Source organism: Thamnophis elegans, chromosome 8 (assembly GCF_009769535.1).
Source record: "Thamnophis elegans isolate rThaEle1 chromosome 8, rThaEle1.pri, whole genome shotgun sequence".
Lineage (NCBI taxonomy): Eukaryota > Metazoa > Chordata > Lepidosauria > Squamata > Colubridae > Thamnophis > Thamnophis elegans.
Genome location: NC_045548.1, coordinates 74,188,139 through 74,260,227, shown reverse-complemented (window position 1 = coordinate 74,260,227; position 72,089 = coordinate 74,188,139).

The window sequence follows — 72,089 nt, the reverse complement described above, 5'->3', positions numbered from 1 at the left end:
AGCCCTCTTTCTTGAGTGGTTTCGTGGCCTGGAGGTGGAGCGCTCGCCTCACAATCAGGAGGCTGTGAGTTCAATCCTAGGTAGAGGCAGATATTTCTCTCTCTGGGCATAATGAGAAATATTTCTGCCAAACTAAACTCCGCATTGGTGACAGGAAGGAATCCGGCCATTCAAACACTCTGCTAGCTCCATTCAGTTGCCCAGGCTCCACCCCACAAGGGATTATGGGTCATTAAAACAAGATGATCGGTCTTCTTCGTCTCATTGAAACTTGGAAGTTTATCTGTGCTCTCAGGATCACATATGAAAGAGGCCCAATGACCACATGATTGAAAGGAATATAGAACCTTCCATGTTCCACCATTCAGTCCGAACTGAAGAAGCTTCTTGGATGAGGAGTTTTTTCTTCAAACAAAACCAGAAAGTCCAGTTGCCTTTGAAAGAAAACACCTTTGGGACCACAATCAGAGCTAGGAGAGAAGAACTGCAGGAGATGAGCAGGCCAAGCCCGAGGTGGGGTCAAGTATGCCATCAGCCTCAAATCCTTTCGTGCCCACAAGAGATTTAAGTCCCGGCCACCTTGAATCCCATTGGCTCTTATCTTCCAACAATTTGCTTTGAGAGTTAGTTCAGATTCTTCGGGGAAGCTTAAGCTTGCAATAAACTCTTATATACATCTGAACTGTCCGAGTTTGCTGATTTTTGCACTTTGGCTGGAAGGGACTTTAAAGGTCTTCTATTCCAACCTCCTGTGCACAAGAAGAAGCTACGTAACACCTATCCTCCGCGAGCCACGTAACACCTATCCTCCGCGAGCTGCACTGGCTGCCTGTTGATCTCCGGGTATGCTTCAAGGTGCTAGTTGTCACCTACAAAGCCCTTTATGGTATTGGACCTGGATACTTGAGAGACCGCCTACTGCCAATTACCTCCACTAGACCAATAAGATCCCACAGACTAGGCCTCCTCCGAATTCCATCAGCCGGCCAGTGTCGACTGGCGACTACCCGGAGGAGAGCCTTCTCTGTGGCTGCTCCGACCCTCTGGAACGAACTCCCTGTGGAGATTCGTACCCCCACCACCCTCCAGGCCTTCCGCATAGCCCTTAAGACCTGGCTGTTCCGACAGGCCTGGGGCTAAAGACTCGCTGCCCCACTTTGAATGGTATGATTGTTGTGCTTTTAACTATGTATGGTTTTTATGTTTTTGTAACTCTGTTTGTATTTCCCCTCCCTTTTTGATTTGTGAGCCGCCCTGAGTCCCTTCAGGGAAAAGGGCGGCATACAAATAAATTAAACCTATAAACCTATAAACCTATAAGATCAATGTAGAGATGTTATTAATTTCTTTATTTCTTTTTTCTCAATAGATTTTAGACTGTGTTTGTTAAAAATCTATACCGTGTACGGGCTCTGGGAAGTCGGGGGGGGGGGGAGAGGTGGGGGGTTGGGGGAGAGGGTGGGGGGAGGGAGGGATATATACTAGGTTAGATACGATGTGTTAGATTTCAATGTAATGTGACTTCACATGTTATACTGTTTTTCTTTAATTTCTCTGTAAAAATAGGATAAGTTAAGTACATTGACATATAGTGGAAATACACCAAGGGGAGGAGGAGCGGGAAAGAAGAAAGATGGGTAGAGAGGGATGGGAGGGAGGGTGGGAGGGAGGGAAGGTGAGAAGGAAGGGAGGGAGTGGATCGGGAGAGAGGAGTGGTAGAGGGGGAGGGGAAGTAGGCTAGAGGGGGATGATGGAGGGAAGATAGAAAGTTGGAGGGGGGTGGAAGAAAGAGGTGTATGGAGAGTGGAAGAGGTATATTGGGTTTCTAATTTTGGGGGTATTGTTGACAAGAGGAATTGGTGCGATTATTGTTTAATATTGTATGGCGTTGGCTATGCACAGTATATATGTGAGTGTATGAAAATGAAAAAATGGAAAATAAAAAAACATTATCTCCAGAAAAAAGGTCTTCTATTCCAACCTCCTGCTTGAACAGGAGAGCCGTTACTATTCTGGACAAATGGATGTCCACTCTCTTCTGAGAAACCTCCATCCCACTGATTAATTGGCTTAAAACCGTGATGGCGAACCCATGGCTTGTGTGCCACAGGTGCTACGCAGTGCCCACTCTGTGGGCACATGAGCTGTTGCCCTAGTTCAGCTCCACCACATATGAGCTCACACCTCCCACCATCCAGCTGGTCATTGGATCTCTGCCATGCATGCACGGGGTGGGTTGCACAGGGTAGAGCATGCACAGGGGCGGAGTGCAGGGGCAAGGCACACACGCAGGGGCCATGTACAGATTTTGGGATTCAAGCATATGCGTGCATATATGGGCACTCGGTCCAGAAAAAGGTAGCCATCCCTGGCTTAAGAAGTTGATCTCCTTCCTGAAATCGGCCTGAAATAAACAGAGTGTGTCCTAGTTCACTTCTGGAGTGCAGTCTCTGATCTGCCTCTTGAGCTGATGGAAGTTGTGCGTGTCTTATTATTATTTTTAAATTGGTTTTTCAGCAAGAAAAAAGAAGAAGGAAAAAATGTGTTGAGGAAGAAATGAAGTAGACCAATTTGATTTAAAACAATCATGGAATGAGTCACTGGAATGTGGCCAATCTATTTTTTTTTACTTTCCCCCCAAGCAGCTTCTGTTAATCCAGATGGGGTGATTTATAATCTCCATCTTTGGGAAACAACTTGGCATGTTGCTTTTAGGAGTCATCCACCATCTGATTGCTTGAGTGAGAGAATAAGCTAGCAAAGTGGACAAGGATAGAAAGGGGCTGAACAGCTTTTAAGACATTTTATTTCTGGCTGGGAACAATAAGAAGGCTTATTTTGTCCATCTGAAACATTTCCTGATGTCAAGTCTGTCTGTCTGTCTGTCTGTCTGTCTGTCTGTCTGTCTGTCTGTCTGTCTGTCTATCTATCTATCTATCTATCTATCTATCTATCTATCTATCTATCTATCTATCTACCTTATTGTATTTATCATCCATCTAATATATATATATATATATATATATATATATATATATATATATATATATATATATATATATATATATATATATATATATATATATATATATATTTATACATATACATATACATATACATATACATATACATATACATATACATATACATATACATATACATATACATATACATATACATATACATATACATATACATATACATATACATATACATATACATATACATATACATATACATATACATATACATATACATATACATATACATATACATATACACCAGGGGTTGTGACACTAAATACATACCTATTTCCCTGGCTCACCTGATAAAGGAGGAGAACCTTGTGGCTTACTGGTTAACACATCTGCCTAATATGTAATACAGCGCAGGTTCGAATCCCAGTAAGGGTATGGCTAGCTGATGAGAGCTAAATAGCTTGAAATAGATCTATACTAGTCTCCCTTTATTTATTTATCAGCACAAATACAAAACACACACACACTATTGTATAGCTATTGTATCTATCATCATCTATCATCATGCACCAGGGAAACCAGGAGATTCAGGCAGTGGTGGGATTCAAATTTTTTTTACTACCAGTTCTGTGGGCATGACTTTGTGTGTGTGGCAAGGGAAGGCTATTGCAAAATCCCCATTCCCTCCCCACCCCACTAACCTGCTTTCCAGCTCCATTCTCCTGTTCAGGGCAACAACAGAAGATCAGCTGGGACACTGGGAGGTAGTGAGGGCGGGGCCAGCCTATTTGCTTCTTCTCTGAACAACTCAAAATTTCCGCTACCGGTTCTCCAGAACCTGTCAGAACTGACTGAATACCACCTCTGGATCCAGACAGTTGAAGTGCATATAAAGATTTATTGTAAGCATAAACTCTCAACAAGAATCTGAACTACTAAAGAACAAAGGAAATTAGTGGGAGATAAGAATAGAAAGGAATTCAAAGTGGGCTGGACAAAGTTCACTTGTGAGTGTGAAAGGATTCATGACCTATGATGCATTTGATTCCTTCCTCAGGTTCAACCCGGTCATTCCAACCATCCATCCATCCATCCATCCATCCATCATCTATATCTATCTTCATCATCTTCCTTCCTTCCTTCCTTCCTTCCTTCCTTCCTTCCTTCCTTCCTTCCTTCCTTCCTTCCTTCCTTCCTTCCTTCCTTCCTTCCTTCCTTCCTTTTTCCCCTAAGCCATGAAATTTCAGATCAGTCCTTACAGCCCTTAATGACTGTTCCTTGATCACTAATACAGTAGTCTCCTAAAACGGATATAATGAGCATTGTTCCTAATTATTTCTTTCAACAGACTTTGTTTTAAATGCTCTCATCAAGAGTAAGCAATTTACGTCACTCCCACATGTTTCTTTCTTTGTTACAAGTCGCTGTGCCACATTTTACAATGAACTGTCATATAATTGAAAGGAGGAGCAGCATCAGGAACAGTGATGAAAATGATAAAATATATTCATTAGAGGTTGGGATGCTGCAAGACTGCTTATAAGGTGTTTTGTGCCATATATCAGGAGAAGCCATTGGAAACAAGATTTAATTAGCTCTGTGATATAATATCCTGATATTTTCTTTCTTCCTTCTTTCTTTCCTTCTTTCTTTCTTTTTTTCTTTCTTTTTCTTTCTTTCTTTCTTTTCTTTCTTTCTTTCTTTCTTTCTTCCTCTCTCTCTCTCTCTCTCCCCTCCCCTCTTCCTCTCCCTCCTCTCCCCTTCTCCCCTCTGCACCCCTCCTCCCTTCTCCCATCACATCCCTTCCTTCCTTCCTCTACTCCCCTCCCCTCCTTTCTCTCCTCTCCCCTCCCCTCCCTTCCTTTTTCTCTTCTCCTCCCCTCCTTCCTCTCCTCTCCTCTCCCATTCCTTTCTTTCTCTCCTCTCCTCCCCCTTTCTCTCCCCTCCCTTCCCTTCCTTCCTCTCCTCCCATCCGTCCTCTCCTCTCCCCTCCCTTCCCTCCCTTCCCCTCCTTTCTTCCCCTCCTTTCTCTCCTCTCCCCTCCCTTCCCTTCCTTTCTCTCCTCCTCTTCCCCTCCTCTCCTCTCCCCACCCTTCCCTTCCTTCTTCTCCTCTTCTCCCCTTCCTCTCCCCTCCCTTCCCATCCTTCTCCCCTCCTTTCTCTCCCCTCCCTTCCCTTCCTTCCTCTCCTCCCCTCCCCTCCTTCCTCTCCTCTTCCATCCCTTCCCTTCCTTCCCCTCTTCCCGTCCCCTCCTTCCCCTCCTCTCCCCTCCCTTCCCTTCTCGTCACAATTGCTTTCATTTCAGACCTGATTGGGGCCATCAGTTTGAGGGTGGGAGGGGTGAACCCAAAAATAACAGTTGCATGTTTCTGGCGCTATTCTCGGAAAATCCATTGCAGAGGGTCAAGTCTATTGTTCTCTTGTGAATTTAATGGAGCTCACGCGGAAGGCCAGGGCTATGTTGAAAAGTTCCCCTAAACATAATTCATATAGGATAAGGTATTTAAGGGGGCTAAATACAGGCCTTCGCTTGCAGTGAAAGATCCAAAATCTCTGCCAAAGCAGAAGGCTTGAGCAGACGCCATCAGCGTCCTTTCCAAAATCTTCACCATCTTTTAATGACTCCATAATCTCTTGTGGGGTGGAGTTCTGAGCAACTAAATGGAGCTAGCAGGGTTTTTACTGGCCAGATGCTCTCCCTGTTGCCAATGCGGAGTTTTGTTCAATAGATCTAGTCTTCTTGTGACCAGAGGGAGAAATATCTGCCTCTCCCTTGGATCAAACTCACAGCCTCCTAATTGTGAGGCCAGAGCCACCACACCACTCCACAGTGGCCAAGTTTGTGTGCCATTATTTTTTCCAATGTTTGACTGGCATGCAGGAAATGCACCAGAAGGCAGGCGCATAACTGCACCTCATGCTCTATTTAGGGAGGATCAGCGTCAATTAAAGTTATTGAAGAATTATCACTTGCTTTTATACCATGATAATACACAGCAAATAAAGAAGGAATTGACCAATCTGCTGACTGTCAGTTACAGGGAGTCCCAGACTTACAGCCATTCATTTAATGACCATTCAAAGTTACAACAGCACAGAAAAAAAGTGACTTACGACCATTTTCCCCACATACAAGTGTTACAACATCTCCCATGGTCACATGATCAAAATTCAGCCCCTTGGTCACTGGCTCATATTTACGACGGTTGCAATGTCCTGGGGTCACGGGATCTCCCCTTTTGCGAACTTCTGACAAACAATGTCAGTGAGGAAACTAGAATCATTTAATAACCATGCTAACTTAACAACTGTGTCAAGGAAGGTCATAACATGGGCCAAAAGCAATGGTGGGTTTCAAAACTTTTTAGAACCTCTTCTGTAGGTGTGGTCTGCTTTGTGGGAGTGGCTTGCTGGCCATGTGATCAGGTCGGCATGGCTTGACAGCCATGTGACCGGGTGGGAGTGGCTTGCCAGCCATGTGACTGAGTGAGAGTTCCTTGGCAGCCATGTGACTGGGTGGGCGTGGCCAACTTGTAAAATGTGGTGAAACTCCCTTAACAACGCTCTTGCTTAGCAACCAAAATGTTGGCTCAGAAACTCTGGCATTGAAGCAGCCAGTCTTAAAGCTGTCAAGTTACAAGACCCTTGCACCCCTAACCCTTTAGAAAAAAAAACCCAGGGGTGTTCAAACTTGACAGCTTTAAGACTTTAAGGTTTAGATAGGAGTCTTAGAGGCAGGCAGGGAGATTGGTGAGCCAGCCAATCAGTGAGCAATGGGCGGGGCAAGCGTGGTGCAGACTGGCGGGGGGAGGGAGCTGGAACTAGTTCTAAATGGATTCACTGTAGATTTGTGGAACCTCTTCTATAGAAGAGGTTAGAACTGGCAGGAACCCACCCCTGGCCAAAAGTCACTTAACAGATATCTCGCTTAGCAACGGAAATGTTGGGCTCTCTTGTGGTCATAAGTGGAGGACTATCCATATCGGCATAATTCTGTCCTGGGTGGAACAGAAGTTAAGATACGCTTAATTGGACGATATACTAACTTTGCGGATTTAATAGGAAATGGTTTGGCTCAACCAAAAGGAATCATGTCAGGATGTACCGTATTTTTGGAAGTATATCACACAACAAGGTTTTGAAGAGGCGAATAAAAAAAAAGTTCTTGCACTCTGCAGATCTCCCCAAAACGGCCCTTTTTTGTCAAACAAAGGGCATGCGTAGCTGTTAGGGGGGCTTAGAGAGTGCTTCTGGGGGCTGGGAGGGCAAACAATGGCCTCTTTTTCACTCATTTCTGCCCTCCCCAGCCCCCAGAAGCACTCTGCAAGGCTCCTAAAGGCTATGCATGGCCATTTTGGTGAAGGGGGTGGGGTTTCGGGAGGCAAAAAATGCTGTATAAGACGCACTCAGATTTTCAGCCTCTTTTTTGAGGGAAAAAGGTGCATCTTATATTCCAAAATGTGGTGCTCTCTGATTGTTTTCCTGCAGACGTTTCATTACCCCTAAGAGTAACATTATCAGTGCTAGAAAGGAGTGAGCTCTCTGTTTATATACAGTGGCTTGCCCTGTCAATGTTGGTGGAAGTGTTGTTTTCTTCTTGGTAGTTCCTTGGTTAGGCTGTTATTCATTGTTCGATGGTCTGGGTTGGTGGTTCTTTGATTGGGATATTATTCACCACTTGATTGTTGGTCTGGCATTACCCTGGCATTAATTGATAATTTATGTATTTATTGTTTGTATCCTCCCCTTTATTATTTTTACAAATAACTCAAGGATGGTGAACAATCCAACACACCTTCCTCCTCCTATTTTCCCCGTAATAACAATTCTGAGAAGGATTGGGTTTAGAGAGTGTGACAGCCCCAAAGTCACCCAGCTGGTTTTCATGTTTAAGGCAGGACTAGAACTCACATTCTCCTGGTGATTGGTCCAAAGTCATCCAGCTGATTTTCATGTTTAAGGCAGGACTAGAACTCACATTCTCCTGGTGATTGGTCCAAAGTCATCCAGCTAATTTTCATGTTTAAGGCAGGACTAGAACTCACATTCTCCTCGTGATTGGTCCAAAGTCACCCAGCTGACTTTCATGTTTAAGGCAGGACTAGAACTCACATTCTCCTGGTGATTGGTCCAAAGTCACCCAGCTGATTTTCATGTTTAAGGCAGGACTAGAACTCACATTCTCCTGGTGATTGGTCCAAAGTCACCCAGCTGACTTTCATGTTTAAGGCAGGACTAGAACTCACATTCTCCTGTGATTGGTCCAAAGTCACCCAGCTGACTTTCATGTTTAAGGCAGGACTAGAACTCACATTCTCCTGGTGATTGGTCCAAAGTCACCCAGCTGACTTTCATGTTTAAGGCAGGACTAGAACTCACATTCTCCTGGTGATTGGTCCAAAGTCACCCAGCTGACTTTCATGTTTAAGGCAGGACTAGAACTCACATTCTCCTGGTGATTGGTCCAAAGTCACCCAGCTGACTTTCATGTTTAAGGCAGGACTAGAACTCACATTCTCCTGGTGATTGGTCCAAAGTCACCCAGCTGACTTTCATGTTTAAGGCAGGACTAGAACTCACATTCTCCTGGTGATTGGTCCAAAGTCACCCAGCTGACTTTCATGTTTAAGGCAGGACTAGAACTCACATTCTCCTCATGATTGGTCCAAAGTCACCCAGCTGACTTTCATGTTTAAGGCAGGACTAGAACTCACATTCTCCTGGTGATTGGTCCAAAGTCACCCAGCTGACTTTCATGTTTAAGGCAGGACTAGAACTCACATTCTCCTGGTGATTGGTCCAAAGTCATCCAGCTGATTTTCATGTTTAAGGCAGGACTAGAACTCACTTTTTCCTGGTGATTGGTCCATTCAGCTGGCTTTAATGGCTAAGGCAGGACTAGAATTCACAGTCTCCTGGTGACTGACTCAGACTTACCTAGCTGGCTTGTGTGACTAACGTGGGACTTGAACTCAAGATCTCCTGCTTTCTAGCCTGATGCCTTAACCAACAGACCAAACAATCATGGCAGTAAAAATATTTAAAATATATCCAGTATATTTGGAGAGTTACTTGTTTGAGTACTTATGTGGGCCGGAAGAATTGATATTCCTCATAGAGCCTTGATTATCAGAGAACATTCTGAAAATATCCTTTTACATGCATTTTCCCTTCCTTGAAACAGCTCAATTTTGTAAAGTTAAACCGCTTTGCTGAATACAAAATCCATTAAGCACACAAGCACTTAAATCAGAATTACCATATTTGCAGAAAGATACTTGAAACAGAAATGTTTCTCTTTTTTTTTTCTTTCTAAGATCGTATCTGCTTAATTCAAGAATTGGTGATTTAGGCAGATGATGAGCCTCAATTCTACTTTCTAAGGGAAAATCAAGTAATGTGCTCTCCTCGCTTCTCTGTCCCTTCTCTCTTCTGCAGGGCAGCTGCTATGTGCCATCAGAAAACTGCAGGCAACACGCCCACAAGTGGCATAAAGACCTATGCCTCCTGCTCCTCAGTGCCCACCGAGGACTTCAGGGCTACTACGCTACCGTCACAAAGGAGGTTCCCAGTTTGCCACAGCTGAAGTTAGGTATGTGGAGGGCTGTGAATTGAGAACAATACCCAGCATCTTCTTCTCCTGCTAAGATCAACACTAGGACAGCTTCACTCTTCCACCAACTTGCCCAGGTCACATCTTGTAGCTCAGTGTCAGGCTTATCCCGGCTGGAGTGTTTAGGAAAGAAAGACCCTCGATTCCATTTTTAAAGTGAAAGGTTCACTTTTACTACAGTCAAGCAGTTACAGAATAAGCAAAGCTGGATCTGAGATGGTATAGGTTCTCTTGCTTGAGCAGGGGGCTGGACTAGAAGACCTACAAGGTCCCTTCCAGCTCTTTTCTGCTCTGTTCTGCTCTACTCCCTCATTTCCTCTCCTCTCCACTCCACTCCACTCCATTCTACTTATTCTACTCTACTCTACTCTACTCTACTCTACTCTACTCTACTCTACTCTACTCTACCCTACCCTACCCTACCCTACCCTACCTTACCCTACCCTACTCTTTCATTTGTTGTTTTGCCTCCAGTAGCTTTATTGGTTGTAGTCAAAGGTGAATATTAGCTTCTCTATCTTATAATGCTCAGGGTGCATTTGCCCTTGAAATATTATTTCATCATCCTCTATAGCAATAGCAGTTAGACTTATATACCGCTTCATAGGGCTTTCAGCCCTCTCTAAGCGGTTTACAGAGTCAGCATATTGCCCCCAACAATCCGGGTCCTCATTTCACCCACCTCGGAAGGATGGAAGGCTGAGTCAACCTTGAGCCGGTGAGATTAGAACCGCTGAACTGCAGAACTGCAGTCAGCTGAAGTAGCCTGCAGTGCTGCATTTAACCACTGCGCCACCTCAGCTCTGTTGCATTAGGCTATTAATATAGCCTAATGCAAATATACTACAGTTAGTCCTTGACTTACGACCATTCATGTTATGACCCTTCCAAGTTGCAATGGCACTGAAAAAAGTCCCTGATGACCACTTATGATCATCACTGCATTCCCCTGGTCACGTGATCAGAATTTGAATTCTAGGCAACTGGTTCATATTTATGATGGCTGCCATGGCTGGGGGTGGGCTGGGGGTCATGGGATCCCCCTTTTTTTGGCTAAATCAATGGGGAAACCTGTTGCCCACTTAACAACTGCAGTGATTCACTTAACAATGGTGGCAAGAAGTGTCATAAAATGGGCCCAAACTCACTTAACAACTGTCTCGCTTAGCAACAGAAATTTGGTGCTCAATTTTGTTTGTAAGTCGAGGACTACCTCTTCTCCCAGTATCTTATCACCAGGTTTGCTTAATTCAGTGGGAAGAATCTCTTTTCGTTGTTCTGTTTTAATGTGACAATTGAATACAAACAATTTTGCATGCAATCTCTTGATTGAGGGTTTTTTTCCCCCCCAGAGGTTTATGTAATATCAAAGAGTGACTCATGACATGCCTGTTATTCCTGGAAAAATATAAGAGTCATAACTGACAGGTTTTCTTCTTTTCCTATAATTTGGTTCTTCTTAGTCCTCTGAGAAACAGGCATGTGTGTGTGTGTTTAAGTACCTACCCAAAATATTATTACATCGAAACAAGAGTTGGAAGGGACCTTGGAGGTCTTCTACTCCAGCCCCCTTTCAAAGCAGGAGATCCTATAACATTTTAATCAAATGGTTTTCCGGTCCCTTCTTAAAAGCTTACTTAGAATGCAATTTCTCCCATGGGATTAAATTTTCTGTATACAATATATATATATAAAGTCACAACCCCTGGTATGCCCCAATTATGGGATACCAGGGGTTGTGACTTTAAATATATACCTTTCTCCCTGGCTCAGCTGATAACGGATCAGAGCCTGTGGCTTAATGGCTAAGACGTCTGCCTAATATGTAATATAGCCCAGTTTCGAATCCCAGTAAGGGTATGGCTAGCTGATGAGAGCTAAATAGCTTGAAATAGATCTATACTAGTCTCCCTTTATTTATTTATCAGCACAAATACAACACACAGGCACACACACACATACACACACACACACATATATATATATACATACACATACATACACACACACACACACACTAGCTGTTAAGCCGGTGTTGCCTTATTTATCACAATCCTATATTAGACATTCACAAATGTCCAGACCAAACATAATTTCTAATGTTGGACTTTCCCCTTTATCTGAGGGAGCCCTCTTGTGGAGTACTATGAAGCTGTTACCATGGCAACTCCATTGTGCTGTACAGTAGAAACCATTTTAAGGCGCAACAGGCTGTATCTTAACAGAACACTCATCCTAAGGGGCGTTAGGGGTGACTTACTCCCACAGTAATTGTTTTCAGAGTAAGTAATCTGTGTACCAAGTTTGTTTCAAAATTGCTTGAGGCATTTCAGAGTTTTGCTAGAACACACACACACACACACACACACACACACACACACACACACACACAGCCATTTGGATGGATGGATGGATGGATGGATGGATGGATGGATGGATGGATAGATAGATAGATAGATAGATAGATAGATAGATAGATAGATAGATAGATGATAGATTTCATTTATACATTTTTCTTTAGTAAACATAAAACTTCAATATCTACATGAACAGTGTGTTTGTTCAGATATTCTCATGAGGGATCCTTGGTGCTTTCTGACGTTGATTGCTTTCTTGAAGTCATTTCATTACCCATCTAGGTAACATCATCAGTGCTAGTAAGGAGTGGGGTTGGTTTGTCTAATGTTTGTCTGTGGAATGTCCAATAGTTTTAAATGCAACTTCTAAGGCTGCAAATAATTCCGAGTAATGGGCATCACCTGTGTCATAGCTACAGTATGTCTTTCTGTAGCATAAATCTACTCCTTACCATCACGGATGATGTTATCTTGTTTGAGTAATAAAGCATCTGCAAGAAAACAATCAAGCTATGAGAGTACCGAGGACCCCGAGCTACAAATATGCTCCTTTATTAGATGCTCTTATCTCTATAAATTGTAACAGAATAACAGAGTTGGAAGGGACCTTGGAGGTCTTCTAGTCTAACCCCCTGCTCAAGCAAGAGACAACGGCTGTTTTCACTGAATAAACAAAATAGAAAATTGGTGGTGGGGGGGGAACAGAACGTGAAATACTCTTGTCTCTTCAGAGCCAAAAATCAGACCAGCTTCTCTCACTCTGTATAAAATTCAGAAAAGTCAAAAAAGCTAAGAACTGGTCCGTTTACATTAAAATGTGAATTATACCACTATTTGGTGCATTTTACAGGGCGGGGCATAACCTTTTCCTAGGGGGTCACAGCAACACTTGTAATAACAACACAAATAATTCATACACCATTCGAAAGCCCATCAAAAACTGAGTTTATTGACACGATTTAATAGTCAGTATGACCACCATTAGCCCTTCGAACAGCATTCAAACGAGGTGGATAAGAATACAACAAATCTTCAAACAGTTCCGTTCGATTTTCCAGATTTTTCAACACAGTTTCCAAATTCATTCTCAAAGTTTCAACCGAATATCGATTTTGACCTTGCTCCTGAATCATCAGAGCTTCCATTTCATCCTTAATTATGGCCCCAATGTTCTCTGCCGGATTGAGATCTGGCAAATTTCCCGGCCAGACGTCATTGCCCCAAAATTCGACATTGTTTTCCTTTAACAATTGCTGAGTCGCATTTGCACGCATGCAAGGAGCTTTGTCATGAAGAAAGACAGCCTCACCAACCACCAAGACATTGTCTGGATCACTGAGAAATGGAATGACATTCTCCAATAAAATTTTCTCACGGAAATAACTGCCATCCCAGGATTCCCCTTTATCCTTCAAAACCCAATGCAGTTTCTTGGCTGTGAAAATGACGAAAATCCCGATGCAAGTCGGATTGCGAACGATTTGTCGATATCGTTCATGTTTGGCGATGTCATCGACGTCTTTAGCCCAAATTCGATCGTTCTGGAAATTCGGTTTTCGAATGGCATAAACGAAGAATTCGTCAGATGGCGCCAAATGAAGAAAATCTTCCTCGGTCCATTCAGACAACCAATCGCACAACCAAAGCCGATCTTGAACGTGTGTTTGAGTTTTCAATGGTTTGCAAATGTGGAATGGCTTCAAACCTTCTCGTTCTCGATATCGGCTGATTGTCCTTTGATCAACTCGTTTTCCACGAATTTGAAGGATTTCTTGGGCCACTTTTCAGTTTCCTTTTCGTTGTTTGCGACTGCCAGTTGCAATGATGGCTTTGCTTTCTTGGGACAGTTGCAGAGGACGCCCTTCTCCAAATTTTGTGAAACATTCTTGGGCTGTTTTGTTCCAATTATCAGTAACCCAATCCGGATGACGTTTCAATTTGTTTGCAATCCATTTTCAATTGATAAACGTCGCTCCAGCATCGCGAGCCTCTCGAAAGGCAATGCATTTTATTCTGTCAACGATCCTTTGTTCTTCCGAATCGAATTTTCCAGCCATTCTTAAAGCAAATTTAACATTAATAGCTCATTCAATTCAGTTTTTTATGGGCTTTAAAATGAGGTGTCGCGGAAGTTGTAAACTGCTGTCGATCTTGCTGTGACCCCCTAGGAAAAGGTTATGCCCCGCCCTGTACTTGCCCTTCTCACTTGCCCAAAGTCTTTTGGAGTGGGCAATCATATTAAAGTATTAATATAAATATTTCTTCTTTCTCTTCCTCCTCCTCCTCCTCTTCTCCTCCTCCTCCTCCTTCCCCTTCTTCCTCTTCTTCTTTCTCTTTCTCTTCCTCTTCCTCCTCCTCTACCACCACTTTGGATGTTGAGGGAGAAGCAAAATTCTGATTCTTGCTTTACTGGCAGCCTCAACCATTGTTAATCAAAGTAGTTGTAGTGTGTCATTGAAACTGAATAATGGAATAAATTAAATTAAATCATTACCAAAGCCCTACATTATTACCAGGGAATGAATAGATAGTTGAAGTTTCAACATATCAACACATCAATAATAACCCAAGAGATTATAGATTATATGTTAAGGAAGAAAATGTTTATGTCTGCTCATTTTTTGGGGGGGGGGGGTTTCCCCAATTACTTATAGGTAGAACAATCCATGGAGGTAACATATTTGTGTTGTTTCAATAGTTCCTGTGAAAAATGACCTTTGGTTCTACTCTTAATTATGCAGAATTGTGCATTTCTCAAAGGCAACATTTTGACATCTTATTTGGCAATTGTTAAGAAGCTGTCAGATCTAAATCAAAGTATGTCATCTGAATATCAAGTATGTCATCTTTAGTGATTACATTTCTCTCTCTCTCTCTCTCTCTCTCTCTCTCTCGTCTTCCGTGTTCTGATTCTGAAGCACGAAATCCCTTCGGTGTGTGTTTCATACAAAGTTTCAAAGATTAAGCAGATGAATGAAGATCCCCGCAAACCAAGCTTTCTTTCTGCTCCGTGTGGTTTCCTTGGGAACAACCTGGAAGCAGTTTGCCATTGATTCCCCCCACCCCACCCCTGGGATTTGTTTGTTTCAGATTAAATAAGTCAGAACCTACTTAATCTTTTCTGATCAACCTGTTCTGACCGAGGCTTCCCAAGAGCATGAAGCAAACTCCTTGTCCCGACAAAAAACCCACCCTTTATTAATTGACTGTGAAGTCTGCTCATTCACATCCAGCAAAGTCTCTCAATGGAGGATTTACAGTCACAGACCTTATCTGGCTTGGAGAGCTGCCAGGCTGATATCTGCAAAACTTGGCACGGAGTCTCAGAGAGTTACGAACCAATGAAACGAACTAAATGTCTCCTGCAAACTCCACTCCCCTTTCGCTCCTCTTTTATTTATATTTCCTCTGGGAGGGGCCATTCATCATCCACCTCTGGCCTTACTCGCAAATCGACCCCTTTTCCTTAGCTGTTCCTTTCGTCTGGCAACTCTGCGCATGCGCACCGTGGGAACAGGCTCCAGCTGTTTGTCTGCCTCACTGACTCTGAAGACAGCTGTTCCTCTCCCACTTCCTCACTGTCCAAATCTGTTGCCAGCTGTGCAGACCGCTGGCAGGCCACAAACACCTGCCAAGTACACCTACTTTTATGATGGCGGGGAGGGGGGGGGAGAAATGAGTGCATTTCTAATTTGCACGGTTTTATCTACAAGAATCTGACCGTTTCTCTGTTTTCCTGATGATGCTTTGACAAGATCTGACAATGATTTTCCTCTTTCTTGTGTTTTTGTTCAGGGCATATAGCTCACATAATCAATTTTCCTATTCCTTTTTTTTTATATTTTTAGAAGATCTTGCGGTGGAACAGACACTATCACAACTTTCTGATGATCTGCAGGTATTTCTACACAGCTAACACTGGGAAGTAGTGTTAACCTCAAATGCAAAACTACAATAAGCTGTATCCTATTAGTTTTAACACAAAACTTTACAAGGGTTTATTTTTAGTGGCGGTCCAATGTATTTCCATTCATTATAGCCTACCTTTATTCATTCCTGTTGTTGGAAGAAATATCCGTCTGGTTCAGTTCCAAGCTGGGAGAAGGGAACTGGAGACAAAATGGAGGCTGAAGGCTGATTGGAAAGGGGGTTTAATGGTGAAGTAGAACCACCAAGCACATGGTTCTGGGCAGCTGACCACATGGAGTTGAGAGAGGGTGGCTTTTCTACCTTCTCTTGGGCTTTGCACTTGACTTCCTGTTCCTGGGCAAGAACATTTATTCTATTGGCTGTTGTCAGACTCCCAGGGGCCATGTCGGGTCATGTTTGTCGGAGCCCCTAGGTTTGGTTGAAGCTTGGAGGGTGATGAGTAATGAGGAAGCTTGTGTTCTGAAAGGGTATGGGAAATTCCTATTGGGTCTTAATAGCTTTCTCTTGGTTTGGATCTTGTGCGAGGGCTAATCCCATCACCCTGAGGCTGGAGGTTTTTTGTCTTGTAAGGCTGGCCCAGTATTTCTTAATGGGTACCAATTATCTGATGGGTCAGGGAGCTGGGGCTCTGAGTTTCTGTCTCCCTTAAGATTTCCATTTCTCTTTAGGGGAAAAATAATATTCTGCCTTTTTAAACATTTCTCAAAATATCTCATTCTTCTAGGAGGGGTGACTTCCCTCACTGCTTTGTTTTCTGTTTCAATATTTATTAGTTGCCATTTTAATATACACACACACCTTGTATAGTACCTTGTGTGTGTGTGTGTATGTGTGTAGTATCAGTGGTGGGTTTCAAAAAATTTTCGGACCTACTCTGTGGGTGTGGCCACCTTTGTGGGAGTGGCTTGCTGGCCATGTGACCTGGTGGGAGTGGCTTGCCGGCCATGTGTTTTCTTTCTTTCTTTCTCTCTCTCTCTCTCCCTCCCTCCCCCTCTCTCCTTCCTTTTGTCTCTCTGTCCTTTTTCCTTTTTATTTCATCTCTCTCTCACTTTTTCTTTCTTTTTCTTTTTTTCTTTATTTCTTTCTTCCATTCTTTCTCTTTCTCTCTCTGTGTGAGTCTGTCTGTCTGTCTGTCTGTGTGTGTTTGTGTGTGTGTGTGTCAGTGGTGGGTTTCCAAACATTTGGAACCTCTTCTGTAGGTGTGGCCTGCTTTCTGGTGGAACCTCTTCTAACCGGTTCGGTAGATTTGACGAACCGGTTCTACCGAACTGGTGCGAACTGGTAGGAAACCACCTCTGGTATGTATCGATGTATATATACACATGTACAGCCGCACACTGCTGGCTCATATTTTAGTGGACAATCACTTAATATGAGCCACAGTGTGCGGCAGCAGTCAAAAAAGCCAACTCAATGCTAAGTTGCATTAACATAGGGGAGAGAATAAAGTCACACAAAGTATTAATATGCTTTATAAAGCCTTAGTAAGAACCACACTTAGAGGACTCCATCCAGCTTATTCACCATATTATAAAGAAGATCTTGAAACTCTGGAAAGAGCACAGAAAAGAGTAATAATGATTATTAGGGGTGTGCAAGTTAAAACATATAAAGAATGGTTACAGGAACTGGGTGTGTCTAGCCTAATGAAAAGAAGGACTAGTGGGTGACGTGATAGCAGTGTTCTGATATTTGAGGGGCTCCTACATGGATTGAGGGATCAAACTATTTTCCAAAGACCAAAGGGCAAGACAAGAAACAATGGATGGAAACTAACCCAGGAGAGAAGCAATCTAGAACTAAGGAGAAATTTACTAACGAGGAGAGCAATCAACCAGTGGGACAGCTTGCCTCTGTAAATTGTGGGTGTTCCATCAATGGAAGATTTTAAGAAGAGCTGGACACCCATTGTCCAGTATGGTATATATGGTATCTCTTGTTTCAGCAGGGGGTTGGATTAGAGGATCTCCAAGGTTCCTTTCCAACTCTGTTATTCTTTTATTCTGAAAGTTTGCATATTCCTGGGAAAGAGCATTTGATTAGGATGTGGGAGGGTTGAATCTATTCCACAGCAATTTGACCCTGAACATTAAGTCATATTTCTGCTGTTGTAGCTACAGGCCTTGTGAACAACCATGGAGGAAGTGTGGAGATATTGAATAGCACATTTCTTCCCCACCTTCCATAAATATTTTGCACCTGCCATGCCACCTAATTCACTCAATTAATCAGCAAGGCAATATTTTGACTCAATGGCTGATTTTTCCCACAAATCTGAAGGCTGAACAAGGTCAGAATTATATGAACAATTCATTATAAAAGGGGATTTAGAAAAGATGAAATATAGAAGCTGAAAGGTTTTCTATTTTCCAGTATTGCGCCACCACAGTCTTGCTGCCGTTATTAAGTACAAAATCAAGTTAGTCTCTATAACAGTACAATTGTTAGTTATACCTAACAGGAATACTGAGGGGTAACTTTATCCTCTTTTGCCCATTTTTCAATTGAATGAGGGGGTAGGGCTTCAGGGGGCCAAAATGGCTGTATTCGGTATATAAGACACAACATTTTGATACTCTTTCGTGGGGGGGGAGGTGCATCTTATACTCTGAAATATATGGTAGTTGCCCATCCCTGATTATAACCAAGAGCCATTCTAATAAAGGAGAATATTTGTAGCTCAGGGTGATCTCTGAGCTTGCCTTTTTTTCCCCTTGCAGATGTTTCATTACCCTAACTAGGTAACATCATCAGTGCCAGTCAACAAAAAACAAGCAAGCTCAGAGACCACCAAGCCCCCTCTCAAGTGTTAGTCTATTGGTATGCTCTGTGCCCAATTCTTCAAACACGATACCTCATCAAAGAAAAGTGTACCAAAATAGAAACTCTATTTGACTCTGTGTTGGGACATGTTATGCAGATAGTCTTGTACTTACGACAGTCCATTTAGTGACCACAATTGATACTGTCAAAAATGACTTATGATGAAAATTTAGAGCAGGTACATGTTTAAGAACGTTATCATGAAGACTGTTATGAAAAGGGCTACAGTGTTTGGACGACAATTTCCTTTTATTGAGAAGAACTAAATCATCCTAATCATTTTATTTGGGGCTATTTGCCTTGGACTGCAAGGCCATCCAACCGGTTAGTCCTAGAGGAGATCAACCCTGACTGCTCTTAGAAGGCCAGATCCTGAAGATGAAACTCAAAGACTTTGGCCACCTAATGAGAAGGAAGAAGGACTCCCTGGAGAAGAGCCTCAGGCTGGGAAAAATGGAAAGCAAAAGAGAGAAGAAGGGGACGACAGAGAAGGAGGTGCTGGATGGAGTCACCGAAGCAGTCGGCGTGAGCTTAAATGACTCCAGAGGATGGTAAAGGACAGGAAGCCTGGAGGAACATTGTCCATAGGGTCTCAATGGGTCGGACATGACTTCGCAACTAACAACAACATTTTGCAATGATCGCTGTGCTTAGAGGAAAAGCAGGAATTTGTAGTGAACAAATCTATGGTGTTTATTCTGCAGCAGCTTTAAATTCCGAAAAAATTAGGTTTGCTATAAAACCACTATTTCCATCAGGTCATTCCCCTGCCTGTACAAGAAACAAGAACAACCTTCTGGATCTAGCGAGAAAGTTTGGCCTCTTAAAAACCCTAATATATATAAAGAGAATTTACATGTGCAATCATACATTATATTACAGTGATAACACACTGCCATCTAGTGGTTAATTTGCCAATGGTCACATTGCCTGCACTGAAATATCCAGAAATAATAATAATAAAAAATTGATGGCCTACCAATATTAAGATGTTGTTCTTAGTTAGAGTGCCTGTGCTATTTATCATGGTGTGTGAAGGCAATAGTTGATAAATGGATGCCTCCCTTCCTGCACAAAGAGAAAAGTAGGAAGAATGAAGCAAAAGCCATCGACAGATTCATTGGTGAAGGGTACTTGGGACACGGTGGCTCAGTGGATAAGAAGCTGAGCCTGTCGATCAGAAGGTTGGCAGTTCGGCCGTATCCAATTTCTACAATGGATAAAACATAACAAAAACTTCTGGAGATATTAGAAGACTTTTGCAAACACGAATATCGTTGTACTGTTCTACTGTTGTGTGCAAACAACGTGTTGTTAGTCAAGTACTCGGGCTTTGCAATTAGTTTTAATTTAAACGAAGCAGGGAATTGCATGAAGCTGACAATTCAAAGACTAAGGCAGTTTTGTTTGTTGAAGAAAATAGAGTGAAAAGCTACACATATGTGATACATAAATGGCAAAAAAAAATGTAAGAAGATGAAGTTATGTTCTTAACAAATAAAGTAGTAGATGGAGAAATTTAATGATATGTAAATCCTGGGAGAAAGTTGGTGAGTCTGTTTCAAGGAACGGCTATTGGTCAAAAGAATAAAAGTCACTGCGATTAAGAGTGTGCCTCTGCTTGCTTTGATTTAGGAAGTCTATCTGGATGTATATCAAGGGGAAACCTAAAAAGTATTAAGAATAAGGAACTTCAGAAGAAAGTATAGAAACAAGATATTGAGTCGAGAATGAAATAGCTCGTAGGTTAAATAGAAAAAGTGAATGGCCCGCATGGAACAATAATATTGAAAGGGTTTGATCATCTGAAGGATTAATTCACAAAATAAATATATGAAGCAGTGCTAGAACTTCACATGCTTTTAATAGAGAGATTCGAAGTTCTTGTACTGGAAGGCCACTCTTGAAATACTGCATCCAGTTCTGTTCACCATAATATAAAAAAGATGTTGGGGCTCTTGAAGCAGTGCAGAGGAGGAGAAGAAGAAGAAGGAGGAGAAGGAGGAGAAGGAGGAACAGGAGGAGGAGGAGGAGGAGGAGGAGGAGGAGGAGGAGAAGAAGAAGAAGAAGAAGTAGTAGTAGTAGTAGTAGTAGTAGTAGTAGTAGTAGTAGTAGTAGCAGCAGTAGTTATTGTGGGTGCCCCATAACTCCTTGGTGGTCTTCCAGTCCAACCCCATGCTCAAACAGGAGACCCTATACCCATAATGGTAGACCTATGGCAGGCGTGCCAGTGGTGGCACGCAGCTTCCTCTCTAATGGCATGCGAGCCACTGCCCAATTCAGCTGTGCCGCACATGCACACTTGCCTCCCACTGCCCAACTGGCCTTCAGGTCTCTGCCATGTATGTGCAGAGGGGTAGGTTGCTGGGGGTGTGTGTGTTGCGTGCACATGTGCAGGAATGGGGCTTCACAGTGGGGGGTCACGTGCGCATGCGCAGTGGGAAAGGCACGTATGGGGGGACACATTGCATTTTTGGGGCACGCTTTGGGTACTTGGTCCAGAAAAGATTAACCATCACTTCCCTATACCATTTCAGACAAGTGACTATCCAGTCTCTTCTTTAAAAGGCTCCAGTGATGAAGCACCTACAACCTCTGAAGCAGTGGTGGGATTCAGCCGGTCCGCACCTATTCGGGAGAACCGGTTGTTAACTTTCTAAGCAGTTCGGAGAACCGGTTGTTGGAAGAAATCTCATTTTGTTTTTTTCCCACTTTACAGGGCTAATCCTGTAAGGAAGGCAGGAAGGAAACATTCTGGTGTTGTTTCTAGCCTCATCTTTATTGCCCTGCTTACAGAAACTGCCTTATTACATTGTAACAGTTGATGCGAAGCGCCCATTGACATGAGTGAGTTGAGTTGGCCACACCCACCCAGTCACATGACCACTGAGCCATGCCTACCCAGCTGGTCATTAGGGCAGAGAACCGGTTGTTAAATTATTTGAATCCCACCATTGCTCTGAAGGCAAACTGTTTCTTGTCCTGCCTCTGGTAGCAAGATGTGGTCTTACTAAAGTTTTTATAAAGCGGTACTAAGACTTAATGTGATTTTGATTCTATGTCCTCTGTTTATACAACCCAAGATTGTATTCGCTTTTTTTGGCTGCTGACACACACTGCTGGCTCATATTAAGTGATCGTCCCGTAGGACTGCAAGATCCCTCTCACAGTTATTATTTCTGAGCCAGGTTTCACCTAATCTGTACTTGTTCCTTTGGTTTACCTGACTAAGTATAGGCAACCTTGCTTTTATCCACATTAAATTTCATTTTGTTGGATGGAGCCCATTGTTCAAGTCTGTCAATATTCTTTGAATCTGAGCTTGTAATATCATTTAATTGAGGTTAGATCTGACTGTCTGTCAAGTTTCCTAAAGGTGCCCTAATTGATTCATGAGCCTCGAGCCAGTTTCAAAGAAAACCAGTCATTTATTAGGAACACCATTTCGCAATACCCTATTGCAGTCAGATATAACCTCATTTAAATTATGGCTGAACTTTGCCCCTTTTTCTGCCTCCCCTCAGTCTGTGTCATAAATCACATCCACCAATGAGGTGCACCCCCTCACAAGCCTGCTGTAGTAATTTGAGATCTGACTCTAGCTGAAGGTATGCGTGGAATGGGCTCCCCTCCTTTCCTCAACATGGCAACTTGATAACAGACTGCCGACGCTTTTTGAGTTGACAATCATTGTGACTAGCTGTTCCTGACATTGGTCTCTCATCCTTCTAGATGCTGAGTAATTCAGAAAACATAGCAGAGCAGATCAGCAAAGACCTTGGCTGGCTCTGCTCCCACCTCCTAGCCGTGTGGACTCAATTTCTGGCAATTGTAACCCTACATCCTGACGTCACAACGTACCTTGTTCAAGAGCACCACACTCTAAGGGTAACCTTGCAGAACTTCTGATGTGCCCCACTTAGAAGAAGAAAGTGATGTGAATCAGGTTGAAGTGTTATAGTCTGATTTCTAGGCTATTGTGGTATTGCTTTGTGCTACAATCTTGAAAGTCAATTTTCTTTAGGTGTCTTCTTAAAGCCTTTCTGTTATTGATAATTACCCTGTTTTCCCCAAAATAAGACCTCCCGGGATAATAAGCCCAATCGGGCTTTGAGCTGCATGCACTAAATAAGCCCTCCTTTGAAAATAAATCCTCCTGAAAATATTGCAACACAGCAGCAACCATGAGGTGACCACGCTCGCCGTATCCTGAACCTCAAAAATAATAAGACCCTCCCCAAAAATAAGGTGAACCGCTTATTTCTGGGGTCAAAGAAATAAGACCCTGTCTTATTTGGGGGAAAATGTGGTAAAATTTATTAAAATATGAATGAATTGATTTGATCCTTGATCAATACATTGTTTACAGAAATTGTTCTATTATTTCAATGCAAACTGGAAAAATTCAGTTGTGCCAAGTTTTAAAGGGATGACAGCTTTCATCAAATTGCTTTGTTGTTTGTTTATTTAAATGAGGGACAAAATGTTTATCCTCTGTAGCATCTATTTGGTTAATTTATTCAATATTGTTTGGAACTCAAATCGGGTTAAAGGCTGATTCCATTAGAATAATATAGTTCATCTAAATTAGTTTGATTATTTTTTAAAGACAGAGAGGTACAGTGACAGCAATAATTTGACTCTGATGCATTGTTGTATATTTCTTCACTAGGTAAAGAGATTTTCGGAGGCCTTCTTTTACGCAGAGCATCAAAAAGCAGCTGCAACAACTTTCCAGGAAAGCCTGTATGTCATTTTCGAGTTGTCTTCTTTCATCTCACTCCTCCTCCTCCTCCTCATTCCTCCTCCTCCACCACCTCTCCTTCCTTCTCCCCCTCCTTCCTCCTCCTCCTCTTCTCCTCCTGCTTCTCTCCTTCTTCTCCTTCTTCTCCTTCTTCTTCTCCTTCTTCTTCTTCTTCTTCTCCTCTTCCTCCTCCTCCTCCTCCTTCTCTGTCTCTGTCTCCTTCCCCCCTTCCCTTCTTCTTCTTCTTCTTCTTCTTCTTCTTCTTCTTCTCCTTCTCCTCCTCCTTCTTCCTTCCTTTCTTCTTCTTCTTCTTCTTCTTTTCTTCTTCTTCTTCTTCTTCTTCTTCCTGCTCCTCCGCCTCCATATCAAATATGAATGTCTTTGTTTTTTTCTAAGGGAGAATTGCTGCAAGAGGTTTTCAGGAACAGAGAAGGGGTCTTTTGTGCACTCTGACTTGGATGTCATCCTGCAGATGTTTCATTAATCAATAATAATGATGTTGATGTCACCTAGTTTGGATAATGAAATGTCTGCATGAAAACCACCAAGCTCAGAGAGCACCACAGACTTCTCATTTCAACCCTGAGCTACAAATATTGTCCTTTATTGAAACAGAGAATGCTCTGGTGACTTAATTTTGGTTTCACATTTAGAGGAGAATAACTAGTTCAGAGTAAAGCTTCCACTGAACATGTGAAGTTCTCCTCTTTACATCTGTTCTGACCTAGGCTTTCCCAAAAAGCACAAAGCAGAGTCTTGGTTCTGACAAAACCCCTTTTATTAAATGAATGTGAATTCCTCTCATTCACATTTGGCAAAGGCCTGGCAAACAGTCTTTCAAAGGAGTAATTATGACTACAGACCTATCTGTCTTGGAAAGCTGCCATGGAAATATTTTCCAAATGAGGCGCTGTGCAAGGAAAGATTGGGCACAGAGTCTCTGAGATTCATGGACAGATCTTCACACTCCTGAAACAAAACTAACGGCCAAATGAATTGTTTCCTGCAAAAGCCCCCTCCCCTTTTGCTCCTCTCTTATTTCCTGTGGGAGGGGGCCAATCACCTTCCACCTGTGACTTTACTCCCGAGTCGACCCTGATTTCTGAGTTGTTCTTTTCTTCTGGCAACTCTGCATATGCACACTGGGAACAGGCTCCAGCTGTTCCTCTGCCTCACTGCTGTCTAGTTCCATAGGGATCTGAATCACTGCCAGGCGGCCCTGGCCCCATCTCTCCCTATGATATAGAACCCTCATCAGAGCCTTCCCCAGGCTCCATGACTGGCCCATATTCCTCCCCAACCTCCCTCACTGTCCGAACTCTGCTGCCAGATCACAGGCCACCAGCGGGCCAACAACACCATCTTCCCTTCATGGTTGAGGGCAAACAAGGGAATGATAATGATGAATGATGCTTGAAGATCTGTTAGGCAGATGGATCAAAGTGAGAGATGCTAAAGAGACTTGTACTTCTTCTTTCGAGCCTTTCTCTTGTGATAGTCAAACCAAGTTCCACGTCTATAATATAAGATTCATTGTTTGTTTATGGGAGATGGGAGACATTTTTTGGGGGAAATTCACAATGGGAATTTATTCGGTCTGGTTTAATAAGAGTAAACTGAAGAGGGACAAAGAGGAGGCTCAACAGAAGCTTCAAATGTCCTCTAATTGGGGATAGACAATTATTTCAAACATTTCTCTAGAAACCCTACCATAGACGTAATATTTAAAGAATAAAAACCAAGCGAAACATCATTTTAATCACATTTTTGTCCCCCCCCTCCAAAATATTAAGCATAGCACTGAGCCAGCCCAAATGTTAGTTACTCGTGCTTTAAATTAAGCTATTCGGTTATCAGGTTGTGAAGATCAGGACCCCACAATAAGTTCCAGTTGAGCGACTCATTGCTCATGCTTATACACAAGAATCTGGCCAACTAAAAACCAGCACTATTTGGGCGCTAGATAAGGGTCAATGGAATTCAAGAGGGGTTGGATTGAGACATTGTGGGAACACAATGATGCTAGTCTTTGTCTATGGAGATTCTCAGCCGTCCAATATGGTTGTTCCCAAAATGCTTTTTCAAGAGGCCAACTGGACTTTCCAGTTTTTCTTTGAAGACATTTTACTTGTCATCCAAGAAGCTTCTTCAGCTCTGATTCGATGGTGGGGAATGGAAGGATTTATTCTCCTTGTAGATAGCTGGTCATTTGCATTCTTTTAGAGAGTCATTGTGGCCACTTGGATGTTTATCTATGTCCTCAGGATCAGTCTGAGTAATGCAAATGTGTGTGGAGCCTTCTTGGAACTGTTTGAACAGGCTGTGTTGTAGACTAGAGATAGATGATGTCATATCCTTCCCCCCCTCTGTGAGAGATATGGTATGTGCAGTACAATGCATTGAGCCACCTGTACATTGGCGAAACCAAACAATAGATCTGTGCATTGGGGAAACAAAACAACCACTTCATAAATCCATGGCATAACACAGGAGGACAAACCTATCAGACAAGATTCAGCTGTCCATCCACATTTAAAACACAAAGGACGCTTTTGAAAGCAGCGAAGTCCACATTTTGGACAGGGAGGACCGCTGGTTTGAAACAGCCCTCTCTCAACAGAAGAAAGGGATACGACATCATCTATCTCCAGTCTATAACACAGTCCTAAATCATGGTGTATTCCATGGAGAAGGTAGAGTTTCCAGTGAAAGTGTGACGTTCTCCTTTCCCCGCCCCCCATCTGATTATTTCATTCTTGTTACTCTCTACTCATTTTCTAACTTCCAATAGAACTGTTACCTTCAAAAACAATGCACTGTAGGATTATTGAAAACCAATTGGAAATTCAGGTGAAAAGGGAAATATCCCTCCCTCAGATCAGAAGAAAAAACGGTTCCGCCACAAATGCGCGAACGACAAAAGCGCGCCTGACTAAACCGCAGTGACAAAACCGCGCCGACAAAACCGTGCACCGAAGGAGCGAAGAATGAGCCCTGAAGTGCGCCGGCAACAGCGCGCCGACAGAAGCGCGCTGTAACCTAACCCTAACCCTAACCCTAACCCTAACCCTAACCCTAACCCTAACCCTAACCCTAACCCTAAACCTAAACCTAACCCTAACCCTAAACTTAACCCTAACCCTAACCCTAAACCTAACCCTAAACCTTACCTTAACTTAAATCGCGCTTCTGTCGGCGCGCTGTTGTCGGCGCGCTGTTGTCGACGCGCTTTAGACATCGCGGTTTTAGCGCCGCGGTTTTGTCGGCGCGCTTATGACGTTCGCGCTTTTGTCGGGTCACAGAAAAAACGAATGATGATGAAAAGCTGCATTCTGATTTTCTCCTTCCCAACAGCATCCAGCATCACAGCCAGATCTCAACCGAAGTCCGATATTCTGAGTATTTGACCCGCATGCCACCTCTCCCTGTGGAATGCCTGGACATTGACGGAGACTGGAACACGCTACCAATTATCTTTGAGGACCGATATGTTGACTTCCCTTATCAAGGTGGGCAGGGGTAGGAATGCTTTTTCATTTCCGGGAGCTTTCAGTTTTAGTGCAGAAGGAACCATTCTGACCATCAGAATTGTGAAGTGCCGCAGTTACTTAAAAAACTGCTACTTTTGAGACTGAATTGTCAGGCCACACGTGCAAGAAAGTTTGTGATGGAGAGAGTCAACCTGGCAGTTAGAAGACATGGCAAAAATTCTTTCATTTCGCAACAGAGGCAGATTTAACCAGTGCTGGTTAATTAACTGTTCTTTTTTTTTTTTTTTAAATTTTTATTTTTATTTTTTATTACATAGACAACATGGGAAAGGGAGAGGATGGAGAAAAAAAATGGGGGTGGGAGGGAAAACCCATCTTCACATACAATATGCCGTTTAATCACAGGTGCATTCCTACTAAGTTTATACATCCCGTATCTCTCTATGTATATTAATAAGCACCACAATAAGCTAGGGTTTAAAAAACAAAAAACAACAAAGTAAAACAGGGGAGAGGAAGAGAAAAAAGGTGGGGGAAGAGGGGGGAGGCCAAAAAGGACAAAAAAAAAAAAAAGTTCAAGAAGAGAAGGGGAAAAGAAAAAAAAAGGGTGGGGGGAGGGGGGAAGGCCAAAAAGGACAAAAAGGTCCAAAAAGGAAGGGGGAAAAAAAACAAAACAAAAAACAAAAAAAAAAAAAAAACCATCACATACAGCATGTCGTTTGATTACGGTTGTTTTAACCTCTACATCTTCAAATAATGTTTACCATCTCAGATATTTCCTCTAATGTAACTAAAGGTCTCATTTTCCTTCTACAATATATATTCAGTTAACATTAGCATTGTTTTCCCCCAGAGAATATACTTCTATTCATTGTATCTTGCATTTCATACCTTCAAACAGAGATCTTATTCCTTCATTGTTCAACAAGGCATCGCTGCCTATATATACCAGTTTTCATTTGTTCCCCTACTAGAATTGCCTTATCAGCAGCGAAATATCATTATAATAAATTCTTAACCTTAACATTATATCACCAGACCTTATATTAGTACTTCCTTATATCATTGTTGAATTATTTCACAGCATAATTATATCATCATTTACTTTTTCCAATTAAGGCATAAGTATATCATTTTTCATTTCCAAATTTTGTTCTTTTTCCCTTAGCCATTGATAAAACAAGTCCCATATCTTATAAAATTGTTCATCCTCTTGCTCTCTAATTTCAAATGTCAATTTACTCATTTCGGCACAGTCCATTATTTTTCGAATGATTTCTTCCTCTTTTGGTATTGTTTCATTTTTCCAGTTTTTTGCAAATACAATTCTGGCTGCTGTTACAACATTTACAATCAAATATTTTAAGTCTTTGTTGTAGGTTTCTGGTAAAATTCCCAATAAAAAGACCTCTGGTTTAAAGTCTATTTGTTTATGTATCATTTCTCCAACCACATGTGGATTTTAGTCCAGTATCTTTTGGCTTCAGTGCAAGTCCACCACATGTGGTAGTATGAGCCAGGTATCTGGTGACATTTCCAACACTTTTCTGATTTATTCTTAAACATTCTTGCGATTCTGGTCGGGGTAGATGCCACCTATAAAACATCTTATACAAGTTTTCTCTATATGCAGTAGACATTGTCATTTGTAATTTTGAGACCACAATTTCTGCCAATTCTCTAAATCAATCCCATACTTAAAATTTTTCCCCCAAGCAATCATAGTTTCTTTAACTTGTTCTTCATGCAATTTAAACTCCAATAAATATCCATATAGTTTTTTAATTACTTTTCATCGGTACCTGTTAGAATTTTATCTAGCTCAGTCATTTTATATAGACCTTTAGTTTTTCTATCTTCATTCTATCTAGATTGTATCTGTACATATGAATACCAGTTCATTTCCATCCCTTCTTGCTTCAACTCTTGACTAGATTTGAGCTCACCCTCTGCATTCAATAATTCTATATCTAACTGTTTGTTCCTTTTTATGTATTATCGGATACGAGAATGCTTCAATTGTTGATGTCCAGACTGGAATTTTTAGATAATGTAATTTTTTAGTCTTTTCCCAATTTAACAACAACGCCTCCCTTATATAATGTCTTCTAAAGTAACCATGTGGTTTAGTTCCCTTATACCATAAAAGCATGCCATCCCAACAGCAAATCGTGACCTTCTACATTCAATAATCTAGAGTTTTTTAATGATATCCACTCCTTAATCCACATCAGGTTTGCTGCCTGATAGTATAGCTCCCAATCGGGTAAACCAAAACCTCCTCTTGATCTAGCATCTTGTAGTAATTTAAGCTTTATTCTAGCTTTTTTCCCTTGCCAAATAAATTTCAAAACTATTTTTTAAGTCTAGAAAAAAATCCTTACCCAGTCTAATTGGGATTGTCTGGAACAGATATAAATTCTAGGTAGAATGTTCATTTTAATTGTAGAAATTCTTCCCATCATTGATAATGCAAGTTTCCCCATTTCTCCAAATCGATTGCTATTTGTCGTTTTAATCTGGTATAATTATCCTCTTTAAGAGTGCTACATCTAGGTGATAAATGTATCCCCAAATATTTAATTTTACTTGTGTTTTGAATCTGCAACATTTCTGACAACTGATCCTTTTGTGTAGCTGGGATATTCTTTGTCATGATCTTTGTTTTATCTTTGTTTATTTTCAAGCCTGCTACTTCTCCATATTCCTCTATTCTTTCTAACAATTTGGGTGCAGTTTCTAATGGGTCTTCAAGAATGAAAACTAAGTCGTCTGCGAACGCTTGCAGTTTATACTCTTCTCTCTTAATTTTCATTCCTCTTATTTCTTCTTCTTCTCTGATCTTTCTATTTAAGACCTCTAGTGTTAGGACAAAGAGTAGCGGAGATAGTGGGCAGCTTGTCTTGTACCTCTCTTTATTTCAATCGGTTCTGTTAGTTCTCCATTTACCATTATCTTTGCTGCTTGTTTCTGGTATATCGTTCGTATACTTTGAGTGAATTTCTTGCCAAAGTTCATCTGCTCCAGTTGCAAAAACTAAACTGCCAATTCACATTATCAAAGGCCTTCTGCGCATCGAGGAACATCAGTGCCAATTGTTTTTCTGGGTGGGCCTCATTATTCCAAGGTATTCAAAATTATTCTCATATTGTCTTTGATTTGTCTTTTAGGTAAAAAGCCATTTTGATCTGAATGGATGAAGCCATTTAAGTATTTTTTAAGTCTCTCAGCTAGTATAGATGCAAATAGCTTGTAGTCTGAGTTTAATAAAGAGATTGGTCTATAATTCTTGATTTGTGTTAAATCAGTCTCTTCCTTGGGTAGTAATGTGATATACGCTTCTGACCATGACTTCGGTATTTGGTTCTCAGTCACTTCATTCATGACTTGTAGGAGTGGGAGGGTCAATATTTCTTCAAATGTTCTGTAGAATTCCACGGGTAGACCATCTGGTCCTGGGGCTCTCCCATTATTTTGTTTTTTAAGTGCCTCTGTTAGCTCCATCATTGTTATTTTACTTTCTAACATTGTTCTAGTTTCATCTGGTACCTGGGGGAGATTAACTGTTCTGACTCCCCCCGTTCCACACCAAAGCACTCCAAGCCAAAGATATTTTACGGAATTTATTAATAGACAAACAGGTCCTTGGCAGCAAGCCGGCACAGACAAGCCATGGCAGCAATCCAGCACAGATAAGCCTTGGCAGCAATCCACCTGCCAAGCTCACAATACTGTTCTCCAACATTAGTTAATGCGTTGACTTCTGCAAAAGGGGCGTGCACAAGCATTCCTTTTAGTATGGAGAGAGCCTATTAACCACCAACTGAGTGCAATTACCTCCTGTAACTGCGTAATTGTTCCTTACGCCTATTAGCTCTCCGGTGCCGAGCATCTAGGAACAGCTCCCTTGGTTCCTCCACACTGCTGACATCCGGATCACACTCTTTTATCTCCTCCTCACTGGTCCAAGGCTCAGGCACCTCCTGGTGGCCAACCAGCCTCTCTGCGCCCTGCTCGGAGTTGGAACCCTGTCCAGGGTCCTCCACATCCTCCAAAGCTGACTAATAGGGCTGTCGAAGTCTGGTGGCAACTCCAATGGCTCCTGCTGGGCCACAACAATTAACCATTGTAGACCAGGCCAAGTCCAAAAAATTCTAGGGAATTTCTAAAAGCCTGGCACTTTGACAAATCAGCCATTGATAGACACATAGACATTAACAACATCTATATGCCAGTGGTGGGATTCAAATAATTTAACAACCAGTTCTGTGCCCTAATGCGGCTGCATGGCATGGCCATGGTGGGTGTGACTAGAGGGTATGACAGGCAGCACTTGGCCTCCTGCACCCCCCTGGGAGCAAACACAGGCTGCAGGGGTACCCCCACGTGCTCCATTTTGGGCCTAGCAGGTGTCCCTGCACTTACCTGGGAGCCAAAATGGGGTGTGTGGGGACTCCTGGCAGGGGCAGGGCAGGAAGGGGTGAGCCAGCCAGAAATTTACCAACCGGTTCACCAAACCGGCTCAAACCGGCTGAATCCCACCTGCTATAGACTATGCAAAAGAGACAGCAGAGCCCAAAAGAGTACAAAAGACTTCAGCACCTCTCCATCAGCCATCAGCACTCAGATCAGCCTAGATTAACTCCAAGGTTAACTTCAGACCAACAATCAAGTATACAATCCCAATCAAGAAACTGTCAAAGAAGCCAACAGCAAACAGCCCAACCAAATAATCTCAAAGACCGTTTCCACCCACACAGACAGGGAAGCCACAGCAAACTCACTTCCTTCTATCACTGATGATGTTACCTAGTTTGGCTAATGTTTGCAAGGGGAAAAAAGCAAGCTCAGAGAGCACCAGGCTTGTTCAGAGCTGACACATACACTGAAGTCTGGTTTCAAAGTAATCTCATTTGGGTTTGGGATTAGGATTTTCTCTCACGTTGTCATCAGTGGTGGGATTCAATTTTTTTTTACTCTCAGCTCTGTGGACGTGGCTTGGTGGGCGTGGTGTGGCTTGATGGGCATGGTTTGGTGGCATGGCAGGGGAAGGTTCCTGCAAAATCCCCATTCCCTCCCAATCAGCTGGGACTCAGGAGGCAGAGAATAGATGCGGGCGGGGCCAGCCAGAGATGGTATTACTGGTTCTCTGAACTACTCAAAATTTCCACTACCGGTTCTCCGGAATTGGCCAGAACCTGCTGAATACCACCTTGGTTGTCATATTCTTGGTGCCTAATGGTCCCATTTTTCTTTCCTTTTCAGTTCAGGGCTTAGACATTTTGGCAAACTACATGATTTCTGCAGTGGACAATTCTCAAGTGGACCTTGACCGAAGTGAAGAGCCTTCCTCGAACAACGATATTGCTTTAGCAAAGGAGGGGTACCGGAGCAGCATCCCTTTCATTGTACATACGGACAGGATACATAGAAATTTGGTGTTCCCTTTTGGCTATTCAAAAAGTGACTCCTGTACAGACAAGACTTTCAAGGCTCAATCCATGACTCAGGTATATACAATGAATGGAAATGTCCAGTCCCACATCATTCGGAAAGAGGTGGAGAACAATGTGATATCTAGCTTGCCATCAGATCTCCTGAAAGATCCTTCAAAAAACTTTAAGGGACCAATGAGATTTACAAAAATTATAATAGGCTCACCCCGGAGGTGCCCTATTTCAATATGGAACCCGTGCGTAAGACCGTTCATCAGAATCAGTCAATGCTTGTTATGAATGCTCAGTGCGACACTGGCAATTGCGAACCTCCTAAACATGCGGACGGATTGGTTTGAGCCAAGCAGCTCAAAGGGATAGTTGTGAATCTAATGTTGCTTCTGAGAAACCAATGTTCACCGAGACACCAGTAGATCAACATAGTGAAACTCAGAGGACCTTCGACTAGTTCATAATTTCAGCTCCACCCCAACAACTCCGACACAGTTGTTGAAGAGTCCCAGTCACATCTGAAGGAGAATCACATGGAAAAGCAGGAAGAGGTCCTGACCTCAGGGTTATTAAGAGATCTTCATCCGTAATTTCAGACTCAGGAATTGAAAGCGAGCCCAGTTCGGTGGCTTGGTCTGACGCGAAGAGCAAAGCCTTGGAGTTGACCGGGGATCGCGAGATCCTTCACCAGCTCGCCAAAAGGCACGCAACCCACCGGAATTCCCTGGAACACACAGAAAGCATACAAGTTTGCCCAACGGCATTCAAGCCTCGCTTACTTCCATTAGCTCCTTGCCTTATGAGGAAGAAGAAAGAGAAGTGGAGCCCAACAAGTTGACGAAATCAAGCTCTGCTCCTCAGATCAGCAGTCCCGAGGATCCTGCAGAAGCCATGGATGTATCCAAACCTGATCAAAACATCTCAGGTGGGCAGTATGTGGACATAGGAAATGCCAGAATGGTCTCAGTGGGAAATATTTCTGCCTGCCAGGATGGAGGACCTCTGCTTCCCAGTGCTTTGATGGATCACCCAACATCTGATTGCAACACTGCTCACTTACAAGGAAGTGTTGATGGCTTTCCTGAGAATGAAGACAGTAGTTTGGAGGCCAGAGGAGGGGCGCTACCTCAAGTAGAATGCCAGTTGCCAGAGAGAAGAGAGGATAACCTTTTAGAAAAAGCCAATAACCATTTGGATACAGATGCTTCTCATCTGGATGTCTACCATGAGGATGCAAACATGAATCACAACCACAATTTGTACGCTGCAGATGTTTATGCTTTCTCCAACAGTGAGAATGAGATGATGGACTTTTGCTATGCCCATCCAGATTCAGAAGACTCGGCGTACGAATTGAACTTCACCAAGGGACCCTCTGCTACTACCTCTCTGGTCCACAGTAGAGACATCACACGTTTACAGAAAGTTGAGCTGGACCACCGACCTGAGTGTCGATCGTGCAACATTGAGCTGGAAAAAAGAGACCTCAAGATCGTAGCAAATAGCACCGGGTTTCATTCTGCGGTGCCAGAAACTTTGGGGCTCGAGAGTAAGAAGGCCCTGGAGATCGTCAATCTATCTGTTTCTTGCACGGCCACCTGTCTGCCCTTTTCTTCAGTTCTCAAAGAGACACCTCCACTGACAGTTTTGTCCTCCAAGCAGGTCACTTCTCCTATCACCCACCAACCAGTAGGGTCCTTTGGGGTCATCTCTTGTGAATCTAGTAAAATGGGGGAAGAAGACAATGAACAAATGCTCAAGTAAGGATTGACTTTCTTCAAAATGTTTTACAAAAGTATTGATATGCTGAACATTTGCACAGTACAGATCTTAGGGTGGTATAGACAATACTGAATGTAAACATATAGTGTCTTCCTTCCTTCCTTCCTTCCTTCCTTCCTTCCTTCCTCCTTCCTCCTTCCTCCTTCCTCCTTCCTTCTTCCTTCCTCCTTCCCTCCCTCCCTTCTTTCCCCTTCTTTCCTTCCTTCCTTCCAAAGTTGTGGATGATCCATCACTGGAGGCTTTCAAACAAAGTCTCGACAACCATTTATCTGAAATGACATCAGGTCTCCTGCTTGAGCAAATGGTTGGACCAGAAGACCTCCAAGGTCCCTTTATTATGCTTGCTTGCTGCTTGCTTGCTTGCTTGCTTGCTGCTTGCTTGCTTGCTTGCTGCTTGCTTGCTTGCTTGCTTCCTCCTTCCTTCCTTCCTCCTTCCTTCCTTCCTTCCTTCCTTCCTCCTGAAGTCTCTGGAGGGCAAAAACCGGCCCCATGAGCAAACCCGAAGTATGTTCCTGAACATCCGGTTTGCCCTTAGCGCCAGTTTTTCGCGCTCCAGAGGCTTAAACTCCGGAGGGTGAAAAATGGCCTCAAAACAAGGCCAAAGTCAGCTGGCCAATGCGTGCATGCACACTAGCCTGTGGACAGGGCAACGCCTCATGTGCCCTGACAAATGGCTCCACGTGCCACCTGTGGCACGCATGCCATAGGTTCAACACCACGGATAGAGGTGGTGTCCCTTTAAAACAGTGTTTCTCAACCTTGGCAACGTGAAGATGTCTGGACTTCAACTTCAGAATTCCCCAGCCAGCATTCGCTGGCTGGGGAATTCTGGGAGTTGAAGTCCAGACATCTTCACGTTGCCAAGGTTGAGAAACACTGCTTTAGAAGCTTCTGAGCATCATCAGTGGGTGCATCACCATGCCTTTGTCCCTCTCCTTCATCTTTTGTGGTTTTTTCCAGGGTTCTCTGCAGTGTATCCTTCCTAAAATTGGGCCTGTGTGTTGCCTTCATTTGCCATAGACAAGAGCATGAATAGGTTGTGTTTCTTGACATTGCTGAATTGACATTGCACCTCAATGTGGGAAATTAAGGACTGGTGTTTGCACTCAGATTTGAACAACTAAAACAGCCCTGCTTCTCTGCCACTGAGATACCTGTTGTAATTAACCCAATGCTCCAAGTAGTTGCAGCCTCTCGAGTGCCTTGTTCAGCCTGTGATTTATTGGTGTATTCTCCAGTTTCTATCAGGCCAAAGAAACATTTAAAAAGGAGCTGAAGATTGAAGGATTTCTGTACAGTGACTTATCCATACTAGCTTCTGATATCCCGTATTTTCCACCAGAGGAAGAGGAAGAAAATTTTGAAGATGGGATTCACCTAGTGATCTGTGTCCATGGTCTAGATGGTAAGGCAATCCCCCCCCCAACATACATTGACACAAACAAACACACATGTGTGTGTTTGAGAGAGGGGGAGGGAGGGAGGGAAGGAGGTAGGCGGAGGGAGGGAGAGAGGGAGAGGGAGCAGGGGAGAGGGAGACACACAGACAGACAGACAGAGACAGAGACACACAGAGAGAGAGACAGAGAGGCACAGAGAGACAGAGAGGCACAGAGAGACAGAAAGAGAGAGAGAGGCAAAGGGAAGGAGAGACAGAGGCAGGGAGGGAGAGAGAGGGAAGGAGAGATGGAGGATAGAGAGGGGAGAGGGAGGGATATATATGGGAGGGGAGAGAGAGAGGGAGAGAGAGGGCGTGGAGAGTTAAGGGAGGGGAGGTAGAGGGGGAGAGATTGAGATTAGTAGGGAGATATAGGCGTGATAGAGAGGGATGGAATGAGGGAGGAGGGGAAATGGGGTGAGGAGGTGAGAGAGGTATAAAGAGAGAGAGGGTGGTGGGGGGAGGGAGAGACCGAGGTAAGAGAGCAGGTGGAGGGCAGGAGAGAGGAAGGGGGGAGAGGGGGAGAGATAGACCAGAACAGAGAGAGCGAGACTAGCCCAAAGTCACCACCTGGCTGTACTATTTAGACAGGTCTAGATTCCATCCTCCTGGTTTCTACTTGCTGCCTTAACACAAACTGCCTCTCCTTTCCTTCATAATATGAACTACTAGATATAAATGAGCCACCTATCCATCCTACCTTCTAAAGGATTCCAATCTTGACTCGCTAGAGGGCACAAAGGGGTCTCCAAAGGTAGATGGATCAAAAGTCTTACTCTTTTTGGCTTTGCAGGTAACAGTGCAGATCTTCGGCTGGTAAAAAACGTTCATTTTGGGCCTCCCTGGAGGGAAACTGACTTCCTTATTCAGGAAAGGAACCAGTATTTGATTCATCCTTAGCACGGTTCGTTTGAAAACTTGATGTTTGCGTATAGTATAGTATATATAGATATAGTATCGTATAGTTAGTATAGTATGTATGTATATATATTATATTATAGTAGAGTATAGTATAGTATAATCTTCATTACATTTGCATTAATGTCATTACTGCCATTTCACAAGCATTTTCTCCTTCCTAATTCTTTGATTAAGTGCTCTTTATTGCTTTTTGTTAACTCGGTGGCAGCAACAGAATTGATGTCATGAGCTGTTCTTCGTAAGCAGCACTGTCTTCCTAGAATATTCCATTTCTTTCATAAAATTCTGAAGAGCAAGCTTTTGGCTTCATTGCAGAATTTCAAAATACTCCAAATTAATGTACCTTTGACAGCCATCGGAATCATCTCTATTTTTTTTGCCTCCCCAAACATTAAAACAAGAAACAAAATCATATATTCTTCACAGATACTAAAATGGTCTATGAAAATATGCCTATTCGTATCCATTTGCAACTCATATGATTTGTTTTATAATTAAACAGATATGTGATGTCGTCAATCTCCCATTAACCCCCAAGAATTTATCAAGTTATATATTATCAAGTCTTGATATATTTATCAAGACTCAGAGGTCTGAAGCATAAAATAATCTGCTCATAATGTTTCATACCAATATTTTTTTTTGTGTTAAATACATGTCAGTTTTTCTTCTCCTGGCAAACCCACAATAAATTAACATGAAAAAGGCCTCACAATTAAAATGCATAGTACAAGAGATTTGAAACACTCATCAGTACATATTGGAAAATAACCTCTGAAGAATAGAATAGAATAGAATAGAACAGAACAGAGCAGAGCAGAGCAGAGCAGAGCAGAACAGAACAGAACAGAATAGTTATTTATGTGATTTAAATAATTTAACAACTGGTTCTCTGGCTGGGTAGGTGTGCCTGGATGGTCATGTGACTGGGTGGGTGTGGCCAACTCAAGGTAACTCATCACACTTAGCCCTGCTTTCTGGCCACTTGCCTCAAAGGCAGAGGTGGGAGTCAGCAATTCTGACTGGTTCGAGCTAATCCCACCACTAGCTGGCCCTGCCCCCCTTGTCATTTTTTCGGGTCGTTTTTGGGGCTGTTTTCTGGGCTGTGTTTTTGGCCATTTCCAGGCTGACATGATAGTGGAGTTCCAATATTTGAGGTGCTATAACACCTCTCCTTCTCCTTCTCCTTCCCCTTCCCCTTCCCCTTCCCGTTCTCCCTCCCTTTCTCTTTCTCCTTCCCCTTCCCCTTCTCCTTCCCCTTCTCCTTCCCCCTTCCCTTTCTTTTTCTCCTTCCCCTTCTTCTTCCCTTTCTCCTTCCCCTTCCCTTTCTCCCTCCCCTTCCCTTTCTCCTTCCCCTTCCCTTTCTCCTTCCCCTTCTCTTTCTTATTTCCCTTCTCTTTTTCCTTCTCCTTCTCTTTCCCCTTCCCTTTCTCCTTCCCTTTCTCCTTCTTCTTCCCCTTCTCTTTCTCCTTCCCCTTCTCCTTCCCCTTCTCTTTCTCCTTCCCCTTCTCTTTCTCCTTCCCCTTCTCTTTCTCCTTCCCCTTCTCTTTCTCCTTCCCCTTCTCTTTCTCCTTCCCCTACCCCTTTCCCTTCCCCTTCCCTTTCTCCTTCTCCTTTCCCTTCCCCTTCCCTTTCTCCTTCTCCTTCTCCTTCCTCTTCCCTTCTCCCTTCTCCTTCTCCTTCTCCTTTCCCTTCCCCTTCCCCTTCCCCTTCTCCTTCTCCTTCTCCTTCTCCTTCTCCTTCTCCTTTCCCTTCTCACCCTCATCTTCATCCACATCCTCTTTCTTCTGTTAATTGTAATCAACAAGCACATATAGTACAATTTTACTTCTTTCAATTATTATCTTGGAGGCATGTTTCTTCTTGTCTGGAGAGACCCCAATTTTGGGAAATACTCCCCCCGGCCCCCTTTTCTTTTTACAGACGGATACCTTTGCAGACTTTGATACCATGACGGATCGCTTGCTAGATGAAATCATTCAACATATTCAGCTATACAACTTATCAATATCACGTATCAGGTAAAAGGGCAAGAAGAAGGAAATGGGCTCCGGGGCAACATTGGGATCCTTTCCTGGTGTGGGAGATTGTGGGGAAGCTGGGAAAAAGAATCAGAAAGCAGGGAAGAAAAATAGTTCACACCTCCTGAATAGAAAATTCCTTACCTCACGAAAGGAAAATCAGTTCTGGTGGTGTGAAATCAGGGGTGAAATGCTACCAGCTTGGGCCAATTTGCCTGAACCAGTAGTAAAAAATACTTTTAAAAAGTAAAAAAAAAAGTTCTGTGATCAGCTGTGACAATCAGCTGTGCCGCACGATCGTCAGAATCTTTTTAAAAACGTTTTAAAGCATTGTTTACTACTTGTTCTCCTGAACTAGTAGTAAAAAATGTTTAAAGAAAAAAGTTCCAACAATCAACTGTGACAATCAGCTGTGCCACCCGATTATCAGAACTTTTTTTTTTTTACCTTTTTTACCGCTTTTTTTTTTTTTCTACTAGTTTGGGCGAATAGGTAGTAGAAATGCAAAAAAAAGTAAAACAAAAGTTTTAAAAAGTTCTGATGATCAGCTATGCGAAAATCAGCTGTGTCACATTATTTATCCTGCTTTCTAGAAAATCTAAATCATGCAGCACAGCTGTTTCCCCCTTGCTGTCCTACTTACCTTTGCAGACTCAGAAATGGCTTCTTAGCGTCTGTGGCAGTGGTGGGTTGCAGGCGGTACATCCCGGTATGGGCTTACTAGAGCCTGCCCAGAGCACCAGATACCGTTCCAGTATGGTGCTCGCGAGGGCCCACTCGCCTGCCCGAGCAACAGTCTTTTAAGTATTCGGTGTTCAGCCCCTGTGCGACGCTCCGCTGAGCAGCTGGAGCATCGCGGAGGATCGAAGAGGCTCTAAGACGCATGTGCATGCTGCGCACGTCCATGTGGACGCCCCCAGGCCCATTCTAACCGTACTGGTTGGAACGGGATCCGGAATCCACCACTGGTCTGTGATGCACATGTACACACAAAGTGAACTGGTAGCAGACTTGAGAGCATTTCACCCCCGGGTGAAATATGGGAAAAGGTATCTTAAAAGACTTTGAAGTTGTCTTAACAAACTTAGTGTGAGCGAGGCTGGGAAATTCCTATTGTAGTTATCAAGATTATGTATTTATTCTCCATTAATATTGAAGTGTGATGGTTTGGGTTTGAGTTTTGTGCCTCAAGTCAGCCTTGTTCCAAAAGTGCTTTTTTCCCCAAAAGGCAACTAGACTTCCTTGATTTTTTTCCTTGAAAATGTTTCACTTCTCATTGAAGAAGCTTCTTTGGTTCTTCAGAAGTTTTCCTGAAAAAAAAAAAAACACCTCAAGAAAGTCCACTTGCCTTTTGGAAAAAAAAACACCTTTGAGACAACCGGATGATGGAGAACCTCCATAGACATCAAGACAGCCTGGATTCCTGGTTACTGAAGTTTTCTTGCCAACATTTATAAAGTGCTTTGCTGCTGCCTTCTTTTTATGACTGAGGAAGAGTGAACCAGCCTAAAATCCCACATCTGTCTTTGTGCCTAAGGCTGTGGTAGAAGTCATGGCCTTTCCATTTCTATCCCACTGCCTTTAATCATTACACCGAGCACCATTATTGAAAGACCCAGGGACCTGGAGAAAGTTGCAATGTTGGGAGAGGTAGAAGAAGATAATCAGTATCAGAAAGCAGGGGTAGGCTCTGGGGGTTTGGAAGAACCTCTAGCTAAGATTCTGTGCTGTTGAAGAACCCCCAAATCCCGCTCCTGGCTGGCCCCGCCCAACCTGCCCCTCCCAAGAGTCCCCATGCTGCCCGTTTTGGATTCAGGGTGCATGAGGAGGCTCAGGGAGAGTGAAAAACGGGCCTACTGGAAGTTCAGGAAGACTGGAAATGGGCACGTTTGCGGTCTCCAGAGGGCCTCCAGAGCCTGGAGAGGTTGTTTTCACCCTCCTGGAGCCTCCCAGAAGCTCAAGGAAAGCCTTTGGAGCCTGGGGAGGACAAAAACATGCCCCCTCCACCATGGTGCAGGAGGCTGACTAGGCCAAGCCCATTTTGTGGCCATGCCCACCCAGCAATCAGGCAGAGAATCCCTTGCTAACATTTTTGAAGCCCACCCTTGCAGAAGGATGGAATCAGTTGTGATGGGTGCATCATTGGAGAACCCAAAGGACCAGTGGTGGGTTTCAAAAATTGTTCGAACCTACTCTGTGGGTGTGGCCTCCTTTGTGGGAGTGGCTTGCTGGCCATGTGACCGGATATGAAGATGCCGACGACACTTGTCAGAACCACCTTAAATTACCTCACACACAGCACTGGCATGCATAAGAATATGATGTAAACTTGTTTTTTAAAAGGCATCTTTGGTTTGCGTTAAAACAACTTCAACACACACACACACACCCTCTGGAACAAACTCCCCATGGAGATTCGAACCCTCACCACCCTCCAGGCCTTCCGCAAAGCACTCAAAACCTGGTTGTTCCGACAGGCCTGGGGCTAAAGAGCTGTTGCCCCCGTCTCGAATGGTATGACTGTTGTGAGTTTTAAATTATATATTGTTATGTTGTTGTTTTTAAATCTTTTGTCTGTATCCCCCTCCCCGGTTCGAGTTGTGAGCCGCCCTGAGTCCCCTTCGGGGGAAAAGGGCGGCATCGAAATTTAATAAACTGAACTGAAATGAACAATGTTCTGATTGCACCACAAACACAGTAGTCATCCTTACCTTTCACAGAGGCCCTGAGTTTTATAAATAGGAGCATGATAGTGTAGAATAATCATATCCAAGGACCAGTGGTGGGTTTCAAAATTTTTTGGAACCTCTTCTGTAGGTGTGGCCTGCTTTCCGGGTCCACTGGTGGAATCTCTTCTAACCGGTTCGGTAGATTTGACGAACCGGTTCTACCAAATAGGTGTGAACTGGTAGGAACCCACCTCTGTAAAGGACCCTGCCAGGAACAGATTGTTAGAAAGCAAAATCTATTCATGTGGTCACTAAGAGTTAACATTAACTTGATGGCACATAGTCTCACTATAAGGCATAAATTGTATTATTTGCATTTCTGTAGCTTCATCGGTCACTCGCTCGGCAACGTGATCATCCGATCGGTACTGACCCGCCCCAGGTTTCGCTATTACCTCAATAAGCTACACACCTTCCTGTCCCTCTCCGGACCTCACCTGGGAACGCTGTACAACAACAGTACTTTGGTTAGTACAGGTAAGAGTCCCTGAAATCATCCGTGGGTAAGGGCTGAAAGAAGAAATGGGTGTGAATAGAGTAAAAGGCATTATATAGGATCAGCTGTGTCATAAATATTACAATGTCAGGTTCTCTGGTGTCTTTCTTAATCGAGTGTGGTTCTTTTCCAAGCATGATTTTCAAAGAGCGTCCTTAAGAAAAACTTAGAGGTCACAGCCCTAAATTCTCCCATCATAATTGGGACCACTTTGGCCTTTACATTACACACATACACACCGGAGTGGTATTCAGCAGGTTCTGACAAGTTCTGGAGAACCAATGGCGGAAATGTTGAGTAGTTCGGAGAACCAGTAAATACTACCTCTGGCTGGCCCCGCCCCCATCTATTCTCTGCCTCCCAAGTCCCAGCTGATTGGGAGGGAGTAGGAATTTTGCAATATTCTTCTCCTGCCACAGACACTAAGCCACACCCACAAAGCCATGCCCACAGAACGAGTAGTAAAATATTTTGAATCCCACCACCGATACACACACAACTATTATACAGAGAGTGGTGTGATGGCTCAGGGGTAAAGACGCTGGGTTTGTCAGCTGGAAAGCCATAACCCGGGTTTGCAACCCAAGTGCCATGCGACAGGGTGAGCTCCCGTCCTCGCTGCAGCTCCTGCCAACTGAGCCATTCAAAAGCATGTAAGTGTGAGTAGATAAATAGGTACCACTTTGGAGGGAAGGTAACAGTGCTCCCTGATGTCATGCTGGCCACATGACCACAGAAATGTCTTCAGATAATGCAGACATGTTGGTCTTGAGATGGAACTGAACACTGCCCCCTAGCGGAGTAAAATCTTCAGGGACTCCTTTTGATGTTAGCCCAAGGGTCATTTTGCACATGCATGGTCACCCCCTCCCCAAAAGGAGGGCAAAAACAGAGATATAAAAATGGTCCTCATAAACATTGTTTGATCTCTAATAATCATTTGTGAGTATGTAAAATGCAGGCACTCTTCCTGAGTGCATGAGAGAAATGGGAATTATTCCTGTAAAAAGGAAAGCAATAGGAATGCCATATTTCTCCTATTTATAACCTAACCAGCTGTTAGACATTAGATACAGAGTTGTGTAAGAAGGGAGTTTTTAGGGGAAGAAGAAAGCTATAAACTGATTAGTACATTCCAGGTCAGGTTAGGCTAACATTGGCAGGAAAGCAGCTGTTATGCTAAAATTGATAGTATTGTCATGATGAAAATATGGCAACTATCAGGAGATTGCTTGTCCAGGAAACTGCTATTATGTAGCCAAAACTTATCTGACGTAAACTGACCACTGATAATAAGGAGTGGTGTTTCTTTCTTTGAAACTGTATTTAAATCTTGCATTCACATGCATTATTCTCTTCCTTCTGTTGCTCACGTGAGAACAAGGGGAGTCACTTTTGCAAAAGTTGAATAAAGCTCTTTTTATTTGCTCATGGAGTCTCCTGGTGTTTCAACTGGAAAGTTTAAATCTCACAGTGCATAATCAGATTTTTTTTTTTAAAAAAATGAATCTCTCCAGACTAATTGGTCTGATGGTTGTTGTTCTTGCAAATCAACTCTCATAATTTTGTTTCTCCCCACTCCACCCCCTAGGTTTGTGGCTGATGCAAAAGCTGAAGAAATCTGGCTCCCTTTTGCAGCTGACATTCAGGGACAATGCCGATCTGCGGAAGTGTTTCCTTTATCAGCTTAGCCAAAAAACAGGTGGGTTGTTTTTTTTTTTGCAACAGATAAGAAGGTACCATGCCTGACCCCTTATGATAGAAATGGGGAAATGATTCTTGTCGGTAGTGGGTTGCTCTTACTTTCACTACCGGTATGCTGCTCGTGGTCCATTCGTGCATGCACTGGATGAGCGCTGTGCACGTGCCTGATGTGTACTGCGCACACATGTGCACTCCAGTGCCCCTGCGACACCCAGCTGCTCATCGGAGGTCGCACATGCTCCACACACACTATGTGTGCATGTGCAATTGGTCCATTTGCCTTAAAAACAGATGTGGAACATGGGCGGGCAGGTGGGCCAAAGGAATCACCATATCGGTGCAGTGGCTGCTGGTCCCGACTACTACAGGTACTCCCGTACCGGGTCGTACCGGCTGAAACCCACCACTGTTTCTTGTGTAAGAAGAATGACAGCGCTAAAAATAAAAATGGCTTATGAGTTATGACCGTTGGCCACACTTGTGACCATCACAGCATTCCCTACCTCCCCATGGTCGGTTCCACCACAAATCCGCGGTAGACTAAAGCGCGCTCGACGAAAGCGCGTACGTGACGTCATCACAGTGCGACGAAAATGGCACGCTGTGAGCGGTAAATTTAAAATTAACGCGAAAACCTTACCCTAACCCCCCCAAACCTAACCCTAACCCTAACCCTAACCCTAAGCCTAACCCTTAACCTAACCCTAAACCTAACCCTAAACCTAACCCTTAACCTAACGCTAAACCTAACGCTAACCCTTAACCTAACGCTAAACCTAACGCTAACCCTTAACCTAACCCTAAACCTAACCCTAACCCTTAACCTAACCCTAACCCTAACCCTAAACCTAACCCTTACCTTTATGTGAATCAGCTTGCTTTAATTTTATTTTAATTTTAATTTAATTTATTTTTAATTTTATTTGTCGCGCTGCTGATGATGTCACGTACGCTCTTTGATCGGGCGCGCTTTAGTGGACCGCGGTTTTGACGGGTCACGCCCATGGTCACCTGATCAAAATTCCAATGCTTGGCAACTGACTCGTGTTTATGACCGTTGTAGTGTCCCGGGTCATGTGATCCTCTTTTGTGACCTTCCGACAAGCAAAGTCAATGGGGAAGCCAGCTCCAGTTAATGACCGGGTTACTAACAGAACAACTGTTATGATTCACTTAGCAACAGTGGCAAGAAAGGTCGTAAAATGGGGCAAAGCTCGCTTAACAAATGTCTCACTTAGCAACAGAAATGTTGGGTTTAATTGTGGTTGAGGATATCCTGTATATCGCTTACTATGTGATATTCCAAAATTATTGTGCAATAGGAAGAATTTAACAGCAATTTTACTCATGTCTTTTGATGCAGGGGTTAAGTCCTCAACTTTCTAATCTGAAGAGATTTGCCATAAATCTCTCTCACGCTCTCTCTCCTCTCTCTGTTTCTTTGCCTCTCTCTCTCTCTCTCAATGTTTCTCTCTCTTTCTTTCTCTCTCTGTTTCTCTCTCTGTGTGTTTGTCTCTCTCTCTTTCTACCTCTTTCTCTCTGTGTGTGTCTCTGTCTCTCTCTTCCTCTCTCTGTTTCTCTCTTCTTCTTTCTCTCTCTGTTTTTCTCTCTGTGTTTCTCTCTCTCTCCCTCTGTTTCTCTCTGACTGTATCTCTCTGTGTGTGCCTTTCTCTGTCTGTCTCCCTCTCTCTATTTCTCTCTTTCTCTCTCTCTTTTTTCTCTCTCTGTTTTTCTCTCTGTGTTTGTGTCTCTCTCTTTCTCTCTCTTTCTCTCTGTGTGCCTGCCTCTCTCTGTGTGTGTATGTGTGTGTGTTCCTTTCTCTTTTTCTCTCTCTCTGTTTCTCTCTCTCTCTCTCTCTCTCTCTGTTTCTCTTTCTTTTTTTGTCTCTCTCTCTCTGTCTCCCTGTTTCTCTCTGTTTTTCTCTATGTCTTTGTAACTCTCTTTCTTTCTCCCTCTCTGTTTCTCTGTCTCTGTCTCTGTTTCTCTCTTCTCTCTCTCTCTCTCTGTTTCTCTCTCTCGCAGGTCTCCAGTATTTCAAAAATGTGGTCCTTGTCGCTTCTCCCCAGGATCGCTATGTGCCATTTCATTCTGCAAGAATCGAGATGTGTAAATCTGCCTTGAAAGACAGACATACAGGTGAGAGTCTCCTTGGGTTGAGGTTTCCACTGCATTCGTTTTAAATTTCTAAGACTCTTTTATCTCCCTAAAATGAAATAGGGCAGGCATTTGGCAAGCTAACCGTAATTTTCAAGAATAACCTCCCCCTATTCCTGAAGAGAAAGGTTTTCGATCCGTGTATACTACTACCTGCTCTAACATATGCCAGTGAAACATGGACTCTAACCTCAGAATCAATGCAAAAGTTATGAGGGGTGCATGGAAAAATCCATGCTCGACATCACATCACTGCATTCATTTTGAAAAGGAAACTATTCTACCCATCCTCATTTTCCTTTCATTTCCAGTCACATTTTTTCCCCTTCAAGTTCTCTTGAAGGATATAGAGGAATGGTGTCAAATCTGATTTCATTGAGGGCTGTATCAGGGTTGTGTTTGACCTTAAGGGCCAAGGTGGGGGTGGCCAGCTTGACGGCACTCATGTAGGGGGTGTTTGTGGTGGCCCAAGCCCTCTTCCAGTGAAAACGGGCTGCCAGGCTCCAATTTTGGCAACAATGGCCTTCTGCAGTCATCCACCAGCAAAAACAGAGTTCAGATGGGGCTGCCTGTGCCCCCCCCCCCAGCCCATGATATTGCCCAATACGTGATGGTGATATTTTTTTTTCAATTTTCCAAGGTCCTGTTTATACTGAGATGATCAACAACCTTCTGCAGCCCGTCGTGGGAGCGAAGGATTGCACATTAATCCGTCACAATGTATTCCACGCCTTGCCAAACACGGCTAATACGCTGATTGGACGCGCTGCCCACATAGCCGTGTTGGATTCTGAACTATTCCTGGAAAAATTCTTTCTCGTGGCAGGACTCAACTATTTTAAATAAGACCGGGAGCCTCAGGGGAGCAGAGGATGCTTTGCAGAAAACGGCCACCATTTCTGAATGAAGGGAGTGCTATATTACCAGGAAAAGAAAAAAGAAATGGCATAAGCTAATGGTGGCATAGCACGCACATACTCATACCCTATTTATGTGGGGAAAGAATCAAGTGCTTTAGTTATTAAGCATTCAAAGGGCCAACTCTTGGTGCTTTTGAGAAGATGGAAATGTCTCCACATTCAGTTTCTTTGTCCTTTCTCTCTTGGGTCATCCAGAATTGGTCTTCAAATGTCGAGAGTTGGATTCCAGATCTGGCTCTTTATATCTGTGATGGGATCAGTAATGTTTTTCCCCTTGTCGCCTTCATTAGAAAACCCTCCTAAGCCTAACCTTGGTTAAATGAATGTTGATTGCTGAATAGGCTTGCCGTTTCAAATGGAAACAACCACGAAGCCCTGGTAAAATGAAAACTCAGTAAAATCTAGTTGTGCATATAACATGGTACAGGCACATGATCATGTCCTGAATTTTAAGAGTAAGGGGCCAAGAAAGAACAGAACATAGCAGAACAGAATGGAAAGTAGAGTTGGAAGGGACCTTGGAGGTCTTCTAGTCCAACCAACTGCTCAAGCAGGAAACCCTATATCATTTCAGACAAATGGTTGTCCAATCTCTTCTTAAAAACTTAGAGTGTTGGAACATCCACAACTCCTGGAGAAAAGTTGTTCCACTGATTAATTGCTCTAACTGTCAGGAAATTTCTCAGAAAATTCTAAGTTGCTTCATTCCACGATTACTTTCCATATATTCCATATATTGTTGAATGCAAGCTATTTTGAGTTTTCCTTAATGGAGTGACATCAAAGCCAAAATATTTGTTTCCCTGATCAATTGTTCTAACTTTCTCCTCAGTTCTAGGTTGCTTCTCTCCATGATTAGTTCCCATCCATTGCTACTTCTCCTGTTTTCAGGTGCTTTGGAGAATAGCTTGAGTCCCTCTTCTTAGTGGCAGCCCCTGAGATATGGAACACTGCTATCATGTCACCCCAATAACTTCTTTTCATTAAACGTGACAAAGTTTGAAGGTATGCAGTTTCAAGCAAATTGATCAAATACTGCAGTATGTTCACCAATGTTGTTGTTGTTAGTTGCAAAGCCATGCCTGACTCATCGTGACCACATGGACAACATTCCTCCAGGCCTTCCTGTCCTCCACCATCCTTTGGAGTCCTTTTAAACTCACATCTACTGCTTCAGTGACTCCATCCAGCCACCTCCTTCTCTGTCGTCCCTTTCTTCTTTTGCCTTCCATCGTTCCCAGCATGAGGCTCTTCTGCAGTGAGTCCTTCCTTCTCATTAGGTGGCCAAAGTATTTGAGTTTCATCTCCAGGATCTGGCCTTCTAAAGAGCAGTCAGGGTTGATCTCCTCTAGGACTGACCGGTTTGATGGCCTTGTAGTCCAAGGGACTCGCAGGAGTCTTCTCCAGTCTTCTCCATAGTTCAAAGGCCTCCATTCTTTGGCGCTCAGCCTTCCTTATGGTCCAACTTTCACAGCCATCCATTGCAACTGTAAAAAACAGTTGTAGGCTGACAAATTTTATCTGAGAATGTTTATTTATTTATTCATTTGATATGTAAAAGACAACAAAAAATTGAAAAATAAGGGAAGGAAAAAGAAAGTGTAAGGAAGCAGAGGGAAAAGGAAGAAAAGGCATTGACCTCTGACTCTTTTTAGCACAGTACAAGACAAATTTTACCTCAGAATCTAAAGAATGAAGAATATGTAGCCTCTGTTACCTGAAGGGCAGAAACGAATCTTGGATGATGCTAAAAATGCCGTCCTCAGATACAAAGGCCTTTTTAAGGCAACATGGCCTAATTCCCCCATTTGCCCTCTCTGGAAAGAGAGCTATTGTAGAAAAGACGGACACAGTAATCAAAGTGAGGCTGAATAATATTTCAGTGATAAACCATCAGAAAATCCCAGAGCTGTAAAAAATAAATATATATTCCAAAAGAAGGCAATGTCAAACTACATCCATAATGCTGCAAAGAAAATAACAGAGATTTGTCTGTGTTGTTGCTGTGAGTTGAGCTTGACTTAAGATTCCCCCCCCCTTTTTTTAAAAAAGAACAATTATATGTTTAAGTGAGGTGTGAAGATAAAGCTTGGATAGAATATATAGATGGCTATGGTTGTGTTTACACAACTCAAATCTGGCTGCTCAATTATCAAAAGAAAGTGTTATCCTGCTAGTAATTACTGACCTCTTGGCTTGACCAAAGTATTATGTTTGCATCAATCTAGTAAAACTGAGGACACAAATAGTGACGGGAGAGCAAATCATATAACCAGTTGGCCTGTAAAGAATAATTAGTCTCTATAGGAGATGTTTAAGCTGAACCTGCAGGAGGCGTCAAACACATCATCAGTTGTGAGTCCCTGTGTGCCCACAAAGGATCTAAGTCCAGCTTGAATGCCTTTTTTATCTCCCACTAATTTCCCTTGACCATTAGTAGCTCAGATTCTTGTAGAGAACTTAAGCTTGCAATAAATCTTTATACTCATTGAGCTGCTGACTCTCCTGATTGCCCCCGTGCTTGACATACTCCACAAATACTTCAGTTCTTTGCGCTATTCTCCTCTAGGGACAAATATGCTGGACCCGTGGAAGGCCAATTGTGTGCTGATATCACAATACAACTTTGCAAGAAGGAGAGACTCTCGTTTCACTTACAGGTAGCCCTTAAATTTGCTTAGTGGTCTTCTGAAGTTCAGAATGGCACTGAGAAAAGTGAATTATGACCAGTTTTCAAACTTAATGATCTTTGCAGCATCGTCACACGATGAAAATTTAGACATTTGTCAACCGGCGAGTGTTGATGATACACATCATCACCATGTGTTGAGTGTCCCTGGGTCATGGGATCACCTTTTGCAACCTTCTGAGAAACAAAGTCATTGGGGGGACCCAGATTCACTAAACAACCATGTTACTAACTTGACAACTGCAGTGATTCACTGAACAACTGGAAGAAGAAAAGTCGTAAGATGGGGCAAAACTCACTTAATGACCGACTTGCTTAGCCATGGAAATTTTGAGAACAATTGTGATCGTAATTCAAGGGCCACCTGTATTTAATCCTTTCCCCTTTTCATGGCTACTCTCTTGACCTCATAGTAGCCTAATATAATGTCTTTGAACTTCTCTGAATAGAGTAGAGAAAAAGAGAGATCTTTTAATTACGATATGTTGTCATTTTTTTAAAGTTTGCTTTTGTGGCTCTTTGTGACACCCATTCACATTCTCTTGCCCTGTTAGTGAATAATGTACGTGACATGCACAGTACATTTCCCAATTCTACATTAGAGTTATTCATAGCATCATTCAGCGATCGCAGCCTTGAGAGATTCGGAAGATTATCTTTTCACTGCATGATGTGGGAAAGCAGAACACATCATTGTGTGTGTGTGTGTGTGTGTGTGTGTGTGTGTGTGTATTAGACTCATGTCCATAAACTATTAGTCCAGAAAAGTGTGACAGTCCACAAAATGCGCCCTATGTTAAATCATATTCAAACTAACACACATTGCATAGTCTTAATGTGTTAATATCTTCGAGTCTTTCAAAAGATATCAGATTGTGTAGCTATACCCACTCAGTATTTACTGGTCCCATTATCCTGACAACGGATCACAGATGTCAATAAATCTACTAACATCAGCAAAAGCTAGTATTTGTAGAAAGTTTCCTGTTGATCCTATAAATGGATCTTCTCTCTTTCCAGCCAAGAAAATCCATGGATCTCAGACATTATCTGCCAAACCCAGAAATTCCCTGTGGGTCATTTGCAAATTTCTCTCCTTTCTTAAGAACGGATGTGGATTCTATCTTCACAAATGCTGCCACCGTTGTGTTAAATTTATAGGCAATAATAATCTGGTCTGCTGAAAATTCTCAGCTCACAGATTATGTTTCTTCCCCTCTTGTTTTTTTTTTTTAAACTGGGTTGCTGTCTTTGTAAAGACTATTCTATAATCCTGTCTTACATGAACAAAATAAACAATATTTATGCTAATCTACTTGTACAAAAACCTTACATGATACCTGCCTTGTACAGAAAAAAAAACCATTCTAGAATTGTTGAAACACTCTTAAGACATTATATGGCCTCCTTTGAAAAGGCTTTTAAGATGTCTCTTTCTGTGTTAATATGACATTGTTAATTTCTGTTCAACTCAAAGGTTGGGTGAGCAGTTACTGTGTCTATGTCCTTGGATGTCTTCATCAACAAATGACTTCTCTGATCCTGTTTTCTCTTTCTTTCTTTCTTTCTTTCTTTCTTTCTTTCTTTCTTTCTTCTCTCTCCCTGCCTTTTTCTTTCTTTCTCTTTCATCTCCTCCCTCCCTCTTTCTTTCTTTCTTTCTTCTCCTTCCTTGCTTCTTTCTTTCTTTCCTTCCTTGCTTCTTTCTTTTCTTTCTTCCTTCCTTCCTTCTCTTCCCTCTTTCTTTTTTCTACCTTCCTTCTTTTCCTTTCTTTTCTTCCTTTCTCCCTCCCTCCCTCTCTCTCTCTTTCTTTCTTTCTTTCCTTCCTTCTTTTTCTTTCTTTCTTTCTTTCCTTCCTTCCTTTCTTTCTTTCTTTCTTTCTTTCTTTCTCTCTCTCTCTCTCTCTCTTTCTTTCTTTCTTTCTTTCTTTCTTCAACCTGTATATTGAAAGTTGGGGGGAAATTCTATAAATAATGTGGATAACTATTTTAAGCTTTCAAGTTGACCTGGTTACAACAGAAGCAGGTAAAACATCTTATATATTACACTGAATGTAGGAAAATTTGAGAAGTCCTCATTGCTCTGTCAGCCTGGCTGCTTTCTTGCAAGCATTTCATGACCAAACTACATAACATTATCAATGCTAGAAGGGAGTGGGGTTTGGCTCTCTTGCACTGATCGTTTTACTGAGTTAGTAATGAAACATCTGCAAGAAAACAGCCAAGCTCAGAGAGTGCCGAGGACCTCACAGTTCAATCCTGAGCTACAAATATTCTCTTCTATTGGTAATTAAAGAAATGACAAGCAGCACAGGATCTTACTTTTGATTAAATTGATCTGTGATTGTAGGATGACAATTCCATAAGGGTAGAATGCGGATAAACATGTATGAACAAAATGCAAACAAAGCAAGCTCTCCATTCTTCTTAGAAGAATGGATGACATCAGCCTTCTAATGTATCATATGATGCAGACTGGAATATATATATTTACCTGCTACTGGTGAGGTTGTTATCCACACATGTGCAATATTTTTCCCACCCGCCAATATCTTTGAGTTGTAGGGTACGTAAGGACATCTGTCATTGTTGTAGAACTTTGACTTGAGGCCTAATGAGAGGTCGTACCAGGAAATCCACCACAACTCCTTAGGTAGGAGAACAATATATACATCTATTTTCTTTCTCCCTTTATTTGTCTATTTCATGATTTTTTGCCTGGGCCAATGATTCTCCCAACGAATACAGACCTCTCCATGGGATCATGCTAGTGAAACTCAGTGGAATAATTGGAACAGGCTTAGAGAAAGGGCTTTTAATGGTCTAAAGCAGGTTTTTTTTCCCCACAGTCTTGACAAGGTTAAGACATCTGGACTTCAATACCCAGAATTCCCCAGTTAATATGCTGGCTTGGAGAATTCTAGGAGTTAGTCCAGACATCTTAAAGTTGCCAAGGCTGTGGAAAAAAAAACTTGTCTAAAGGACTATATCTGAATCTTAATCACTCTTAAAGCATAAGAGCAATTGGTCCCTCATCTATCCATAATTGAAGATGTAAAGCTTGGAATGACACTGTGAGATTTTAATGCTTAGGATTTATTATGATGATATGATAAGGATAATGATGATGACAACAGAGTGGTTATAATGATGGGGGAATCTACCTATGACATAATCAGCAAGGGACTCTCTTCAGTGCCAATATGGTTCAAGTATTTTTCTACATATGCTTTATGGTGACAATTTTCGTGGCTTGCATAGGGTGTAAAGGAAATGTCAATAAAATTATTTCCTTCCTTTTGTCTGGAGGTGCACAGTTTCTTACAGAGAGTTTCTGTACATATTGGATAAATTGAATTTGGAAGGAGAAAGACAGAGACAGAGATGGACGATAGATGGATGGGTGGATGGGTAGAGAGATAGACAAGATAGATGATTGATTAATAGATAGATAGATAGATAGATAGATAGATAGATAGATAGATAGATAGATAGATGGATGGATGGATGGATGGATGGATGGATGGATGGATGGATGGATGTGGGTATGGGTATGGGTATGGGTATGGATATGGATATGGATATGGATATGGATATGGATATATAAATGATGGATTGATGGATGGATGGATGGAGAGATAGATAGATAATGCTTAATATTTTATTTTATGATTATGACGATGGTAAATAGAATATTTCTCCCCTCCTCCCAGAGTGTGTCATTAATCACATCGTCCAATGAGGCGCTTTCACGGGCTGTAAAAACCGGCTCTGGTAATCTGACATCCAACCTTGAGAAAGGTATGCGTGGAATGTTCTGAACGTGGCTGCTGAACTGCTCCATCGGTTGTCCCCTCGTCCTGCCCATGGCAACTCGAGAGCAGACCATTGATGGGTTGTCTGCTAAAGCAAGGTCATGGCACTCACTTGAAAACAAATCAGGAAGACGTTAATTGGGGGGGGGGGTCTGTCTGGCAAGAACAAAGAAAGCTTATCAACAGGAAATATGCACGTGTAAAGCTTGTAACAATTATGGGTAGTTAGAAAGTTATTTTATTTTTCCTTTATCTGTATGCCGCCCTTTTCCCTGGGGGGACTCAGGGCGGCTCACAATTCAGAAGGGGGGGGGGGGGGCAAGACAAACAGTATTCCAAACATGGAGACAATACAACATATTAAAAGAAAGCACAACAGTCACACAATTCGGGTGGGGTTAAAATCTTAACCCCAGGCCAGCCGGGACAGCCAGATCTTTAAAGCGGCGCGGAAGGATTGGAGGGTGGCGAGGGTCCGAATCTCCATGGGGAGTTCATTCCAGAGGGTCAGAGCAGCCACCGAGAAGGCTCTCCTCCGGGTAGTTGCCAGTCTGCACTGGCTGGAAGATGGAATTTGGAGGAGGCCTAATCGATGCGATCGGATCGGTCTAGTGGAGGTAATTGGCAGTAGGCGGTCTCTCAAGTACCCAGGCCCACTACCATGGAGAGATTTATAGGTGATAAGTAGCACCTTGAAGCGCACCCGGAGATCGACAGGCAGCCAGTGCAGCTCACGGAGGATAGGTGTTACGTGGGTGAAGCGAGGTGCACTCACAATCGCTTGCGCGGCTGCATTCTGGACTAGCTGAAGTCGCCAAATACTCTTCAAGGGCAGCCCCATGTAGAGCACATTGCAGTATTCCAGCCTAGAGGTCACAAGGGCACGAGTGACTGTTGTGAGGGCCTCCCGGCTCAGGTAGGGACGCAACTGGTGTACCAGGCGAACCTGGGAAAATGCCCCCCTGGTCACAGCCGACAAACGATGTTCGAAGGTCAGCTGTGGGTCCAGGAGGACTCCCAAGTTGCGAACCCTGTTGATAAAAGTAACAAGAATTAGACAACTTGCAGACCTCAGCTAAAAGTTGGGACTAGAGATGGCTGGCAGCAAATGAAATGTGTATTAGATAACTCCTGGGGCATTCATTAGCCAAGGCTTAGGAATAGGGACAGCTAGAAACCAATAGAAAAATTGTAGAACTATTACTAAATGTTTATTAGATGACATTTCTTGTTATCTCACCTTGTCCTGCCCTCTCCTTTAGTGAAGATGTATAAGCTTACTTCATCCTTTGTTTTTGGTTCTTGGCCTTTTATCCAGAAACATTTTCCTTGGAGTCCTCCAATAAAAAGCAATCAGAAAACCTGGACCTCATGTCTGGCGTCCCTCATTGGCTTGAATTGGGGACAACACCATGATTGCTTTCCGAGTTGAGTTTCTGAGTTTCCCTTAAGGTTTTTTTGGGAAATATTAGTGGGAATATTTTATCCTGCCTTTTAAAATAAAATATTCCTCAAAATCTTTCATTCTTCTAAGAGAAGGGTGGGTGCCAACTTTCTACAAATGACTTGAACATTGAGTGACTTGAACATTTATTCTTTCAGATGAGGAAGGTTTATTTGAAATCCAGGTGCAAAGATTGTTCGCAATACACTTGAATTGTGACAAGTGAATTCTCGGTGCTGGAGAAGGCACATAAAATATATATGGCGATCTTGCATGTTTATCTGAAAGAATAAGAAAAGCCCTTGTTTCCAAGGAGATAAATAAAAGTAACAAGCAAAGCTATTTTCAGATGCACAAGATGGCAGTGCTTCTTCACTTAAATTGCCAGATGTGTTATTTTGGGCCTTCCCTAATATCTGCACAGAGAGTGTTTTCCCTCATTATTTCTATCCGCAGAGGGATAACTTTCTAGAGAGAAATGAGGCTTGATTTCCATATTCCCCAGGGTCTATTAAGTTTTCTACAGAGATTTTCCACTCCCTGGTTAATCAGGCTGAGAACAGATGTTCGTGTTTCCCTCGGTTTGAAATCTTGAAAATGCCCGACTAATGAAAAAGAACAATAGTTGATCAAAAGACCAATAAAGAGACCAAGAGAAGATAAAGATAGATGTTCCCCTCACACATATGTTCTAGTTGTTTCCAACTCTAGGGGCGGTGCTCATCTCTGTTTTAAAGCTGAAGAGCCAGCGTTGTCTGAAGACATCTCCATGGTCATGTGACAGGCACAACTAAATGCCGAAGGCGCATGGAACACTGTTACCTTCCCACCAAGATGGTTCCTATTTTCCTACGTGCATTTTAATGTACTTTCGAACTGCCAAGTTGGCAGAAGCTGAGAAAAGTAACAGGAGCTCACTCTGTTATGCAGCACTAGGGATTCGAACTGCTGAACTGCTGACCTTTTTGATCGACAAGCTTAACTTCTTAGCCACTGAGCCACTGCATCTCTAAAGAACAAAGAGGAGGTGGCAATTTGCAACATTCAGATCTTGTCCTTCTCACAAAAATTTCAACCAACAAGTTAGAATGTGGGCAAATCAAACACCTGCTTTATCATGAGCGGATAATCTGAAGCCCTAGAATTCCCCATACTGGCTGGCTAGGGAATTCTGGGAATTGAAGTTCACGGGATGTAAAGTTGTCAAGATTGAAAGAAAAACACTGCCCTTAGAGTAGAGTTTTCTCATCCTTGTCTTATTTAAGATGTGGAGATTTTAATTCCCATAATTCCCCACTCAACATTCTGTCTGGAGAATTCCGGGAGTTGAAATCCATGCATCTTAAACTTGACAATGCAGGAAGAAAAATCTCCAAGGTGGGACAAAGGTGCTGGAAATAAATGGAGGCTGACTAGGTGCAAGGAAAGAAGGTTTATTTAGTTTCCAGAAACTTCAGTGACAACAGCAATGTTTCTGGCATGTCTGACACCTTGGATGGATCTTTATACAGTTCTGAGATGCTCCTGGGGGTTGTGCAGGGTAGTGAGCCTTGTGTCTTTTGCTATTCTAATGTTAGGTTAATCCTATTATGCCCTAAAGACTATGTCTTGTTCTTAGAATTTGGGTGGGGAATGTAGATTTTAGGAGTCTTTGTTTTTCTATTTTTAATATCTTCTGGGGCAGCTGGGCTGAAGGTGTTTTGTTTATGAATAGCCTGACCTGGATTTTTTAATGGGCACAAAATATCCATTTCTAAAGAATTCAGGCATCTGCTAGAGGCTGCTTTCTGCCTTTAAGAGCATGTTTCTCCATTTCCCCTTCGAGGGGAAAATAATATTTTGCCTCTCTTAATATTAAAATAAAAAAATATTTTAATCTGGAGGAGGAGGGGTCTTTCTACACCAAGGTTGAGAAACACTGCCCTAGAGAAAAGGACAGTGGGAAGGAGGGGTTGCACAGATAGCAATGGTGTCAAAACCTAGAATCTGAGCTTGTTGTGAGGACCTACACTGACAATTTACAAAAATCTGACAAATTTGGGGGAGCTGCTGGTTCTCCCACCTTCTTCAGTTATGCTTCCAGCATCCTGAGATAATCCAGCTCCAATTGAACCTCTATCAAGAACAGAAGGAAACACATCACAGGGCCAGGAGAGTGGATATATGCAATACAATACAATAGCAGAGTTGGAAGGGACCTTGGAGATCTTCTAGTCCAACCCCCTGCCTAGACAGGAAACCCTACACTGTTCCAGACAAATGGCTATCCAACATCTTCTTAAAGACTTCCAGTGTTGGGGCATTCACAACTTCTGGAGGCAAGCTGTTCCACTGATTAATTGTTCTCACTGTCAGGAAATTTCTCCTCAGTTCTAAGTTGCTTCTCTCCTTGATTAGTTTCCACCCAGTGCTTCTTGTTCTACCTTCAGGTGCCTTGGAGAATAGTTTGACTCCCTCTACTTTGTGGCAACTCTTGAGATATTGGAACATTGCTATAATCTCATTCTTTGTCCTTCTTTTCATTAAAGTAGACATTCCCAATTCCAACAACTGTTCTTTATATATTTTAGTCTCCAGTCCCCTAATCATCTTTGTTGCTCTTCTCTGCACTCTTTCTAGAGTCTCCACATCTTTTCTACATCGTGACGACCAAAACTGAATGTAATATTCGAAGTGTGGCCTTACCAAGGCATTATAAAGTGGTATCAACATTTCACGTGATCTTGATTCTATCCCTCTGTTTATGCAGCCTAGAACTGTGTTGGCTTTTTTGGCAGCTGCTGCACACGGCTGGCTCATATTTAAATGGTTGTCCACTAGGACTCTATCTTTAGAATCCTTAGTTGAATAAAGAGTTAAATATCTGGAGAGCGTTACAGCTTAACACAGCTGCAAAGCAATAGATCTATGCAGGGAATGAGATATAATTTGGGGAAAGAGCCTTGGAGTGTAAGCATAGCACCTGTCTTCAGCTCATTAAAGCCACCTTGTCATTTCTCAAAATCATCTGTCATCACAGTTGAAGAGGTTGCTGGAAAGACCTGCATACAGGTGCTACATGCACCAAAGCATCTGTCTGAAATCAAATCTGAAACCTTGCACAACCTTAATATAGCGTAGCTGGAGAGAGAGATACAAGCTATGCAGCTGATACATACCCCAAATAGCCTTTCTAACGTCCAATGGCACTGATGAAGCTTGTAGTTAAACACAGGGTGTAAGAACAGCCCTGAGTGCAGTTCTCTATGAAACAAGATACAAGAGCACTAAGAATCATAATGGTTTTTACATGGAAGAAAATCAGACAGACTTAGTTTGAGAATAACTTTATTGTCAGTCTGAATATACATTAATTAGCATACATTAAAATGAAATTTCATTGCATACAGCTCTCAAGTTGGACTGAAGAGAAACATATGAAAAATTCTATCAAGCTATGTTCCATGCATTAAAAAAACATTCAATCATCTTGGATGTACTTTTCTTTTATGTGTGGTGGTTAGAATGCAGTATTGCAGGCTGACTCTACCCACTGCCAGGAGTTCAATCCTGATGGGCACAGGGTTGACTCAGTCTTCCATCCTTACTTCGGTTGCTAAAACAAGGACCCAGATTGTTGGGGGTGATATGCTGACGGTTAAAACATTAGAGAGGACTATAATCAGTATGGAACAGTATATGAGTCTATGCACTATTGATATTGCTATATTCCCTTCCTTGAAAAGTAAGTTCACATATTAACACATAACAGCTGCAGTTAATACAGCTGCAAATTATTCATCTAGTTTTTCTTTATTTTACTTACTAACTGATAACCCCAGAGTTGCCCAGTTATTTATTTATAAGGGGAAAACGTCCAGACCAAACGTAATTTCTTTTTTTTTTATAGTAAATGTTTTTTAATTTTAATTGAAACAAGTACAGCATCTTTCTTTACATCTGTAGAAAATGTATCAATCGATTACAAATCCTCCACGGTCAACAAACATAACGTAATTTCTAATGTTGGATTTCCCCCCTTACCAGAGGGAGCCCCCTTGTGGAGTACTGTGAAGCCATTACCATGGCAACTCCACTGCGCTGTACAGTAGAAGCCATTTTACGGCCGTACAGTAAAAGCCATTTTAAGGCACAGGCTGTATCGTAATAGAACACATACCCCGAGGGGTGTTAGGGGTGACTTATTTCGTATTTGTTTCCAGAGAGTAAGTCATCTGTGTACCAAGTTTGGTTCAAATTGCTCGAGGCGTTCCAGAATTATGCTGGAATACACACACATACAGACAACCATTTTTATATACAATACAATACAATAGCAGAGTTGGAAGGAACCTTGGAGATGTTCAAGTCCAACCCCCTGCCTAGGCAGGAAACCCTATACCATTTCAGACAAATGGCTATCCAACATCTGCTTAAAGATTTCCAGTGTTGGGGCATTCACAACTTCTGGAGGCAACTTCTGTTCCACTGATTAATTGTTCTAACTGTCAGGAAATTTCTCCTCAGTTCTAAGTTGCTTCTCTCCTTGATTAGTTCCCACCCATTGCTTCTTGTTCAACACTCACATGCCTTGGAAAATAGTTTGACTCCCTCTTCTTTGTGGCAGCCCCTGAGATATTGGAACATTGCTATCATGTCTCCCCTATCCTTCTTTCTATTAAACTAGACACAGTTCCTGCAATCATTCTTCATATGTTTTAGTCTCCAGTCCCCTAATCATTTTTGTTGCTCTTCTCTGCACTCTTTCTAGAGTCTCCACATCTTTTCTACATCGTGGCAACCAAAACTGAATGCAAATATTCCAAGTGTGGCCTTACTAAGGCCTTATAAAGTGGTATTAACACTTCACCTGATCTTGATTCTATCCCTCTTTTTACGCAGCCTAGAACTGTGTTGGCTTTTTTGGTAGCTGCTGCACACTGCTGGCTCATATTTAAATGGTTAGCTCTACATAGATAGATAAACCTTACAAGTTCTAAGTGCTATTGCTATTTATTTTACATTTCCCACCCTAAGTTTAAAGACAACTGGCAATCAAAACATGGCAGAGTTATGAGATATGCTGCAATATCTGTTGGGTATTTTTTGATGTTGGAGAATTCAGGAACATGATCAGTGGTAGGATTCAAATTTTTATTACCGGTTCTATGGCCGTGGCTTGGTGGGCATAACATGGTTTGGTGGGTACGGCTTGGTGGGCGTGGCAGGGGAAGGATACTGTAAAATCCCATTTCCCCCTCCCAATCAGCTGGGACTCGGGAGGCAGAGAATAGATGGGGGCGGGGCCTGTCAGAGGTGGTATTTTACCGGTTCTCTGAACTACTCAAAATTTCTGCTACCGGTTTTCCAGAACTGGTGAGAACCTGCTGAATACTAGCTCTGAACATGATGCAATAGCTATAGTAATAGATATTAGACTTATATACCGCTTCATAGGGCTTTCAGCCCTCTCTAAGCAGTTTACAGAGTCAGCATATTGCCCCCAACAACAATCCGGGTCCTCATTTTACCCACCTCGGAAGGATGGAAGGCTGAGTCAACCCTGAGCCAGTGAGATTTGAACAGCCGAACTGCAGAACTGCAATCAGCTGAAGTAGCCTGCAGTGCTGCATTTAACCACTGTGCCACCTCGGCTCTCTCTGCAATGCATACACACACACACACACACACACACACACACACACAGAACTTTTCTGCAGTACAGGACACATGAAAATACGTATTATTTCAGTTATTTCAGAACTGACATTGTATAAAAATGGGATGTAAGGAGGGCAACATTAGTTAATCTATTATTAAGGTAATTTGTAGGCCTGCTGAAACTGGCCAGTGTGTGTGTGTGTGTGTGTGTGTGTGTGTGTGTGTGAGGTGAGGGGAAGGGGGAAAACGGTTTGAAATTTGGCGTGTTCTCTGGGAACAGCCCTGAAGCAAAAGTGTAAATAGCTAGACCAGAGGTCCTGAAGAGCAAGCTTCTAATAACTAAAATGGCAATTGTAGCAATTTCCTTCCGAGTGCCTCTGGGTGAAATCTCTCCCTTGGCTACCCTGCGCTGCCTTTTAAGCAATTTTCCGTATGTCTTGAGACAGAGAGAAGAGAGAATGAAAACGTACCAGTTCTGCCGGCTTCCATTTCTCTGGAAATGGCAGCCACTAAGCGAAGGCTACGGCTTGAGTGGCCTTTGGTCCAGCTGATCTCCGTCCATGCCTCAACTGCCCAGATATTAGCTTGTGGGATATATGGACTGCACTGTAACTCATAGAAGCAAAAGGGAATAGAGCAGGTAGGATGATGGGAAGAAAATGATTCTCAGAGATACAGCAGAAGAGGAGAGAAGAGAAGAGGAGGAGAGGGAGCAGGGAGGAGAGGCAGGAGGAGAGAAGAGAGATGAAGGAGGAAAAGAGAGAGAGGAAGAAGGACAGAGGAGAAGAGAGGAAGGAGGAGAAGAGAGGAAAAGGAGGGGAGGCCAAGGGAAGGGAATGAAGGGAGGGAGCAGGAGGAGAGGAGAGGCAGGAGGAGAGAGGAGAGGAGCAGAGGAGAAGTTTAGTTTAGTTTAGTTTAGTTTATTTGTCTTATATGCCGCCCACTCCTGAAGGACTCCGGCAGCTCACAATAGACAAGGGAAGGGGGATAAATAGACAAAGACAACACTTTAAAAAAACGCAACATTCACAGTTTCCGTGGGGCTGGATGTTTCTCAAGCCCCCCAGCCTGCTGGAGCAGCCAGGACTTGGTGGCTTTGCGGAAGGCCGGGAGGGTAGTAAGGGTCCGGATCTCCACGGGGAGGTGGAGCTGCAACAGAGAAGGCTCTCCCCTGGGGAGTCGCCAGCCGACATGGCCTGGTAGATGGAATCCGGAGGAGACCTAACCTGTGAGATCTAATCGGTCTATGGGAGGTAATCAGCAGGAGGCGGTCTCTCAGGTACCCCGGTCCGATGCCATGTAGGGCTTTATAGGTAACGACCAGCACCTTGAAGCGGGGTCGGAGACTAATGGGTAGCCAGTTCAGCTCGCGGAGGATAGGTGTGACGTGGTGTACCTGGGTGCCCCCACAATCGCTCCGCGCGGCTGCATTCTGGACTAATGAAGTCTTCGAACACTCTTCAAGGGCCAAGCCCATGTAGAGCACGCTTACAGTAATAAGAAGAGAGGAAGAAGGAGGAGATAAGAGAATAGAGGAGGGGAAGGGAGGGCAAGGGAAAGGAATGAGGGGAGGGAGCAGGAGGAGAGGAGAGGCAGGAGGGGAGGATAGGAGAAGAGAAGCAGGAGGAGAAGAAAAGAGAGGAAAAGAGATGAGGGGAGGGGAGGGAGCAGGAAGAGAGGAGAAGAGAGGCAGGAGAAGAGGAGAAGAGGGCAAGGGAAGAGAAGGGAAGAGAAGGAGGAGATAAAAGGAGAGCCAGAGGAGCGGAGAGGAGGACAACAGAAGGAGAGAGAGACAGAAACAGAGGAAGGAAGGAAGGAAGGAAGGAAGGAAGGAAGGAAGGAAGGAAATCTGCTAAAAATGTTCTTAGCTAGTTCTACAACAGGCTCACCTATTCCCTTGCAACCCTGTTCAATTTTCATAAAGGTGATGTACTAATGAGAGACTTCACAATTTCCCACCCTTAGCAAGAAAATGCAATGACTGATGCAGGCTTATAGCAGTGAGGAGTTGGAAAAGCATTAAGCAAAATTACGGGGTGAAAAGAGGAGACAGGATCTCAAGATGAAGGAAAAGGTGTTTTATCAAATGAATCAGCAAGCCAGTGTGAAAAAAAAAAACATTTTTAGGGATAAAACTCGCTAAATGCAGAACTGCTTCTAGAGATTTCGGAACATTGCTGCTCCAGAAATATACTCAGTTATATGACCCCCATGGTCATAAAAGTGAAGAGAGAGGAAAAAAGGAAAAAGGAAGGAACAGGGAACGGGAAGGAAGGGAAAGGAGGAAAGGAAAGGAGAATGGCAGGAATGGAAAGAAGGGAGGGAAAGGCGAGGAGGGGAGGGGAAAGGAGAGAGGAGGGAAAGGAGAAGAAAGGAAAAAGAAGGGGGGAAAAAGGAAGGGAAAAGAAAGGAAGGAAAGAAAGGAAAGGAAAGGAAGGGATTGGAGCAGGGGTAGTTTCTTCTATGGTGGTACCAGTTGGTACCGGTTTCCTTTGCCACACTTCCAATTTCCAACAAATTGAAAGTAGGATTTCTGTTCACCGGAAAAAAATGTGTGATGATAGTTTCCTCTTGCGTCCTCACCTTGAAATTAAATGGAAGATCTGGGAAGTTGGAAATTGCTGCAAATCATACAGGTCATCTTCAGTCCCGTGTAAGTCCCGGATAAGTCTATGAATTTGGCTGTTTTCTTGCAGGCATCCCATTACTCAACTAGATAACGTCATCAGTTCTGGGGGGGGGGACAATGTTCTAAAGGATGGATATCATTATTAACTAGAAAGAAAAAAGAAAACAGAATGCTCTTCTCTGTTCACCCATTTCTAAAGTCAGTTCTTAGTCCTCCAACAGCATGAGGATTGACTGAGAAAAAAAGCCACAGAAATGCCTTCCTGGTCCTGCTAAATGCTCATGTCTGATGGTTAGTAATTTTGGCCCATTTCATAAGGACAAAGTAGACCATAATTTACTGACAGTTAACCATACCTGCCTGACTATTGTTCTTCACGGAGTTTACTCTTGAAACTACCTGGACATAGTAATTAAGGTGTCAGGCATAAAGGAACCAGGAAAAAAAAAAACACTGCATGCTTATTAAAAAGGCTTCTTTATGGTTGCTTGGCTATTTACAGGAATCTCACCAAACTAACTGCACCTTCTCAACAAGAAAAAAACCAGATAAGGACATGAAGGATTTGGAGAATGGAATCAGGATTGTTGCTTCTCTCCTGTGAGGACTTCAAGCCAGCCAATCTCTAACTCCTTCTCTTCTCTCTCCTCTCTCCCCTCTCTCTTTCCCCTCCCTCCCTCTCTCCCTCCCTCTTCTCGCTCACCTCTCTCTCCCTTCCTCTCCCTCTCTCTTCCCCCCCTCTCTACCGTCACTCTTTGTCCCTTTCTTTCTCTCCCCCTCCCTCCCTCCTTCCCTCTCTCCTCTTCTCCCTCCCCCTTCTCTCCCTCCTCCTTCTCTTTCCCCTCCCTCTCTTCTCTTTCTCATCTCTCTTTCCCTTCTTCCCTCCCTTTCTCCCCTCCCTCTTCTCCCTTTCTCTATCTCCTCACTCTCTCTTCCTCTCCCCTCCCTCTCTCTTCCTCTCCCCCCCCTTCTCCTCTCTCTCCCCTCCCTCTCCCTCACCCTCCTCTCTTTCCTCTGCCCTTTATTCCTCTTTTTTTTAGAGAGGAAGGTTGGTAAATATTTTTTGATGTTTGCTTATATTTAATAAGTAAACATCGAACTACAGTATTGCTAGCTGAGGCTTGTGAATGCTCTCTCTGATCTTAATAGAGAGATCAAATGAGAGTGGGCTAGGTACAAGCTAATCTGGAGATCACGCATAACAACATCCCAAGAAAATGCAGTGGTGCTGCATTGGATCCTGATTTGACAGATGAAGACAGAAAGAAAAGAAAGATGTGATTGAGCAATTGCCTACAGTTCCCCCCTCCGCTGCTCACCATCATACTTCTCTGGTCTCACTTCCAGGTGATCAAAGTTTCCATTAATGTAATTTAGCAAGAAATGCTTGCTCCAGATGCTCCATCACTGGAGCCGTGTTAATGTAAGAGCGTTGCCCGCCAATTTTGTAAAAGCATTTCTTTTCACTGCAGATTGTTTTCCAACTCGAGACATTCCTGTTGTGTGAACTGGATGCTCTTCAGCTGGTCTTTGATTGGCATCAAGGGATTTCCCCCCTCCCCACTCTTGAGGTGTTGATCAGCAGGGTGGAGCAGGATGCACAGCTTCATAACATTCACCACCCATGTGGGGAATTGGAGCCTGCAACAGACGGGTGGAAATGTTGGACTTTTTAGGGGCGAATGTTTTCGAAAATTTGGGAGGCAAGCTATGGTTTTCAATAGGAGGAAATGCCAATCTTGCCGGAGAGGTGGCCCACGGGGCACCTTTTTATTAAATCTATTTTGTTCTGACTTTTAAAATAAATCTTTATCCATCAACTTGACCGGGTGGTCGTCTCCTCTGAACCCAAACATCAGACTGAATTAACTTGATTCTTAGGAATCAAGCCAAATGGAATGGCTGCAGACTTCTACCTTGCTTGTTTGCTTAAGGGCTTATTGGACTGTAGAATGGAAGGGAAGGGAATAGAATAATAAGATAGGATAGAATAGAATAAGGAGTACAATACAACACAATACAATAAGGGATAGAAAAAGAGAGAGAAGGGAATGGAATGGAGTAGAGTAGCGTAGGTAGGGTAGGGTAGGGGTAGGGTAGGGTAGGTAGTAGAGTAGAGTAGAGTAGAGTAGAGTAGAGTAGAATAGAATAGAATAGAATAGTTTATTGGCCAAGTGTGATTGGATACACAAGGAATTTGTCTTTGGTGCATATGCTGTCAGCACACAGAAAAGGACAAGATACATTCATCACGAATCATAAGATACAACACTTAATGATAGTCATAGGGTACAAATAAGCAATCAAATCATACTAGGAAACAATCAATATAAATCGTAAGGATACAAGCAACAAAGTTACAGTCATACAATCAGTGGTAGGTTCCAGCCAGTACTCACTGGTACAGGTGTACCGGTGGTTGCTGGGAGCAGCAGCCACTGTACTGGAATGGTGATTTGGCAGGCCCCCGCCCGCCCGCCCGCCCTTGTTCCTTACCTGTATTTAAGCCAACCGGGCCATTTGTGCACGCACGCACAGTGTACGGTGCCTGCGTGATGCTTTGCCGAGCAGCTGGAGCATCGCAGGATGGTGGGTGTGCAGATTAATGGTAATAGTAATGCAGCCTTAGTAAATAATTTGACAGTGTTGAAAAAAAGAATAGAATAGAATAGAACAGAACAGAAAAAAACAGCACAGCACAGAATAGAATAGGCTAAAAACCGTGCGGTGTCCCCCCTCCCACGCCCCATTTTGTCTGGCAAAGTGCTGCAGGAGGCATCTTCCCATCTCCCCTCCAGAACTCCAATGTTTATCCAGCCCAGAAATCCAGTTTGACAACCTAAAGTGTCCGTGAGTCAAAGGAAGGGGCTTCTAAAGGTGGTAGATTAAGAGACACTGATGTGTGGGGCAAGGGAGATTGGTAGATGAAAAGTAAGAAGCAGCATAAAGACTTCCTGCCATGAGATGAAGTGAGGGAATTAATCCCTGGTTTTAAAGCAGCCGCTCATGTCAAACCAACTTCTGAAGCCTGAAATCCAAGACATGCTTTTTTAAAAAAAAAAAGGAGAAGGAAACAATCCTTAATCTCATCTCTTGTAAACCAGAGATAAGGCTAATCTACTCTTTTTTTTAAAAAAAAAAAGCAAAAACATACATATAACATAAAAAATATCATCAATTACATTTCTATTTAGCATGTCGTTTTGTTACAAACATTAGTGCCTCACCACTTTCAGTTATATATAAAATCAGTAGTTTTCAACCCAATATACATTAGTACATTGATATCATTGTGAATCATATATTCAGTTTACTCTTATAATTTCCTCCTTTTAAACATGAATTCTAAAGATTAAATACATAAGTATGCTAACTATCTGTTACATCATTGTAAATCTGATAATAATAACATATCTTTATGGTATCATATATCTTATTCTGGTATTTCTTGCAGTGGTGTGTGTGTTTATATTATATGTATGTTTATATGTGTGTCCGTGTGTGTGTGTGTGTATGTGTTCACCAACATTTTCTTTGTGTATCATTACTTTCAATTATATGTAAAATCATAAAATATCTATCAAATGTATATAAATACTTTATCATTCTATCTCATATATTCAAACTACAATTATTTCTTCATTTTAAACAAAATATTCTAAATATTCAATTCATATATGTACCAATATTCCATTACTTTGTTATAAATCTATAAATCTATATAAAAGCAATATGTCTTTATGGTATCTCCTATCACATTCTATTATTACAATTCAAAATTAGGGTAGTTGAATCAACCCTTATTTTTAAGTGCTCCAAGTAGCTTTGTTAGGATGAAGCATAGTTCCTAGAAAAAACTTCACTGCTGCTGTCAGGGATACGTCCCAATGAGTGCTGATGGGCCCAAAGAGGACTAAGAGATGATTTTGTTGTATCTCCTATATCTGGGATGGCATGCAGAGCCATCTCTCCAGGCATTTGAACCATTGGCCATTGCTCTTCGGGGTACTGGCATGCTGGCCAGCTGGCCTTCATGTATGTGGGAGCCAGGGGTGGGTTCCTGCCAGTTCAAACCTCTTCTATAGAAGAGGTTCCACAAATCTACAGTGCCGTTTAGAACCGGTTCCAGCTCCCTCCCCCGCCCATCTGCACATCATCAAGATGAAGAGCGAGAGGAGGAATTCTGGGAGTTGAAGTCCACAAGTCTTAAAGCTCTCGAGTTTGAACACCCCTGGTTTTTTTTTCTAAAGGTTAAGGGTGCAAGGGTCTTGTAACTTGATAGCTTTAAGACTTGGTGCTTCAAATGCCAGAGTTTCTGAGCCAACATTTTGGTTGCTAAGCAAGAGTGTTGTTAAGTGAGTTTTACCACATTTCACAAGTTGGCCACTCCCACCCAGTCACATGGCCGGCAAGCCACTCCCACAAAGCAGGCCACTCCTACAGAGGAGGTTCTAAAAAATTGAAACCCACCACTGGTGGGAGTACTGGAAACTGGAAGAGTAGCCACCCTGGGTGCATGTGTGCACCCGAAAAATGATCTTCCGGGTTCCGGCACGCACATGTGTACCAACCAGATGGCCTTCACATGTGCATGCACACCAGTGACGTGCGGTGAAGCTTCTGCCTGGTGAGGCAAAAAGAAAGAAAGCCCCCCCCCCCCCCGCCCGCAGCAGGCTGGAGCGAGAGCCCCGGTCTCCCAGGCAGCAGCCCCAGGAGGAAACGGCGAAGAGGGGGGGTGTTCCAAGAAGCCCCTTCCCTTTTGGCACTCCGCAAGGCCTGCCAGAGCTCTGGGAGAAAGCGGCGGGAGCGGAATGCTGTCCTCTATTGCCGGAAAGTCCAGCGAGGGAAGCGGGACTCGTGGAGACTCGCTTGCAGCCGGCTTCTCTGGAGGGGGGGGGGCGATAGAAGCGGAGCAGATTGCAGCGCATTTCTGGGTGGCAATCTGTTAGAGATCTACCATTTCTGTGCCCTACTTTTGTCCTTCTGGAATCTTCTTGGCTGCTGCAAGAATCAACTGTATCCCCAAAGGTCTTGTTCTGTTAATAACATTCCTTCTGTTATTAAGCAGAACGTGACTCTGATCCTCTCCTGGAAAAAGGATTCTTGAAGTCAGCTTCCAATTATAATGCCAACGTTTGTGCTTCCATTAACCAATTAATCCAAGGGTTTTGTTCTCTTTTTGAATGTACTGGATTTCTACAAGTAATGGCCTGCTTTTTGTCGGCTGGATGGGATTCACCACAATGATGATCTTTGCTGTGTCTGCCTGTGTATCAGTGGTGGGTTCCGAATCCGGGTGCAACCAGTACGGTGCAACGGGGCCCGGCATCCCCCACATGCACATACACAGCACGCGCACAAACACACACACAGCACAAGCATGCAACCTTACCTCTGCGACACCTCTGTGATGCTCCAGCTGCTTGGCAGAGCATTGCACAGACGCCGTACGTTCTGTGCATGCACAGAAGGGCTGAAGAGCTCAAGAAAAAGTTAAGGAAACAATTGGTCCATTGTTGGGAGAAAGTAGAAAGAAGGTGACAAGCAACAGGGAAAAAGCAGAACTATTTAACTCATGTTTTGCATCTGTCTTTACACAAAGGGATAAAACAGTCCAACCTATCAAAAACAGCACCACAAAAATCAGATTAGGAACACAAGTTGAAATAGGGAAGAAAATGGTAAGTGAGCACCTGTCTACCCTAGATGAGTTCAAATCACCAGGGCCGGATGGATTACACCCAGGGTTCTGAAGGAACTGGCAGACGAGATCTCAGAACCACTGAATTACATCTTTCAGAGATCCTGGAGCAGATCCTGGAGCACCTGGGAACTGCCAGAGGACTGGAAAAGAGCTGATGTGTTTCCCATCTTCAAAAAAGGAGAAAAAAATAGATCCAGGAAACTACAGACCTATCAGCCTGACTTCAATACCAGGAAAGATTCTGGAAAAGATAATCAAGCAACGAATTAGCAATCACCTAGAAGTAAACAAAGTAATAGCCAAAAGCCAATATGGGTTTGTCAAAAACAGATCATGCCAGACTAATCTTATTGCATTCTTTGACAAAGTGACAAAATTAGTGGACCAAAGAAATGCTGTCGATATAGTTTACTTGGACTTTAGTAAGGCATTTGATAAGGTAGACTATGACCTACTACTAGATAAAGTAGAAGAATGTGGGTTAGACTGCATCACCACCAGATGGATTCATAACTGGCTGACCAACGAGTGGAAACTAATCAAGGAGAGAAGCAACTTAGAACTGAGGAGAAATTTCCTGACAGAACAATTAATCAGTGGAACATCTTGCCTCCAGAAGTTGTGAATGCCCCAACACTGGAAGTCTTTAAGAAGATGTTGGATAGCCATTTGTCTGAAAGGGTATAGGGTTTCCTGCCTAGTCAGGAAGTTGGACTAGAAGGTCCCTTCCAAATCTGCTATTGTATTGCATTGTATTAAATACAGGTAAGGAACTTGGGCTGGCAGGTGGGCCTTCCGGAGCACCGTACTGGAATGGTACCAGGTGCTCTCGACAGGCACCAGTATGCCCATACTGGGGCGTACTTCCTGCAACCCACCACTGCTATGTGTGTATGTTTGTGTGTGTGCAGGTAGATAGATAGATAGATAGGTAGATAGATAGATAGATAGATAGATAGATGGATGGATGGATGGATGGATGGATGGATGGATGGATGGACAGATGGACAGGATGGATGGATGGTGTGGAGAGACAGACAGAAAGAGAAATAGATGGATGGACGGATGGACGGATGGACGGATGGACGGATGACAGATGGACAGATGGATGGATGGATGGACGGACGGATGGATGGATGGGCGTATGGACAGATAGATAGGTAGGTAGGTAGATAGATAGACAGACAGACAGATGGGTGTGGCTGGGTGGATGGGTGGGTAGGGGGGGGATGGATGGATGGATGGACAGACAGACAGACAGAGAGATGATGGATGAATAGATTAGACAGATAGTGATAGATACAGGCAAGCAGGCAGGCAGATTGACTGACTGACTGGCTGGCTAGCTGATTGGCTGATTGACTGACTGGTAGATGTAGATGGATAGGATAGGATAGGATAGGATAGGATAGGATAGGATGGATAGGATAGGATAGGATAGGATAGGATAGGACAGGACAGGACAGGACAGGACATGAGAGATAGAGATAGATAGATGATAGAGATAGAGATAGAGAGAGAGAGAGAGGAGAGAGAGAGAGAGAGAGAATTGATTGATAGAGATAGGCAGACAGACATTGATAGATAATAAATAATAGGATGGAAGGAAAGGAAAGAGGAAAGAGGAAAGAGGGAAAGAGGGAAAGAGAGAAAGAGGGAAAGAGGGAAAGAGGGAAAGGGGAAAGAGGGAAAGGAAAGGGAAAGGGAAAGAAAGAAGAAAGTGAGAGAGAAAGAAGGAAAGAAAGAAAAAAGAAAAAAGAAGGAAGGAAGGAAGGAAGGAAGGAAGGAAGGAAGGAAGGAAGAAGATAAAACAAGGTATTGACTTATTGTGACGATACCATTTATTGTTTCCACTGTCTGCATTTGAGGTGTCAGTGCATTGCAATATATTTTTAAACGACAGCCACTGAAAGAAATGGTATGAGTCGGTTTCTTTCTTCCTGCAAAATGAACCCCATTACAGGCATCCTAACTGTAATGGACCATACATTCTTAATGAGGGGCAATGAAGACTTGAGCAATTGAGGAACAATTCTCTCTGGAACCAGGTAGAACCGTGAGAAACTATTGCTAATTAGACAAGCTCCATCCAGCTGAAGGAGTGGCAATGGCGTTCCTGTGAAAAAATTCTGCTGCTGAAGAACAAAATGTCCTGTACTATTAATGAGGATATATGAAACTCAAAGGAGCGTAGGCTGCATCGCTTGGATTTCTGGAAGGATCAAAAAGTTAGAAGCTCTATTTCCATGGAAATTAAGTAAATAGATAAGCCCAATGATTAGTTCCATATTCTATGTGGTCCTCCAGAGAAGGCATTGTGGCTAATTCAGCACCAGTTAAGACATCCCTTGTGGAAAACACACTCCCCTCTGTCAGAAACAGTCCTGGAGATTAGCCCAAATCAGTGATGGGATTCAGCCGGTTCGCACCTATTCGGGAGACCCAGTTGTTAACTTTCTAAGCCATTCGGAGAACCGGTTGTTGGAAGAAATCTCATTTGTTTTTGTTTTTCCACTTTCCAGGGCTAATCCTGTAAGGAAGGCAGGAGGGAAACATTCTGGTGTTGTTTCTAGTTTATTGCCCTGCTTATAGAAACTGCCTCTCCAGTTGTGACCCATCAAAACCGCGCTCGACTAAACCACGCCCGATTAAACCGCGTCGCTGACGTCATCAACAGGGCGACAACAGCCAGTGCGGAGAAAGAAGGGTGCTTTAAATAGCGCTTTGAAAGCAAGCCGATTCAACTTAAGATAAGGTTAGGTTTAGGGTTAGGTTTAGGGTTAGGTTTAGGGTTAGGTTTAGGGTTAGGTTTAGGATTAGGTTTAGGGTTAGGTTAAGGGTTAGGGTTAGGTTTAGGGTTAGGTTAAGGGTTAGGATTAGGTTTAGGGTTAGGGTTAGGTTAAGGGTTAGGTTTAGGGTTAGGTTTAGGATTAGGTTTGGGGGGAGGTTTAGGTTTAGGGGTTAATTTTAGGTTTAGGGTTTACAGCGTGCTTCTGTCTCCGCGCTGTTGTTGCCCTTGATGACGTCAGCGACGTGGTTTAGTCGGGCGCGTTTAGTCGAGCGCGGTTTTGTGGTGGAACCCTCTCCAGTTAACCCTTATTACATTGTCACAGCTAAGGGGAAGCGCCCATTGACTGAGTGATGTTGAATTGGTCACGCCCACTCAGTCACATGACCACTGAGCTCCACCTATCCTCATTAGGATAGAGATCCAGTTGTTAAATTATTTGAATCCCACCAGTATCTAAATGTTGTCTTTAGGTGAAATAAAGGACTACATGTCTGTTTGTTTGGCCACCACGTTAAAAAAAAAAAAGATGTTGAGACTTTGAAAAAAGTGCAGAGAAGAGCAACTAAGATGGTGAAAGGCCTGGAGACTAAAAGATATGAAGAACGGTTATAGGATTTGGGGTTTGGCTAGGAAAGAGGGAAAGAAAGAAGAAGACAGAAGGAAGAAAAGAAGGAAAGGAAGGAAGGAAGGAAGGAAAAAAGGAAGGAAGGAAAAAGGAAAGAAGGAAAGGGGGAGGGGGGGAAGGAAGGAAGAGAGGAGGGAGGGGAGAGAGGGATGAAGGAGTCAGAAATAAAATGGATGGATGAATGGATAGATAGATAGGTAGATGGAT